This window comes from Cebus imitator, unplaced genomic scaffold (genome assembly GCF_001604975.1).
Source record: "Cebus imitator isolate Cc_AM_T3 unplaced genomic scaffold, Cebus_imitator-1.0 Scaffold335, whole genome shotgun sequence".
NCBI lineage: Eukaryota > Metazoa > Chordata > Mammalia > Primates > Cebidae > Cebus > Cebus imitator.
In genome coordinates, this window is record NW_016107650.1 from 441,927 (window position 1) to 514,015 (window position 72,089).

Here is a 72,089-nt window from a genome sequence, read left to right on the forward strand (position 1 = left end):
ACTACAAGGAAGTTAAACTTTAAAATAGATAATTAAAGAATAAAAGAGCTGAGCACACTAACATACTGATTCCTTGAAGAGAAACTTGGGGTTCACAATATCTAACAATCTCCCATCTTGAATTTTTAGTTTTGTTTTTTTCTCTTCTAACTTCCTTTACATATCTTGCCTTAGTAGTTCTGCTATCCCTTTGACAGCATCCTGGTGTAATTAATGTACTGCTGCTGATCGTAATAGATGTAATTTATTTTACTTAAATTTTTATTAATTGTCATCTATGAAAATATTGATTTAAATCCTGCAGCTATTTGATCTTGGGTTTTAAATTTATTCGGTAACTCCAATAGTGTTTATGTAAACATGGGGGTTAAAGGACCCATGTGGGGCACTTCTTTTTTTCTATGATTTTTTTTTCTTTCTTTTTTTTATCATGTTGACAGAATGCTAGGGTGAAAGGGATAGCCAATTGGAGTAGAGTACGGGTGCTACTCTAATTACTTGGCAGAGTACCCAGCAATACTCCCTTGCAATACTACCACACATTTGCTTGGGGATTAACAAGGGCAGATTGATTGGAAAGCTCTTGCAAAGGCTTGGCTTTACTGCACCCTGTTAAGTCTTCAAGGAATGCCAACTTTTTCCCCTGCCATGAAAGGCAAGAGGTGAAGTTAACATTAGGGGCTGGAGGCCAGATGATCCTCAGGGGCTGATCCGCAGGGCTCTTAACCTCAGGAAACAGTAGTGAAAGAGTCTTGCATGACCCAGAGCCCCAGCCTGTGGGGTTCTGGAAGAGAGGTACCATACAGCTCGTGCCCGGTTAGTGAGAGGACCACTCAGTGGAAAGGGGACAATCTGGTTATCTAGCCTGCCTGTCACACAAGCATAACAGCTTGCAAACAGAATATCTAATCCATTCCAGCCAAGCATTTAATCCTGATACCCTGTTTCAATTGCTATAGTTTGTTTTAAATCTTTAACCTCTACAATTACTTTGGTTTTATCCTTGGATAGATGGTGAGAGAAGGTCCGGTTACCAGAAAACTTAGGAGAGGGAGAAGGGGGTGCAAGAGATGAGGAGGCAATAAAGCACATTTTAAAGTATCCTATGGGATCCTTCCCTGAGTATTCTGCTCCTATACCATAGAAATGACTTGGCGAACGGGAAGAACTCTGGAGAGCAGAGATGGTAATCTGTCTGACAATGGGGAGGGGTAACTCCTTTAGTAAAATGAATATATGGTTTTAAGAAACTGCAAGTACTAGTTGGGGCTGTCCATCCTTGCTGTTTAGTGGTCCACAGGACGTTGGACCAACTATGGCATAAAAGCTCTGTATCGAGGGGACAAGACTCGTGGTTGACACTGGGGTCTTCATCAAAATTTTCCCAGACTAAAGGTCCCAATTCAGTAATATCCAGTCTGAGTAGAGCCTGGAAGGACAGAGGTATTTTTCTGAAATGAAGGGCTGTCTTTGACTTGGCAAGTCCCCACAGGGTATAAAAATGCAAGCACCAAATGTAATAGCTTGAGGCAAAATTGACTTGGTTACATTAATAACTAGATGGTCAGCAATAGTGCAAGGAAAGAATAAAGAGTAATAGAACAGATTAAAGAGTGTTAAATTTTTCTTAGCTTTAGTATAGTAGGGTTCTCCCCTTGGACTATGGTCCATGACTCCGGGGACAGGGGTAGGAGGGGAGGTGGGGGCGGTGCCTTTTTACTTGGGTGTAGTGATTAGTCCATTCTTTTTCTGCTGTCCAGACTGCGGTTTCAGTAGTTAGGAACAACAGGTAAGGTCCTTCCTTCCTAAGGCTGATTTGAGCTTTTCCTTCTCTCCACATTTTGACAAGGACATGGTCCCCAGGCTAATGCTGGTGTGCTGGAAATTCCGGGGGTGGCATCTGCACTAAAAGACCTTTAGTTCTGAGGGAAGGGAAAGTGGAAGATAAAACAAGCATATAAACTGATTTTTTGTTTCAAATGTAGGGAGATCAGTAGTAGAGTGTCTTTTTGTAGAGCAGTTCCGACTCTTAACATGGTAATAGGTCTTCCTACTTTCCCTAATTGTTGTAACCTAGCAAGTACAGAATCACCACTGAGACCAAAGTAAGCCAATTCAGAGGGTCATTTATTGCCGGCAACTGTGGAGGACTAGTGTCTCTCCAACCCGTGGCCCCGAGCTCAGGGGGAGTAAGGGTTTTAAGCAAAAACCCACATCCTGGTGGGGCACAGCGTTCTTTTTTTGCAATCAGCGTTATGCAGAGCAAGCTAGCTATTTTTCATAGAAGCCAAGGTCAGCAGTTATTTCAAGGAAAACAGGGCAGCAAGGAATTATCACAAAGGAAGCAGGGCAGCAGTTACAACTTATTTTTGGAAAAACCATTTTCCTTGGTGCTTGCAGGGTGCAGGGTTTAAGATGGCATTGCTTAGGTTCTAACTCTGGGTCAGCAATGGCACATAATGAAGGTGTGTGCCAGGGAGTGCGATATTTCCATGTTACATGCAGTACTTGCGCTAATTCCCCAATGACATGTGTGATAAAATGAGTCCTATTATCTGAATCAATAAATACTTTAGAAAACAAATTGGAGGCATCGTTCTGTAATTAATCTGGATACTTCAGAATGGCCTTAAGCCTGGATTCCTTCCCCGGAGGGTTAATTCGTTTATTAGTTTTCTTACATACTAAGCAACTGTCTGTAACTTGTTTGACCAGGGTATAAATTTCTATGTACCCATAAACTCTGAGGACCACATCACACATGGCTTGAGACCCCAATGGGTGCAGTTGGAAGTAGATTCCACTCATAAGAAGTTTGGAAAACATTTTTCTCTGGTCTGGCAATAGCCATTTTCCTTCTGAATTCTCTGTAGCACCTATTTTTATTAGATTTTAGACAAAAGAAAGCCAAACACCATTTTATATTTGACAATGCTTCCTGTATGATTTTATACCAGTAAGTTTCACCTTTATATTAGTGTTCTATTAATATTAAACTTAATAAAATGTTGTAGACATATTTATCCAAATTTAATGTCTGACCATAAGGTAAGATATTTATATACTCTTTTTAATTCTGCATAATTTTTGTTAAAGAGCAGCTTAGTGCTTTTTAAAAAACAAAAACAAAAAACTGTTGTGCTTTTAAGGTCTAGTTCACAGAAAAACTGGATGATATCCCTTTAACATTACCCAATATGTTTACGCACAGAATTTCCTTTATGATTAACATTTTAAAACTTGCTTAAACCTTCAAAACATAATCTTGTGTGTGTGTGTGCATGTGTGTGTTTTCAAGTTTATTATCTTTGAATCTGTATTATTTTTACTGTTTTATCGTTGCCATAAACTGGAGCAATAAGAATAAGGTATTTGAGAGGTAGATGTGGGCGTTGGTGGGGTTAAGGTATGGGAAAGAGCATTGTGACAGAATGGTAACCTCTTCTAGTTACTGGAGAGCAGGCTCTGTTTAGAGCCCTTTGTCTGCCTCTGCAATGTCAAAGCTTTCATCTTTTTTTTTAATTGCATTTTAGGTTTTGGGGTACATGTGAAGAACTTGTAAGATGATTGCGTAGGTACACACATGGCAGTGTGGTTTGCTGCCTTCCTCCCCATCCCCTATATCTGGCATTTCTCCAAAACATAATCTTTTTTTACATGAAGGTAGAAATCCACGTTCTATACCTCCTTATAATCCTTTTACCAAAAGTATATTTTACTTTCCTCACACACCTTGTACATAAACTGTTTCTTCAATAGTTTTATATTCAGGAGGCCTAATTACTTTTAAAGTGTACATTTCTTGCATAAATCCCCTTTTATAACATTTTTCATGACTTTCACAGACAATCTTCAACTTTCTGACTTGTAAACATCTCTTTCTTTAAACAGCCCGTTATTTTCTTTCAGGACAAGAATTTACCATTCAAGATTCTTTTTACATGATAATCGTTCTTTTCCAAAGCAAACTTCTTTCATAAAGGTCAGTGGACTAGGCTGCCTAAGGCCACAAGATTAGTAGTTAGGATGATACATGCTACACTGTTAACTTTTAGCAAGCTTCAAAAATAAGCATGTCCCCTAAAGCATTTGGGCCATCCGCAGGTTACTAGGTTAAGGATTTTTGATAGGAGGGCTACCGGTTGTCAGTGGCCTCTATGCCTTTCAGCAAGTATTTCTAAGTCTACGCCCTTCTTTGACAAAAAGACGAAATGGCTGCTTAAGGAGGAAACCTTTCCTTCTGGTCATTGCCAAATGAGGGGGTTTAGCCTGCTTTGTGTGAGCTTTTTGCGTAAGGGCTTTATTTTTAGGGCATTAGAGTCTATCTATAGACTTAGACGCCGCAAATCCTTGGGGTAAGACTGTCCACTGGTATTGCTATTTGCCACCTGAGTAAGGGTCTTCTCACTCAAAGGCAAATAGGTCCCGGCTGTCCTCTGCCAACGGACAAGCCCTGAAGGCATCTTTTAAACCTATTACTGCAAACTACTGGTGATTGTAATAGTATAAAGATTGGGAACAATAGGGTTTAAGAAGTCCATCATGGAGAAGACCTTCAATTACCAATTATAGGTTTTAAATTTATCCTGGCTTTTAAAAGAAGAGGGCACGTTGCTTTCTCTCTACTACTTCTATCTCTTCCTTTCTCTCTCTCTCTCTCTAACTTCCTCTGTTCCCTCTGTTAGTCTTTCTCCTCTAGGATTTTTTTGTCTCTCTCTCTTTTAGAAGGTCTTTTACAGGTTTATCTTTCTAGTTCTCTATTTTTTGTAATTTCTTAATATTTGGCCAATTGTTAGCGACAAAATGAAGAGGATCCTCCAGATCCATACCAGAATATTTTCCTGCACGTTTTCTCGGTGGGCCGCATTGCTATTGTCCCACCAGGTGTCTTGGGCAGGAAATTTTCGATCTGTAGGAACGTTTTGGCCAGGTGGATATTTATGTTCCTAGCTCCCATAGCAGCTCTACGGATCATACCTCTTTCTTTTCCCGAGAAGAGGGGAAAGGGAAGTTCTGAATATCTTTTTTTTTTCTTTCTTTCTTTTTTTTTTTACACTGCTCTATCTCACGTTGAAGTCCATTTAGGGAAGGGTACTCAAGCTAGTAGTGAGTGCTCTTGGGACGATTCCCAAGAGGCAGGGTTAGGAGGAGGGGGGCAAAAAGGATAGAAGGCTCTGGGACAGCAGCTGCTTTTTGTTTGTTTTTGGTTCTGTAGTTATTCTTCTAATAGTTTAACAATAGGCCTGGGGGAATATTGTTGTTGCTAGCTTTATCCTTTTTATCCCTTGCCCTACTTGCGGTATTTCTCATTTTGGAGTGAAGCTCATTTCCCTTACCGGAAATGTCTCACCTTTTATTGTTGCTGTTGTTTTAACCCCACAGACACCCCAACCAAGGAATACTTCACAGCCCCCTCACGGCTTCTCTTACCTTGGTCTGTCTCAACCAAGGAATCACTCCCTTCCCCCCACCCCCACTCCCACCCCCACCGCGTGGCTTCTCTTACTTTGGTCTGTCCGGACAATCAAGGAAATACTTTGCCGGTGGCGTTTCCTTCCTTGGTCTGTCCCCACCAGCAAGGAAATACTTTGCTAGCTCCCGGGTATTTCCTTTCTTGGCCTGTGCACAGATTTGCTGAGGATCCTTCACCTCAGGTCGCCGGCTGGTTTCCGCGTTGCTGAGAGTGAGTAATGGCGTCTTTTTCGCACCCGGTCAGTCCTGACTTTTTACTCCTGAGGCCACCGCAGTAAGGCCGGAAGACGCCCCTCTCAGGAGGGAGGACCAGAGGCTGCCCGCAGAGGGGAAAGGGGTCCCCGAATGGGCCACCAAGATTGTTAGACGCAGAATTTTTGATGCTACAAAAGAAGTAGCACTCGAATACAAATTTCCTCAACAAGGCAATTTACTTCTACAGAAGAGTGCGGCTCACAGATGGAACAATGGCGGGCACACACCTGAACTAGGAGGGGAAGGGTACTCAGGCACGATGGGCCCTTCTGCTGTGGCGTTCCCCTATTGGCTAGGGTTAGACCGCACAATCTACTCTAATTCTGATTGGCTATTTTAAATGGAGCCCGGTACCAGCTGGAGTGGCGGGGTCGGTAGTGTGGCGGCAAGGACGGTTGAGGGCAGGTAAGTGGGGGTCAAAGCAGGTGACTGGGATGAGTCAGGACGAGGGCAGGGGACCGGAGGAACAGATATGAACTACTGATTAGAGCTGGTGGAGAAGGTTGTTTACTGAAACTACGAGGAAGTTAAAGTTTAAAATAGAGAAAGAATGATAGCTGAACATACTGACGTACTGATTCTTTGAAGAGAAATTTGGGGTTCACTATATCTAACATTCTTTAATAAATTATATATAAAAAATAGGGGATAGATGTGGATGCTCTACTTTAGAAAGAACTTAAATGGCAAAACAAAATTTTAAATGTTGGTGAAGTGAAACACTATAATGGTATACATGTGGGTGATAAGCCTATAAAGTAATACAGAAAAAGAGATTATTATAAATTTCATGGTAGTTGTTACATTTAGGGGCAGGGAGAGACCAGTGGAAAAACTTCTGGAATCCTAGCAATATTCTGTTTTTCATGTCCAGGCTAGTGATTACAAACATTTATCCTATGATAATTCATTGAGCCAAACATTTGTGCAAGTTTCTGTGTGTCTGAGTTTTATTTTACAGCATGGAGAGAGAGAGAGAGAAAAAATGAATACAGGCTGAGGAAATTTAGACAGCCAGGATAGGCATTCCTATAAAGGAATTCAGAGAAATGGTGTGGTAGCTGTAGAGGGATGTAGAACCAAGGAGGGTTTTGTATTTTTGGTTTTTGTTTGTTTCAGAAGATAGATGCAATAGCATATAAGGTAATGGTATAATTCAATAATGAAGTTCCACAATGTAGGCGAGAAGGCACAAGGACAGAATTAAAAAGTACTTGATCATCTCGAGGGGATGAAATTCAATCACCACAGCTGGAGTTGGCCTTGGGTAGGAACCTAGAGCTTATCCACAGTGGCAGAGAGAAGGCAGTGTTGTGTATGTAATGGGCTGGTATACAGGTTGGCGTCTTCTCTGTGCAATAAGCAATGAGGTTCTCATTTAAGAGGGAGGGTCAAGGAAACAGAGAAAATACACATGGCTAAAGAAGGTAAAATTACCATTATGAGACGATTATATGATTGTTTACTTAGAAAATCCACATGGGTTGCCTGGAAAACTATAGGAACAATAATGAATTCAGTTAGTTTCCTGGAAAATTTATTAATAAATAAATTTTTCACCTTAAACCAAAATAGCCAGTTAGCAAATTTATTGGAAGAAATGATCCAAATGATGTCTGAAGGAAACTTATTTAAAAAATAGGATCTCACTCTGTTTCCTAGGCTGGAGTATAGTGGTGCAATTATAGCTTACTGTAGCCTCAACCTCCTAGGCTCAAGTGATCCTCATGCCTCAGCCTCCCAAGTAGCTCAGACTATAGGCCACATACCACCACACCCAGCTAAAGGAGGAATATTGACAGTGTCACTCAAAAATGAAATTGAGTCAGTATGATATTGACTTCGTATTGCAAGTACTAAAAATTTCCGTAATGGCATACTCACAAAAATTTGCTAAGATGCAAGCATAGCTCAAGATTGATGATTTAGAAATGGCAAAAACCTGGATAGGAAATTAACCACATTTGTCAATGCAGCCTTAGTTAATACTTTTTGTTTAAGTGAATGGAGTATAACCAGCAGTTTAAAAATACAAAAGCTTATCTGAATATTTTAATGTGGAAGTGACTGAGATTTTCTTTACAAATAAGCATATAATAGCACTAGGAAACATCCTACAGGCATTAGTAAAAGTTTATCCTCTATTTCCAAGGCACAGAGAGGGGCACAGCTATGGGAACAATCACCTTACTTTATTCAGATTCCATAAATCTTATTTCTTGTTATATATTTGACCTATTAAATACTAAAAATTATACCAAAGTTTTCCATTATTATTTCTATCCATTTTTCTTTTTATGTCTGCTTTGGCAGTTACTATTGAATACTATATTCTGATATTATAATTTCAAAAAGATTTTGATGAGTATATCTTAATTTGAAATTTACTTTTGACTTTATAAATTTATGAGTCCTTTCCATTTCATAATTTTTACTTTTAATATACTTTCTGATACTGATATGGCAACCTTAAATTGTGGGTGTGGGTATGTGCTTATTTTAGATTCCCTGGAATACTTTTGCATAGCATTTAAATTCAACCTTCTTGAGTCATTTTATTTAATGTTTTTTCCTGCAGAGTGTATATAGCTGGATTCAATTATTTTACCCACTTTGAGAGCTGTCTCCTTTGTATAGATGACTTTAATTCAACTGTGTTTATTGTCATTACAAATATACTTCATTTCCTGGCATCTTAATCTGTTAAAAGTCCTTCTTATCTTTTTGGTACTTTTCCTCCCCCCGCCTCCTTGCCTGCTTCTAGTAATTTGGCTTTGTAGAATATTTTAAATTTTCATTGTGATTATGCTCTCTAAATCTTCTTTGAAAATGTATTCATTTTTTTCACCTAAATGCAATATTCCTTTCCTGCTTCCCCCCCCCCGCCCCCCTCTTTCAAAATATCAAACACATTCAATTTTTCTAATATTTTTTCTTGGTTCTAGGCCAATTCTGTGTAAGCCTGTAATTCCCAAACATGATGTGGGTAGAATTTCCTCTATTCTCCTTTCTGTTGATCTGATTGCCCTTGCCATCTTTCCATCAGGCTGGCAGTGGAAGTTTTAAACTTGCATTTTAGATATTAGGCTAGGCGACAGAGGGGCTCTGGGAACACTAGTATAGACAGTGCCATAGTGCAGGAGATATTCTGGGCCTTGCTGTTTGTCTTGCTGTACTGATGGTTGTTTCTTCAACAACCTGCATCCTCAGGGCTGTCAGCCAGTCATGCCTGTTCGCGGAATCAGCAATATTTTACCTGTGACTCTCAAACTGACACATTGCTGCAAAGTTGGTTACCTTACAACTTTGCCATTTAATTTTAGAAGTTGGAAGAAAATAAGAAAAGGCAGAATTATGGCCTTGTGTTTCTCCTGTAGCCTAGAAGCCATTGCCAATATGCCTGAGGCACCAGGATTGCAAAGATCCTTTGGTTTCCAGATGTCTAGCCCCCTACCCAGCCTCACCAAGGAGGAAGTCGCTTTGCAGCCCTGGAACTTCTGTTTTCACCTCTCTCTTCCCTCTGAATTTACTGAGTTTGTGAGTTTAGTAGGCAGCTGTGAGTAGATTTCAAATGTCACCCTTTCTTTTGGCCCTCAGTGTTTTGAATTTATTATAGCAAATGGTCCTTATTGGTATGGGTATGAGGTAGTTCTCTAGGTTTTATAATATTCTATTCTTGCTTCTTTAAATTTATTTTAGTGGATCCCAGGGACAATAGTTGTATAAAGGGGCATGCATTCTGCTTGTGGTAGTTCCATTACAGCAGGCTTCTCAATCTCTTTTGTGTAATGGACACAACTCAGCATATAATGCAGAGGATTCTAAAGGAGACTAATTATGTTGAAATAGTTATCAAGATACTAAAACGCATGTTTATGATAACATAAGCTTTTTAATTAGTGCTTTAGTTTTAAAATAATATTGAACAATACAAAGTATTTTGAGATATTAGTAATAATTCTGTGAATAAAAGTTCCCTGAAAAGAAATTTGGAGGAAAGAGACTATTCCAGTGAACAGTTTGTGAATTAGGGAGAGGCAGGTTTAAGGTGCAGTCCAAAGAACAAAAGGTGAGTTTATGGTGTATAAAGAAAGTTCCTGCCCAGGTTCCCACTCAGGTTCATTTATGCAAATGTAGGATTCAGACTTGCTTAGTTCTGAGAGGATACTTGCTGAGTTCTGATTGATCAACTCAGGCCACAGTCTCTTTGTTGGTTCAGCCACATAAACAAACAAGCAGCTATGAACACCCCAAAGTTAAGAAGGTGTGTGGGTATTACAAGAACTCATAGTACGTGTGTGACCTCTAGTCAGCAAATGACTGCTTGGCTCTATTTTGAATTTAGGACCAGTTAGCCAATCAGCATCCATCTTGAAGGATTTGTTCTTTCACGGTTCACACTTGTAATGTCAGAGGAAAATACCTGTGATTTTTATTGATATCAAAGTACTACCACTGCTGTAGTGTGTGGCCTACATTCACAATGGAAAGAAATGTTACATTTTAGACAGATGTTAAGGAAAGAAAGATGTAATTTTTTTTCTGTGTAAATTTACAGCCCCTAGATTAAGAATCCCTGCTTTCTAATATTCATTCAGATAGTAAATAAACATATTTAAGCACTTTTGTAGATGCTGAGATAGAGCAGTGAGCAACATCGTCAGGACTTAAGTGGCTAACAGAGCTTCACATTTTGGTGGGAGGAAACAAATAGCTATATTTAAACAGAATAATTTGAATAGACATATTTAAGCAGACACTGATAAAAGAACGTGAAATAGTGTGATAGAGTGTGTTGAGGAGAACTGTTTTTGCTGGAGGTCAGTGAGTACTCCAAGCATAAAAAATAATGTGCCTCTCTTTCTCTCACTGAAGTCTCAACCCAAATGTCACCTACAGGGAGGAATTTGCTCTCACTTGAACCCAACTCTCACTGCTCTATCCCAGCACCTGTAAAAGTGCTTAAATATATTCTCTACTGTCTGAATGAATATTAGAAAGCAGGGATTCTTAATCTAGGGGCTGTGAATTTGCATATTCTGGGAAAGAGTATTCCAAGCATAAAAAATAACCAAGGAAAGTAATCTGGGATTACTTTCCCAGTGAGTCAGTATTCCTAAGAGGGAGAATGGAGGGCGGGGTATTTGGAATCTCATGAGTAAAGAGAGATGAAATGTGTAAGTAGTTAAGGTTAAAAGGTTAATGCAGTGCCTGCAAGTCATGGCAAAAGCTTGGTTTGAATTCAATTCTGTTTATAATCAAACCCATTGGATACTTTTGAGAAGAGTGACTTTCATGATCAATTATTTATAAAGATCATTCTTGCCACCTTCTAGAGAAAGGAGTTTAGGGAAGCAAGAGTGGAGGCAGGGAGACCAGGACAGAGGCTGTTTCAGAGGATCAAGTGAGAGATATTGACAGTGTGGACTAGGATGGAGGCAGAAAAGATGGTGAGAAGCAGCCAGATTCAGATGAGTTCTGGAGGCAGAACAGGCCAGACAAGGCAAGAGATTGTAAACTATGCAGAAAGAGAAGAAACAAGGATAGGACCTAGATTTTGGCTTTAGCAACTGAAGAGTGTTTATTACTGAGATTAGAAGGCTTGACAGGGAAGAGGGTGGGATAGGATTTTGTCCACGTTAAATTGGAGATGCTTTAGAAAACCCATGAAAACATCCCATAGACAGCCATACAAATCTGAACACAGTAAAGAGGTCCAAGGGAGAGAGAAACAGTTTGGGATTCTCAGCACGTAGTTGAGATAACCTAGGGAAAATGTGTATACACAGAAAGAAGGACCCAGTTACCAAGCCCTAGGACAAGCTGACATTTAAGGACCTGATAGAGAAGGTGGAAACAAAAGGAGGCAAGAAAGTGACCAGTAAGGTAGGAAGAAAGCCAGGCAAGTGGGAGCTCTCAGGAAGCCTGTAGCAGAACTTGCACCAAGAAGGAGCATGTTCTGCCCAGTGTGCAGTTCCTCTGAGATATCAAGTAAGAGGAAGCTCAGAGTTGAACACTGACTTTGGCAGTTGGTGCCCACTGCAGAGCTGAGACGTAATTCTGTACATTACGTATGCTTCTCAGCATTTCACTTCATGCGTCTACCATAGTTTGGAGGTAGGGGAACAAGATCATCTTTCATTACAGAAAATGAGAATTTGTGCATTGTGTAGTTGTCAGAGGATCTGTTGTGCTGGAATAAGGCTATTCGGTAGTTTATATAATGAAGATATAAAAACTTACTTGGTTAGAAGTTATGTAAATGAAGAGGTATAGCTATGTGGTCATAAATTCTTTTAAATTTGTGTGTTACATTGTATTAGTATTGTGAACAAAAGCTTTCTAAAAGGAATTTGGAGGAGAGAGACTTTTTCTGTAGTGAACAGTTTGCAAACCAGAGAAATGAAGCCTCTAGTGTAAAATTAAGATGGGTTTCAGAGATCCAAAAAAAGGCTCTGGTTTTATAGCAAACGTTCCTGCTCAGGTTCTCATCTGGTTCCTTTATGCAAATGAAGGATGTTGGGTAAACATGATCCTGATGGAGGTCTCTTGCAGACAGTTGTTAAAACAGAACAACTGTTTTAACAACTGTAGAACAATTTTAAAGGAGAGTCAAATGTATAGCCCAAATATGTGGAAGATCATTGACTTGTAGAGTAGAACACAGAAGGGATCCTATCCTGAGGGAAGCTGGCTGAAAAGATCTAGAAATTGGAAATTTCGCCCAGTCAGTCCAGCCAGTAGACTTTATAGGGATATGCTTTTCAAAGATTTGAGGATCGTAGATGTTTCTAATTCAGCCTGACTGGAAGTATGTGTTCAGGTGCAGATGAGTGTTAGTGACAGCCCAAACACCATCTTGCGCAGTGAGAAGATAGGCTGAAGCACTGCGGTTGTCCAGGACCACACAAGCAAGGGAGTCTCAGGACCTGTTACGCCCTTATTTCTCAGGCAGTGGAGTGGGCAATTCTGTAAACAGTGCAAGAAATGTTTTTCTTTATATATTCATTCCAAGCAGAACCTAGTTCAAACCACGATCCCAGAAACCTTCCTAATCTAGCTCCTTCACTAAGGTTAACCTTCCCAGGTAAATCACTTCCTTGAGAGTGTCTATAGCTATCATTTTTACAATCTGAGGGGTTGTCATTAGGGTAGTAATCAATAATTGATAGAGCTCTCTTACACCTGGGAGGCAAACATAATGCTTCCGGGGGTTTTAATAATTGTGATGGGAGCAATGATTTGATCCAGAAAGCAAATGCCTGCATTTTTTTCATGTCCCAAGACAGGGATAGGAAAATTCTTGACTATGGTAACTGGAGCCAAAAACAGTCTTCGTGGCAGCATAATTTCCTGAGAGGTCAAGAAAATTCAAAGACCCATTTACAGACGAGAGACAGAGAATGTGGTCAAAGCAAGTGCTAGTCTTAGGTAATAACAGAGTGATATGATCAAACTGACAGACTTGGAAAACCATGGGAAAGATACTGGCTGTCAGGATGTACAGGTATACTGAAGAAGGCACTAGCAAGGTCAATAGCTGAAAGGTACTGGCTGTCAGGATGTACAGGTATACTGAAGAAGGCACTAGCAAGGTCAATAGCTGAAAGGTACTGGCTGTCAGGATGTACAGGTATACTGAAGAAGGCACTAGCAAGGTCAATAGCTGAAAGGTACTGGCTGTCAGGATGTACAGGTATACTGAAGAAGGCACTAGCAATGTCAGCAGCTGAAGAGTATTGGCTTTCAGGGGAACATTAGAGAGTAAGGTATGAAAGTCAGGAACTACTGGGTATTGAGGAATGACTATGTTATTGATAGCCCTAAGATCCTGGAAAGATTGCTATACTCTACCGTTGGGTTTACAGATGGAGAGACTAGGAGTATTGTAAAGCCTGGTGCAAGGGAAAAGTTTCTTTTGTGTAAAGTTGTCCATTCTGGTCTGTACACAAGTCTGGGCCTCGGATTCAGGGTGTATTGCTTAATGGTGGACGGGGGCTTATTCGGTTTACCTGAATCTTGATCAGAGGTGCTGAATGCATGTGACCAACATCAGTTTTGGATTGTGCCCTAAGACTCTCAGGTACCTCTTGGAGAGCAGGATGGGTAGCATTGATGAGGTTAACTAAATAGATGAGAATTTGGGTAAAAGCTGTTTCTGTGGCAAAGTCTCCAGGTGAGGATAGCTCAAACATATTTACTCTTTTTGAGAGAAGGAAATACGGGTCTAGTAGGTTTCTAAGAAGTCTCTTCCTGGGAATTTTAGAGAGGCCAATGGGACAAGTAAATAAACAATTATTGCCAGGGAAGTGTCCTAGTTGGAAGGGGATAGGCAAAGATTTAGAGACCATGATAGGCTGGTTGGCTATCCCAAACATCTGAAGGAAGTCAGGGCTGCAGGAAGGGAACACTGACAGCATACCAGGGCTAAGGATAGATAGAGTAGCCCCAGTGTTGGCCAGTGCTCTAACTTTTCAGACAACCAGGTGAACAAGCAAAAGAGGAAGGAGGGAGTGAAAGATAAAGCAGAGGTGGCAAAAAAAAAAAAAAAAAGGTGCAGAAGACAGGCAGAACAACAGGAAAGAGGGCCCAGGAGAAGGTTTTTCCAGAGGATTTTTTGCAGCTTTGGTCTGTCTTGCGGGCACTAATCTCGCTTTCCAATTTTATTAAGGCACTCACTCAATTTGGAATTATTTTCTTTAAGAGAGACAATGGTGGCCTCTTGATTCTGCTTACAAGTTTCAAAGTGCCAACTGATAAAGGCTTTCCAATGTCTCTGAGAGGTTCAGTATTTTCTGTGTGCACAGAGAGGCAAGCTTTGGAATTTCAGAGGAGCCCTGTTTGGTCCAGCAAAGATGAAGATTATCGTGGGTAATTTTTGTTCAGAGACCTAGCCAATTACAACTGAGCAGACCATAAATTTTGCTTATAAAGCCATCTGGAGTCCCAGCAGGTGGTTGATCAGCAGGGAAAAACTTACAACACAGGCTACCCATTGTACTCACCTGATAAAGTCATCCCTTCCATTACCCTTAGTGCCTGTGTCCCCACAAAACCTTATAGACTGGAGAAGTCATAATGGGAAGGCCCCCCACAAAACCCAGGGCCAGCTGGGAAGCTCTCTAGAGTTGGATGGTCAGAGGAAGGCAACTTGAAAAGCCTCCAGCAAACTTGGAGCCAATCTGGAGCCAATCCCTGAGAGGGAATGTCCTCTCAGGGGTCTGGTTGGAGGAAACTGATTGAAACTGGAAAGATCACCCCACTAAACTTGAGGTCAAAAGGGAATGTCCCATCTGGGGTCTGGGTAGAGGGAATTTCTAAGGCTAGGAAACTGTTCCCCTCCTCCAAACTGGGGCCAACAGGTAATAATGTCCTCTCTGGAGTCCAGATGGAGGGGCCTACAGGGAAAGAATAAAGTCTCTGAGACTTCAACCAAAGCATGGGAGGTCTGAATTTGAGAGGACTTATCCAACCCTTCCCTCCCCACTGGCACTACTGAGAAGACAACTGAGTTCAAGGGGCTCTTGCTGGCACCCACCCATGATTTGGCTCAGGACAGGGCTTCAAATCTCACTTTTGATGCCAAGAATGTGAACAACAGTTTTCTGAATAGGAATTTGGAGGAAAGAGACTTTATTCCAGCGAATTGTTTGCAGACTGTGGAGAGGAAACCCAGGGTACAAAATGAAAGTGGATTCCAAAGAATGAATGGAAGGCTCAGTTTTCTATTTTGTTTTGTTTTCTAGTCAGTCTTGTTCTGTTGCCCAGGCTGGAGGGCAGTGGTACCATCACAGCTCACTGCAGCCTTGAATTTCTGAGCTCAAGTGATCCTCCCACCTCAACCTCCTGAGTAGCTGGGACTAGGCACACGCCACCATGCCCTGCTGTTTTTTAAATATTATTTATATAGAAATGGGATCTTTATGTTTCCCAGGTTGGTCACAAACTCTCAGCCTCAAGCAGTCCTCTGCCTAGGTCTCTCAAAGTTTCAGGATTTAAGACTGAGCCACCCAGGCCCAGTTTTTTACAGCAAATGTTCCCTCACACCCATGTTTTTTGTTTGTTTGTTTGTTTGTTTTGGAGACGGAGACTCGCTCTGTCACCTGGGCTGGAGTGCAGTGGCATGATCTTGGCTCACTGCAACCTCCTTCTCCAGGGTTCAAGTGATTCTCCTGGCTCAGCCTCCCTAGTAGCTGGGATTACAAGCGCTTGCCACCACACTTGGCTAGTTTTTGTATTTTTAGTAGTAGTTTTAGTAGTATTTTTAGTAGAGATGGAGGTTTCACCATATTGGCCACACTGGTCTCTAACTCCTCACCTCAAGTGATCACCTGCCTTGGCCTACCAAAGTGCTGGTATTATAGGGATTATAGGGATGAGCCACTGGGTCTGGCCCCACCTGTGTTTTTAATCAGGTTCATTTATGTAAATAAAAGCTTGAAAGAAATTTAGTTGAGATTAGTCAGCATAGTTGATTTCTGATTGGTTGGCAAAACTGAGTTCTGGTTGGTCAATACAGCTGAACCCTGATTGATTGACTGAAGCTGCTGAGCTCCGATTGCTTGGTTCAGGTGAATGCTGGAAGTCCCAAATATGAATGGATGCAGGTTTTCAGGGAATTGAGAGTATGTGTGTGACTCCTGCCTGGTCAGAAAATTGCTTCTTGGCTCTATTTTAAATTTCGGCCCAATTAGCCACCTGAGATCCATCTTGAAAAATTGTCTTGAAGGATTCACATTTGTTTACTATGTAAATAGATGTTAATAGTAGATTTAGGTGAATGTGTTTGGGTTTGTAAAGAGAAATAGACAATGCAGTTCTATTCCTCGAAGACAGAGACAGAGCATAGACACGTGACTAGTAGGAAATGTTCCCTCCACTTTTGCACCTGTGAGTAGACTCAGTCACTTCATAGGCCTGTTTCTCCCTTCAGACACCATCACAGCCACATGGGCATTAGGCAGGAAAGAATTTCAGGACTGTGACAGTATTTTAACCTCCTGTAGGTCTTTTTCTATGTCAACCAATTAAAGCATTCAGTGGCCTTGGAGTCACTCTACATAGGCCCCTGGATTGACACCCCAGTTTAGAACCTTGGCCAGCCCCCATTTTCAGGTTTTGGAGAATATGACATCGAAGGAGCTAATCTGGACACCTACTAACTAGGTAAAGCCTAGTTTCAGCCTAACTTACCAGAGTCCACTATCCCAGTAAACATAGATGACAGCAATTGTTCTTTGAAAGGACTGGTGACAGTTTTGGGTAGGGTCCAAAAAAAAAGTGTGGTGGGTGCAGGACCACAAAGGAGGGCTTTATTTTCTTTTTTTTTTTTTGAGACGGAGTTTCGCTCTTGTTACCCAGGCTGGAGTGCAATGGCGCGATCTCGGCTCACCGCAACCTCCGTCTCCTGGGTTCAGGCAATTCTCCTGCCTCAGCCTCCTGAGTAGCTGGGATTACAGGCACGCGCCACCATGCCCAGCTAATTTTTTGTATTTTTAGTAGAGACGGGGTTTCACCATGTTGACCAGGATGGTCTCGATCTCTTGACCTCGTGATCCACCCGCCTCGGCCTCCCAAAGTGCTGGGATTACAGGCTTGAGCCACCGCGCCCGGCCCGGAGGGCTTTATTTTCATTTTCTTAGTAACAAGTTTGTTTACAAAGAATAAGAATTTGGTAACAGTACAAAAGGTATGCCTTATTATGACTGTGGGTAAAATATATAGGGAGAGCAGCAATATCAAACTACCAGAGTGTTAAACCCCACTGGTATGCACTGTGTTTTTCGCTTTGTTTTGATTTGTTTTGTTCTCAGGATACAACATAGATATAGAGCAACTGATGGATGGTTTCATACCATGTGCCTGCCCCTAGCAAAATGTTAGAATTGTTTGGATCTTTTACATAAAGACTGTTGAGAATAGGGAAGAGGAAGGATGATAAACTTGCATAGATAGCCATATTTATTTTTACGTCTAGAGGGGAGATGTGTAAAAGAATGCCTAGGATAACCTATCACTTATGGAAGGAAGACAACTTGAGAAAAATATAATAGACCAGAACATCTTTTTGAAATGCTGAAAAGCTTTCTTATGTCCTCTGGGTACAAGGACTCACCAATGACATTTGTGTGCACTATTTTTTTCTTTGTTTACCAATCTTAGTGTGAAACAGAGCACTTGCAGAGCCTGGGACCAACCTTCTTACTGAAGGGAAGAGGGACCAGCACACAAAGCTGAGGCTGTGGGGCCATCACCAGCATCAGGACGAAGGTGGTAGGAGTCCTAGGAGCCTGTTTTACACTCCCACATATCCTGTGAGCATCGTTTTTTAACATGTATTGTCTGTAACATGTAACATATCTGAATTTTAAATGGGGGTGGTGGTTTACCTCTGTCTTTCTCTCTGCATCAGTTGCTTTATAAATGATTGTTAAACTAATAAACACACACAAGATAAAATTTTATTCTAAGACTTCATGAAAGACTTTTTCACAATTTTCAACTTTTAGTGTCCCTCATTGTAGATGTGTGAACCAGTGCAAAATTTTAGGAGATTTCCATAATTTAAGGATGGCCCATTTTAGAGGAAACAGCACAAGTTAGCTCCTTCTCTGGTGGGCCCAGGGAGAAATGTAACTCATTTTCAGAAATAGCTAAAAGTGACAGATCAGAAAGAAAGAACAGGATCCAGAGAAGGAAAAGAGATGGATAAATGCAGACACGGAGTGGCTCAGAAACAAGCAAGTGATCTTGTGCCCTGGTGGACAGCATCTTAATTGTCACTGAGAGCCTGGGATTGGCTTAATGACTGCTGGAGAAATGATATGGAGCAGACCCAATCTGTCAATATCTTAATTTTAGATTAAAAAAAAAAAGATAATCCATACATTTAGATGATTAGATGCTCAGAAAACAAATGGAGTTAAATAAAAATGTGGCCTCTTTTCTTCCTATCCATTTCTTCCCTAATAGTTCTCCCCCTACTCTGGAGCTGTTCATTCGTTGATTCATACTGTGTCAGTTGTCAGTAGCTTTTACTGTGTATGATACTGTTGTTCTTTGTATTAAAGATGTTACAAAATAATGTATGTCATGGTTCCTGAGCTTTAGAAGTTTCCATTCAGGATATGTAGAGGAAACTGAAGCAGCTAAGGAACAGTGTGGTGATAGTCCTGCCAGGAAATATGCAGGGCCTCTCTCCTCTGGTCTGACAAGAGCACTTCAGATCTTTTTCTTTCTCCACTTACTGCCTCCCTTCCAAGTAGGAAGAAAGATATAAAAATAAGACCCTCCCTGGATCTCACACTAGTGGATGAAGACACGATCTTGGGCTGTCGGGTGAAAAGGCAGGAGCTGTCCTCACACCATCTCTCATCATTTTCATAACTGGGCTTCAGGTCACAAAATTCCTCCTTGTCCCAACCTTTTCAGGAACTTTCCATTAGTGCTTTGTGTTTTGGGGCATAGGCAACTTTTCTGTGTCGCCAGGACCTTCTCACAATCTTAAACATGTTTGTTTTGAACTCCTTCTTTGAGCCCAACTCTATCATTTGTTATTAGGTCTGTCAGGTTTATTCGCTGAATCAAATAACCCATTCACCTCTCACCATGTCTATTCCCTTCATGCCAGGGGCCATCGTGGCTCCTAGACTACACTGTAACATCCTACTTCAGCCTGATCTCTCATGCAGAGTAGCCTTTGAAAACCAGGACACTTCCCACTGATTTCAAAATAAAGACCAATGCACTTCACTGAGCCCGCAGAATCCTGTGTGCGCCTGACCTTAATTCTTCTACAGCCTCCTCACAAACCATACTTCCATTATTCGCTGTACTCTGGCCATACCCAGTTGCTGCCTCCTGCCATGAAACTTCTGCTTATGCTGTTCTTTCTTCCTAGAATGTTCTCCCCTCAGCCTCCCACACCAGTTAACTATTGTCCTTCAGATCCCAACTCAGCTGAAACTTTGTAGGGGTGGTCCTCCCTTACACTCAGATTAGTGCACTTATCATCCACTTTCATACGCCATGTAACCACTCATTATTTCTACAGTTGTTATTACATATTCACGTGTTTGATACTTTAAGTTATCTGCTGCTTAATACTGTGTATGGTTTTAATTTCTGCCATCCCCACAAGGTGTGTGTGCATCAATTCTCTCAGTGTTGAAATGGTTTTGCTATCTTATGATACCCCATGCTACCCATATAGGGGCTTTAACAAAAGCACTACACACATTTCTCCAGACATTTTGTGTGAGGTCAAGGCAGTGTGTCTTACACACATCTTTGGAAGATATTTTAGGTTAAGGAGGTGAATGTTGAATGGTTCCACATTGAATTGAATCCTACTGAATGCTGCGTGGGACTCCAATAGTCAAAGGGGCAGATGAAGGCAGACATCATGGGTCAGTGTCCAGCAGCAGTAACACATGAAGAACTGTTGGAGGGGCTAGAAGAGACACTGGGCAATGTCCATTCACTAAGATGTCAAAGATCTGCACCAAGCCAAAAAGCAGATGTGGGCCAGAACAAGATGGCCTGAAAGACGGTAACTGTCCAAAAGCTGGTTCTAGAAGTACAGATATTCCAGAAGCGACTCTGATTCCAGAGCTGGTATCCACAGAATGCAAGCTGTCTGAAAAAGTTAAAGCGTCCTGTCTCACTCCCATTAGTTGCAGGCACGTTCTTTTCCCTTGTCATGATAGAAGCATTATTGTTCTTTCCTCCTTGGCATTTTTCACCAACAATGGAAAACACTATGCTTTCTGTTGTTTGGGGCTTTCTTTTGATGACAACTCAGAGGATTCATCTTCTGCATGTTGGGCACAACACCCTTGTGATTCTCAGTTCTTGGTCCCAAGGTCTGGCTTCCTCTTTTGCTTGAAAGAAATTGTCCCCAGCCCCTGATTCTTTTACCAGGATAACAGTGGAAGAGTGGAGAACATATGGAAATCTCAACACACCTATGCTTTTGGTAGCTTACAGTTAAATAGCCTATTTTCTTCCCCTGTAAAATCTCCAGGCATGCTAAAATCTTTAGGATTACATAGTCAGGGTCTAGCTAATGGCTTATCAGTCACGCAGGCATGAAAGGGAAATGTCTGTGAGGGAAAACAAAAAGCAACAAAGCACCGGGATCTAACACATCTCTCGGTTTGCTCAGAGGTGGGTGACTGTCTGCTCTTTAGCCCAGTCCTGCACATCTGCTCGGCCAAAGATGAGGTAGAAAGCCAGGCCTGATATGTTAACAGCAGCTGAAAGCAAGAAGACATTTCTCCAACCAAACTCTGAATCCTGTAGGTAGAAAATTACAAGTTATTAACGTTAACCCAGTTCTTGTCCCTCTTGCTTCAGAAAGGCTTTGGCTCTGTGTCCTATTGCTCCCTCCCCTACCTCCACTCTGACTCCTGTGGGCTTCCTGGTTGGTCCTGGAATACTCAGGTACATTTCTGCCATGAGGGCCAGAGTACTGGGCATTTCCTTGGCTGGAATGCTCCTCCCCCAGAAATCTATTTGTCTCACACCTTCACTTCCTTTCACTCCTTGCTTAAATGTTCCTTTTTCAGTGAGTCCTTCCTGGATCACCGTAATTAAAATAGAAATTCAACCCCCTTTTATGTACTCTATTCTCTTTTCTTAGCATTTGCTACCATTCAATATATATTTTACTTTGATAGATTACTTTCTGTTTCTTTTCTACGATATAGGTTTCACAAGAGAAGGAATTGTGTTTTATTCACTTAAATAGTGCATGGCACATACTAATGTCAAATATTTATTGAATGAATGAGTCAATAAATGACAAGAGAAACAAGATCAGTTTGAGAGTTTGCATTTTAAGCTACCATTTCCCGACAGTGTGTGTGTTAGTGCCTAGAAGGGAATCAAAGCTTCAAAAAAGATAAGGGACTTGATTTCATAAAGAATACTCTTTCTTTGTTATTATTCATTTATTTTTCTGACTTACTGGTGCAAAACCACAGGAAAGTCATCCTTCAACTTGCATGTGGTTTTTCACCAGTAAGTGAATGGTATATGGCAGTAAGTGCTTTTCACAAGTAAATGAAGTATATGGCAGAAAAGAAGAATGCCATACACTTCTTTATTCATGTAAAGTTTATACCAATAAGATTCTTAGGAAATGCTTAAGTCATGATGTAAGTTGGTTTATTTTGACTACTTTAAATGCATCTTCTAGGATAGAAGCCTGGGCAAATGTGAAAACACCATGCTTCTATAGGTTTCTCTTATGAATACTCATCAGAACATTTGACCTCACCTGATTGATGAAAAATCCAGCAACAGTGGGAGAGATGGCTCCAGCTATGTGTGCAAAGACTTGCAATAGTCCTTTGAGAAAGCCCGTGTACCTGAGAGAGAGAGATGGTACTCTACTATACCCAAGTATACCTATGTTTAAAAGTCTCAGTACCTGAGAGAGGGAGGGAAACATTCCTGTGCAAACAAAGGGTTAATCTCAGCTGGTCTGTTGCAACTCTGTACTTATCTCTGGGGATGGCTGGAATTGTGTAAGCCTTGGTGAAACCGGAATGAAATGTACTGATTAATTATTAGTGTAATCCTGTGCTAGGGATTGGTACTCCCAAGGGGGTAACCTGTATGAACTTGTCAACATTGTTTATGCAAGATGGTCACATGGATGGTCTGCACCTGGCTTATAAGGTTTTTGTTGTGTTGTTTTGGCTTCTACTGTTGAGTCTGATCTTGTAACTTTTATACCTTCTGTGGGTATAAAAGATCCCTCATCGAATGAGATCTTGGCTCCCCTGAGACGACATTTCTTGGTGGTTCATTATCTGAAGATGAAGGATGTCCTGTTGACTGGAACGGGACCCTGGGAGCTATGATTGGAAGTCTCAGTGAACTCTGTTTTTACTGTATCAGAGACAGATCTTTCTTCTGCAATCCTGTGTCCTTTGTCTTTATTAAAGAAGATTTTCATGAGCATACCCTATGGAATCTCAAGAATTCTTTCAGTGATCCCACCCTGGGCAACTGCTGCAATCCACAACAGAGAGAGATGTGTGTGGGTCTCCCTCAGTTGATTGTGAGCATGGCCACTGACTCCTCTTGTTCACACCTGGAAAAACTAAGTTCACAATGGTTGACCAGCTTTGCATCCCTTCCTGGGATTATTTAGATGTAGGGTGTAGAGCTGGTGCTGACACTTCCGGCAACCAGTTGTACCTGCCACATTTTACTTGCGCATCAGAGCAGGTTTAGGGCTGATAGACTTGAACTGAGTTTCTAAGAGGATGAGGCAAAAGAGGTCCCTACCGAGGAGCAACATCCAAGAAGTTAACAAGGGCTCCTGATTCACAGAAGCTGCTGATGGCAGAAGACAGCACCAAGAAGGTCATGGTCATGCTGTGGCTGGATCTGACCCAGGGTAGACACACGAGGATCACAGATGGAAAGAGAACCCCTGGAGTAGGAGGATAAACAGAGTAAAATTGGAGGCTGCTCTGAGCTTCCCACGTTCACCCATGTCCAGCCTCGCCCTTACCAATGGCAGTGAAGAGTTTCCTGATGGTGATGAGTCTGAGGATTTTTCTGGAGAGAAGAAAGTCTGCCAATAGACCTCCAAGGATAATGCAGATACATCCAACAACAAACGGCAAGGCAGACAGGATCCCACTCTGAGGACCAGAGATTAGGTCAGGTGCATGTGCCCTTACCACCCCCACCATGACAAAGACGGCCTTGGACAGATTGTACACATTTGGGGCTTTTCTTTATATACGCATCACTTTTAATACAAATACCATGTTACTGGAATGAGCCAATATAGTTTTAGTATGTATATGTTTATAGCTCAGCTTGCAAAAAAAAAAAAAAAAGAACTAATGCTCTCCTTATACATAAAAATCACGGGGAAGGAAATAAATATTTAAAAAACCCAAACCTAGTAAAAAAAATAGGCAAAGAATAACGACAGACAATTTACAGAAAAAAGAAAAATAAGTGGCTCCTAAACATGTTAAAAGGTTTCCAATCTTACTCATAATGAAAGAAATACAAAATAAAACTATGGTGAGATACTATTTTTCATGGATCAAATTGGCAAAAACCTCCCCCCAACACACACTTTTTGTTTACATACTCTCTGCTAACACTGTGGAGAATCAGGTTCTCACAAATATTACTGGTGCTCTATTGAGGGCAATTTGACAACAAATATAAAAGTTTATAGTGCGTTTACCCTTTGACTCAATAATCTCATATGCAGAAATTTTCTCCACAGAGAGTTGCACAAATGTATGACAAATGAACAAGGTTTTCACTGCAGCATTGCTCAAAGATGAAAAACAATCCAAATATTGCTCAGCAAGGTTCTCATGTACTGATATGAAAAGATTCCCATGATATATTAAGTGGCAAAAACCTAGTATATAAGCATAGTGGCATATTACAGAGTATACTGTTTTGTATTTTAAAAAGTTGAGAAAATAAGAATATACATTCATGTATGCTTGCATTCTCATAAGGAAAGAATATAAAAGAAATTAGGCCAGGCATGGTGGCTCACACCTGTAATCACAGCACTTTGGGAGTTTGAGGTGAGAGGATCACTTGAGCTCAGGAGTTTGAGACCAGCCTGGGCAATATAGCAAGACCTCATCACCACAAAAAAATAAATAATTTAGCCAGTCATGGTGGTACACACCTGTGGTCCCAGCTACTAGCTACTCAGGAGACTGAGGTCAGAGGACTGCTTGAACCTAGGAAATTGAAGCTTTAGTGACCCAAGATTGCACCACTGCACTCCAGCCTGGGCAACAGAGCAAGACACCTATTTCAAAAGGAAAAAGGAAAAGAAAAAAGAAATTTACAGAGTTATCATTGGAATGGGCTGGGAGAAAAGGGCACATTAGGAAAAGTAAGGAAATAAAGATTTCTCACTGTTTTTTTTTTTTTTTTTAGATGGAGTTTCACTCTTGTCACCCAGGCTGGAGTGCAATGGCCCTATCTCAGCTCACTGCAAACTCTGCCTCCCCAGATCAAGCAATTCTTATACCTCAGCCTCCAGAGTAGCTGGGCCTATAGGCACCCACCACCATGCCCAGCTAATTTTTGTAAAATTTTAGTAGAGATGGGACTTTCATCATGTTGGCCAGGCTGGTCTCAAACTCCTGACCTCAGATGATCCACCTGCCTTGGCCTCCCAAAGTGCTGGGATTACAGACATGAGCCACTGTGCCCAGCCCACTCTATTTTTTAATATAGTTTTTAAAATGTTGAACCTTGTTGTTATCAATTAAACTTCTAAATTAAGATTCTCTAAAATAAAACACAATGAAAAAGAGTCTCTTCTGTTGTATATAATCCAAACAATGGAAAGGATTTAGCTTCTACCTGGTTCAAGTAGTTCATTTTGCAGATGAGTAAGCCAAGGCTGTCCAGGTTACATGACTTAGTGAGAAAATACCCTGAGGGCAATGAGCATCCAGGTCTCTTGACTTCCTAGCCTGGGAAGCTCTGCTTTCTCGTCACAACTTGTCTTTTCCATTCATCCTCCCGTCTTCCTCTTCCTCATCGTTGGCCTCTGTGGGTCAAGCCCACCCAGCCTTACACCAGAGAGAGACAAATCGTTCCCAACAGCCAACCTCAGGAAGTCTACCGCCCAGCACTGACATCTTGCTTATATGGTCTCTGATCCCCTGGATTAAGGTTCTGGTTTAATTGTCTGCTGCTGGCCCTCCTCCTCTTCGAAAAGACCCAGAGCCACTCCCTCCTGGGGCTTTCTAATCTCAGTGCCTGCAGCCTACTTGCATGCAGATGCTGACCACTGCTAAGAAGGTCAGCTCTCTGTTGGCTAGTTAGCATATTTTCACCAGAGGAACCCAATCAATATGAGAAAGCTTCTTCCTGAGTACAGAGTGAGAATAAAAGAGTAACAATGGCTTTGTTAACTGTCACTAACAGGTTATGAAATCTGATATACTCTTAGCCACTTTTAAGACATCCATCTAGCAGAAATTGAAAGGCTCTCATCAGCCAATCAGAACATCTGCTTATTTTGTGAAAAATCAGAGAGCTGTACACATATATGCACTTTTCTTTCTATATGTTATACCTGAATAAAAATGACTTTTTGAAACAAACGTTATTCCACAAATTTTTTGTAGGTCTTATTTGGGACTTTATGTGCTATTAATGTCTTATTTTCAGCATATGTTGTTTATGTTTCTCTGTCACAATTTTCTCAAAGGCAAAATTTTGTTTTGTTAATCTTTATTATTTATGCTGCCAGCAGAGCATCTTGTCTGCAAATTTTGATTGGATTTAGTATAAAATTTCTGCACAGGGCCCTTAAAATATGTTAGTATATGAATATCAAGCTGACCTAGAACCATATGTATCATCCTGCTGTAGTAAGTAGTAAACCATATTGAGATCAATCAGAATCCAAATTAACTAGATTGCATTTCCTCTGTGGAGGTCCTGGTCCTAATCCCCTGATTTTGATCATGGGAGAGACAGGATTATATATGAGCTCTATTTATTTAAGCATTTAAGCAAACAGAAGATCAGAATGAGCTTTCTCTGTACTTACATCTCTTAGGTTTGCTTGAAGTACCGAGCTGATGTACGTTGGTGTGTATGCCATAATGGTATAAAAAAGCCAATATTCACAGAAATAAGAGACTAAAATGGCCCAGAGTGGTAAGGATTTGATCATAGCCCTAATGGGAAGAGACCAGCCTGGTGAACAATCCTGGAAGAAAGCACACATCAATGTCCCCTCCATCAGAAGACAGCTCTCTCTACTGCACTCTTCATCTCTGAGACATATAGAGGGACACAGAGAAATGTCAGAGGAATTCCTCAATGTACCTGCTGAGCCAATGAACACACAATGTATCTCTTCTCACCAGCACTGATAAAGGGATGATTCACAGGATCATCATAAATGAGAGGAAACCAGAGAAGACAACAGGCACAGCCAATTCCTCCTAGGACAAGAGGATCCAGTTAGCACTAGATTGATTGAAGTTCTTCTTTCAGTTTGACGCTAAGATGAATCCTGTGGTTGACAGAATGGCTGGCCTCAGTACTACACTCTTTCTGCCATCTATCCCTTGCATGGCCCTATCACAGGGGGAGGGTACTTCCCCACCACTTGACTTTGGTCTCGGCCATACAACTTGCTTTTGCCAATAGCATGGAGGAGTTTCAAGCCTAAGCATTAAAAAGCATGTTTTTAAAAATCCCAATACTACTGGAAGACCATTCTCAAGAATGGAGCTGGCCAGCTGTCCCACAAAGAACCACAGGAATAAATGATTATTGTTTTAAGCCACTGAATTTTGGGAGGTTTTGAAATGCACTGTTATTTAAGCTATAGCACACTGTTACAAGTTAGTAGCATGTTTGCCCCACGTGCTTGAAAATGCCCTCACTGTTCATGTACCCGTCAGCATCCCTCCTGCTAGTCATGCTTTGCAGAGTTCCTTTCATCACTAAACCTTTCCGTAGCTATCTCTTATCTTCCTCAAAGCACGTAAGAGTGAGCAGCAGTACATTATTATGTGAAATTGATTACCCAATTTCTAGACATGAAATGAAATTAATCCTCAGCAAAGAAATTTTTTCTAATACATATATTATTACAGAGTTGAGAATTTAACATTATCAGTATTGAGTGGAAATATGGCCCATCTTCAGATTCCCTTTTTAGAATCTTAAGAAATCTTATGGGCTCTCTTTATTTGGCTAGCATGTCATTTACAAATTCCTTCACAAGCATCATACAGCAGCCACCATATACCAGGCATTTTGCTAAATTTTGAGAATATAAAATGACAAAGAAACAATTTTGCCATCAAGGAAATTAATCAAGTGGGGAGGGATAGATATGAAAATTATAATGTTACCCATTGTGGTTGGAGGATGTTAATATTTATTCAACAAATATGAAGTGGGTTTCTATTGTGTATATGTTCCTTACTGTTTCTCAAAACCATAAGCACAGTAAGATTTTCTCATTGTTTGAATAATTTTTGTAAACTGCCCTTCCAAAATTTTCATAATAGAAACTTTGAAGGTTAGTGTGCTGTGCTAAGGAATAATTACATGTGTTTTTTGGTGAATATATTTACATGATGTTACAGAAACCCTTGATCAAAGATGCCTGTCCTCTAATGAACACACTAGTGGGACTAGAAGGAATTACCATAGACAATTTAGGGGTGGGATTTTGGATCATGTTTCAAAAATTAAACAAACTTTAGCTGACAGCAGCTAGGTGGATTCCAAGCACAGCTCCATGAAAGTAAAACTGTAATGTAGTAAAATACTGCCTCTGGAACTTCCCATGTGTCTTTGGAACCTTTCTGCCATGTCTGTCTGTGTATTATGTCCACTCTGAACCTCACATCATCTGCCCTTCCCTGTAGGCTCCACTGGTTGATTCTCCACTCTAAAAAGTATTTTACCTATGATTAAGTCACAGTCACACAATTTTCTGGCTATTATATTAGGTTGGTTGAAAAGTAATTGTGGTTTTTGCCATAATAGTAACTGGAGAAATTTAAAAGAATATGTTAAATTAAAAAGCATGACTAAAATGTAGTACGACTAAGATAACATTTTCTTTTCTTTTCTTTTCTTTTTTTTTCTTTTCTTTTCCTTGAGACAAGGTCTCACTCTGTCGCCCATGCTGGAGTGCAGTGGTGTGATCTCAGCCCACTGTAACCACCGCCTCCTGGGTTCAAGCGATTCTCCCACCTCAGCCTCCTGAGTAGCTGGGATTACAGGCATATACCATCACGCCCAGCTAATTTTTGTATTCCTACTAAAGATGGGGTTTCCCCATGTTGGCCAAGCTGGTCTCAAACTCCTGACCTCATGTGATTCACCCATCTCAGCCTCCCAAAGTGCTGGGTTTATAGGCATGAGCCACTGCACTCACCCTAAGATAACATTTTCAACATCTTATGAAATTGTTTGCTCTGAGGTCCTTTAGGTTAAATTTAGAAGCAATAAGGAATGTTATGACGCCTCTAATGTCATAAAATTATTCTAACTATAAACTCAGGCTGCTGAAACATAAATGTTAAACATAGTTGGCTCTGAACACTACCAGCTTTAGCTATATCAATATCCATATCTATTAGGATTTAGTTAACTATAGATAAATTGCATCACAGAATTTTCTGTCATAAAAATTTGAGATTTGGAAAGCACACTCACCAAAGATATAGAAGACGTAAGGCCATCCTATGGTCTGGGAGAGGAGACCACCGACAAGTAGAACAACGAAGGACCCCAGCATTGACCCTGAACAGAGGAGGCAAGGATGTTCTGGTGAGAGGACCCATCTTGGGGCTCTATGTGCTTTCTTCAGTGCCGAGTTGCACAGTGATTGAAGGTATGAGCTTCAATCCAAACTATCTAGGTTCAAATCCTGCTCCTTCACTTGGTAACTATGTGATGTTGGGCAAGTTATTAGTCTATTTTTATCTGAAAGTCCTTATGCGTGAAATGGAAGTAATTATATATAGCTGACTTATAAAATTGTTTTGAGGATAAGATGAAAATATGTGCAAACACAAGAATATTTGGCGCATAGTAAACATTCGGGTCATTCAGTTATGATCAAGAAAGGCAGCATGGGGTAGTTCTTTAAAGCAAGGACTAGGAAGATAGAGTGATTGATAGATAAGATCTTGGTTCTGTTGAGAGGACTTTGCAGAGTTCTCTTGGACAGTATATATAAGGTGGGGATTAGGGTATCAGTTACCTGATCCAGCAATGGTGGTGAGTTGACTCCTTTCCAGTGGGGGAGCCCATTTGACCCAAATTGAATACTGACCAGTTAATACCGTAACCTGGGGGGAGGGGAAATTTCATTCTTGGAGATCTGAGGTCATTCTGGAACCTATATTTCACTTATACCTGGAAAATATCTTGGTACCTGGGCTATGCCTTGTACAATCCGGAGGACAATGAGCAAGGCCACTCCGGCATTAGCTGCCAGTGGAATGAAGAGGGTCAGGACTGAGGAAATAAACAAGCCCGCACCAACCACATACTTTGCTCCAAATATTCCAGCCACATAACCACTGGGGATTGGGGCCAAGAATGAGCCATAGTTGAGGGAGCTGAGGATGATTCCCTGGATTTCAGGACTCCAGTCATATGCAGGGGCCTAGATGACAAAGAGAGTTACTGTTTGTCTTTAGCTGAAGAATTGACAGTTTTTATTGTCTGGACTTGAGAAGCAAAAAATAATTGGCAGTTCTTTCCTTTTACATCTCTCCAGTTCCTCCAATATACCAGTATCACATATTTAAAGCCCCTAAATATATGCCCAACATACTCTTTCTGCTCACCCTGACACAATTAACCAAAAAATAAAAATATAAGAGAGCCTGTAAAGAAACAAAGGCTATAAAGAAAAATGCATCATAAGTAAGGTACTAAAATATAGGAAGAGAAAGCAGACAAATCTGTGAAACATATTTTGTAGTGATTTTCATCATTGTAGGGGAAGAATTTATGTCCATTAAATGGTAAAATGTTTCCTTCATTCTATCTTAGTCTCTGGTTATACTCACAGACACTAAGTAGGGATGCAATCCCCTTAGATACTTACTATAGTTTTCATTTTTTAAAATTTTCTTCTCTTTTTTTTAAGATAGAGTCTCGCTCTGTCGCCCAGGCTGGAGTGCAGTGGCGCTATCTCCGCTCACTGCAAATTCCACCTCCGCAGTTCAAGCAATTCTCCTGCCTCAGCCTCCGGAGTAGCTGGGATTACAGGTGCCCACCACCATGCCTGACTGATTGTCATATTTTTAGTAAAGATGTCTTGGCCTCCCAAAGTGCTAGGATTACAGGTGTGAGCCACCATGCTCGGCCTGATACTTATCTACTTGTGCCATTCCTGACACATGGTACATGTTCAGTAGATCTTAGTGGATAAATGAATCTCACTCTTTTATAACATAACTCTTTAAGTCAAATTATTTGAGTCAAAGAAAGAGTCCAGAGTCTCATTAAACTTACCATTGCTTTAAATTGTTTTAGCGTTTCATTCCAGTAGTCCTGGGAGTCAGTGGAGAGCCATTCTGCGGAGGCATTGGGCTCGCTGGGAGGGGCTGTGTTGTTCACCATAGCTGGGATGGCAATGCTCAAATTCATTTGTTGGGTACATATTGAAAAATTACACAGCTGCAAGATGAAGGCCAGTCCATGTCGGATTGAACAAAAGCCTGAGAGGAGAAGGGCATGCAAAGTCACAATCAGAATGCTTTTCTCCTACTCTTCCTAAGTCTGGAATGCAGAAATATAGGGAGACCAGACATTCCTCTGTAGGTGTGTCGTGGACATCTGTCCCCATGGGAGGTAATGGGGGAGGTGGCTCCCTCAGAAGCATTCCTCAGAGACTTGAAGAATGTGGGGAATTGGTCAGAACAAGCATTAAGCGAGAGCTTTTCAGGCAGGACTCTGGGATAAGAAGATTAGAATGGGAATGGGAAGAAATTGATTTACAGAAAAAATTGGCTGGGAGCAGTGACTGGATATGGGCAGTGAGAGAGAGGAAATTGCTGGAAATGACTCCCAAGTTCCCTGCTTGGGCAGCTGGGAAAGCTGAAAGTGCCATTTATAACCAGGAAACATGGAAGATTAGTTTGTCTGAGACTGGAGAGAGATGAAACTTGAAAGATAGGCGATGGTTAGCTCATAGAATCATTTAAACTTCATCTTAATACTTCAATTTAATACTTAATGGAAGTAAACTTCTATTCTATGCTTACACAAAATTTGCTAGTGTTCCATAGGAGCTCTGGGGATATCCCTGTGGTTGAGTCCAAATACATTAGTTTGAAACAGAGGAGTTCATCCACTCTCCCTGTAGAAAAATCCCAGAGGTAATGTATAATCACAAGGTATGAAGATGTCATTTTCCTGGCTCCTGAAAGGGAGCAAATGCTCTTGGAATGGACAGCATGGTTTCCTTTTGTGTGGTAGTGCTCTTGCTAAGTTCCAGAAATTGACAGATCTCATCTTTGGTTCAACTTTAAGAGCATTTTGTTTCCCACCCCCAAGCCGGCCAATGCACCATCCACAAAAAATCTACAATAGAATTTTGATCAGTCATATTGATACGACAGATTAAATTAAGAATGACTGCCACATTTATAGTATTGTCTTCTAGCCTACCCATGTATGAGTATTAGTCTTTTAATCTGTCCAAGGTGGAATTTTATAGTTAAGGCCTTCACAAATTTTGTAAAGTACTTTTTCTTTTTGTGTAACTGAGTTTTTTTCCCCATCATTTTCATCAGTTTTTCCCCCATTGGGTTTTGATTCAATAAAGAAGTAAAGACAAATCATATGTAAATGATGGGAAAATATAGTTGATTATGCTTACTATTTGCAACATGTATTTCATTTTCCTGGGTAATTTAATTCACTGTCATTTTCAAAAAATGGACTAAATAGAAATGGTAAGAATGGACACCTCAGCTATATTTGCATTTACTGACAGTGCTTCAAAACATTACATCATTAGGTATGCCTCTAGTTGTTGGTGTGACATGTACTTTAATTATATTAAACTATTCTGTTCCTACTTTTAAATATTTTGTATGGGAATAAATAGGTTTGACAAACTGTGTTTTAATTCTGGAATCAGATACCTGCATTCCAATTCCAACTTGTGTGTTCTACTTATAGCTGTGTGCTCTGGGCAAGGTACTGAGCTCTCTGTGGCTCCAAATTTTGCCTGAAAAATGATATTCATAATAGAGTCTACCTCAAGGCACTGTGATAACAATTGAATAAGTTTATGTAAGTTCATTATAGTTATAATAGCCTACTATCTTTGTACTATTGGGATGATCTCTTCTTATTCTTAATAGGCTATTTAAAATTTTTAAAATATGATGTATTTTGCTAATGCTTTAGCTAGAATTTTATTTAGTATATACAGTTGATCTTAATATGTTGTTTATGTATATACGTATGTGTTATTTTTTGGTATTCTAGCTTTGTTTTTATTTATTTATTTTTTAAAGTTATGGCTGGGTGTGGTAGCTCACACCTGTAATCCCAGCACTTTAGGAGGCTGAGGCAGGTATATCACCAGGTCAGGAGTTCAAGACCAGCTTGGCCAAGATGGTGAAACTCCATCTCTACTAAAAATACAAAAATTAGTCTAGCGCGGTGGCAGGCACCTGTAATCCCCACCTCTGTAACTTCTGCCCACCACCAATTCTCCTGCCTTAGCCTCCCCAGTAGCTGCCACTGGGGAGGCCAAGATCACGCCACTGCACTCCAGCCTGGGAAACAGAGTGAGACTCTGTCTCAAAAAAAAAAAGTTATAAGCTTCCATGTCAATTTATGATCTGAGATGTTTTAGGCACGTAGCCATTTTTTCTTAATAAATTTTTAATTTTAGAACAGTTTTAGATGTATAGAATTATGGAGTTTCTCTATATCTCACACAAAATTTCCTCTGTAATTAACATCTTATGGTGCATTTGTTGCAATGAATAAGCCTACATTGATATATTATTAACAACTAAAGTCCACAGTTTGTTCACATTTCTTAGTTTTTACCTAATGTCCTTTTTTCTGTTCCAGAATCCTATATAGAGAAACACATTACATTTAGCTGTCACGTCTCCTTGGAATCTTCTTGGGTATGACACTTTTTCAGACTTACCTTGTTTTTAAAATGTATTCTAAATACCTTGTATTCTAAAATGTCTAAAGACCTTGACAGTTTTGAAGCATACCAGTAAGGTATTTTGTGGAGTGTCCCTTAATTGAAATTTGTCTGATATTTTTCTCATGATTAGACTGAGGTTATGTGTTTTTTAGAGGAAGGCCATGGAAGTAAACTGCCATGCTTATCACATCATCTTAAGGCCACACACTGTCATCAAGACTTCTTACTGTTGAGTTGATCTTGGTCCCTGGCTTCAGGTAGTGTTTTCCAGGTTGCTCCACTGTAAAATTACTTTTTTCTTTTTATCTTTTTAATTTTTTGTATGAATTAATATGTACAAATGTACTCTGGAGGAAGTCACACACACCAGTCACACTTAAGTATGAAGGAGCTCAGCTCCATCTTCAGAAGGTGGGGTGCTATATAAATTATTTGGAATTCTTTTGCACAGGATAAATAGGCATTTTCTGCTCCTTAAAAATCTTATATAATTTTTCTAGTGAAATTACCAGATATATTTGTTTCTTTCTGTGTTTGTTTTAAAAGGAATAACTTTTAGACAATTTTCTTCATTTGTGTTTTTTGACATGTACAATTTTTTCTTTATCCCAATTTATAAATTATAAAAATAAAATGTATAATTCCTAGAAACCATAATTTCTAGAAAATTATAATATAATTAAATTATATTTAAAATGTTAAATTTTCATAAATAATGATAATTGAAGTTTTTATCATTATAAATTATAATTCCTAGAAAATCATTTACTTAGGTACCTTTCATATAATTAGTATCTTATACATTTTCAAGGCTTCTGTCTCCTATTTTCTGATAATTACTTTTATTTAATCGCTCTGCCTGATTAATCTGAGTAGTGGATTGTTTGTTTTATTACCATGAGTGGCATATTTTTTAATCAAAGACCCAGCTCTCAGATACATTTTTTAATCCAAATTTTTCATGATTTGAGTTCACATTATTTTCTACATTTATGTTGTCTATTTCATTTTCCTACATAATTTCCTTGAAGTTGTAGGCTCAGTGAATTGGATGTTTAATTAACTAGTTTTTATTTATTATTACATAATCTGTTTTCTTTTCTTTTTCAAATCTGTCTTCTCCTTGCCACTGCCAATTCCATTTTAATTCCACAGTGACATTTTTTTCCTCCTTAGTTTTGTTTCTCATCTCTGTTAGGGACTTGTTCCATATTCTTCTGTTGATTTACTTCCTACACTGTATGCTTAATTATTGTTATTATTGTCATTATTGAAAACTTTAAGAAATTGAAGATGAAAATATTCCTCAATTTCCCCATAATAACATAGGCATAGCAGTGTGATGTAATGGGTAACAATAGCTGTTTTGAATCTAGCTGCTGCCTTTTTGTACCTCTGAGCCTGAGTGCAGGCTCCTATAAAATGGAGATGATGCTAGTTGTACCTTCTCTGAAGGATTGTTGTGAGAAGTCAATGAATTAATACATACAGACTGCTTAGAACAGTGCTTGATGTAGGGCATGCACTCATGTGACAGCTATTACAATGAACTATTATCTTTCATAAGTGTGTCTGTCAATTTCTCTTTTATTTAACACATGCCTTACCTTATTCTTTCCTTTGTGCAAGCATATTTCTGTAAGTCCCCTGTAGTCACCCCTACAGCTTTGAACTATAAAGGCCAGTTGTGCATGACTTTGTTCTCACATTTTAAAACCCCTGCACAGGGTCACCTATGCTGGTTTGAGGCCCAGCTATGATGCGGTGGTTTATGTGGGTGGGCTGGTGGCAGCAGGCGGCAGGGAGGAGGAGGTAGGAAATTCCCTCACCAATTCAAGGGAAGCTAACTACTGTACCATTTTAATTCTGCAATAACATTGCAGAATTTGAGAGAAACCATTCCAAATTTCCAAATTGATTTCTCCAATCACTCATATTTTCCACTGCTTTGTAGCACTGGCCCTCTGATGCTAAATTGCAGATCAGAAAGGCCAGTGAAGTGCAAGGGGAAAGCCACAGGATGTGGGCCCATGCACGATTCATCCAGCACATCCCAGCACTGCAGACCCTTGAGGGGCTCATGATGCCTATGGTCTGCCCTGCTTCTGGACACTGCCGCTCCAAGCTGGGGAGCACAGGCTGAAACTCCACAGCATCCTCTGTTATTCCTCTAACACTGCCCCATGCCTCACGGATGGGAGTTTTATCAGCTCTTGGTTCCTCTCTCAGTTTCTTCCAAATTGTATTAAATCTGTCTGCGAGACTTGGAGTTTGTAGTGTGTCATTGGTAGGAACAATTCCTTGATTTCAACCTAGATGGAGGTACTTTCTCAAAGTGTTGTATTTGTTTTATTCATTTCCATGGCTTTCCGAAAGGGATGCTATTATAAATTGGCCTTCCGATGGCATTCTTCCCCGTGGAGGTGGGCAGTGTATCTTCCCTGCAGGCTTTTGATATGGAGAAAGGATACTGTCCCTGATATCATTCTCAGTGCCTTTCCCACCCTTCTGTGGCCTTCACAGTAACAAAGGGACAAATATCTGGAAGCTACAGTCATCAGACTACCGTGCAAAAAGATTCCATTCAGATTCTACAAATGAGGGCATTCTGGCACAATATGGCAGGCTGAACTCAATGAGAAACCACTATGCTCTGGAGGCAGCTGCAGGTGGGTGAGCAAGGATCAGTCATGTTAAACATGGGATTTCGGCCTGTGACTTTGGGGCATCCTGAAAATCACGCACTTTGTGATGCACATGGCTCAGACTATTGGCAGTGTCATGTCCTGGATTTTCTGAAAGTTAACCAACCTGACTTTTGCTTCCCTAACCTTCCAACATCTGTGGAATCTTCTAGTCCCCTATATTAATCTTCTTTCTTCTCAGAAATGCCAAATTTGCTTTTGGTTTTGTGATATAGCCCAGACTGATACAGAAGCTCATGGACCTCTAGGGGAAAAGGGGATCAGAAGGTCAAAGTGATGTCTGTCTTCCGCCCAGCTCCAGAAATCCCTAACTGAGCCTGATAGAGAAAAACTACTGATCTTTAGGCAGAACCTGAAGGCCCAGCTTTTTTCACTCAAGGTTTCTGGGTTATTGGAGCAGTTCCTTTGTGTAACCAGGTGACCAGATAACGCGGGAGAGGGCATTTCTCCACATCCCATGGAATACCTGGATTCAGCTCTCTGAGTATCTTAGAAGCACAGCAAAGACATCAGTAGCCTTTGGGGACTGGTACCCAGAGAAAGCCCCAGCAGTGCCCTGGGAGTCTGATATAGAAGATCCAGCCATGCCTAGTGACCATGAGCCAGAGAAGGAGATGAGAGGAAAAGTGATGTAGGACACCAACTGACGAGGCAATCAGCAAGGTTTATTCCTAAGCATTTGTGAGAAATACTTGGATACACAACAAAATAACTAGGTAAGGCTTGAAGGAGTAGCTGGGGTTCTGCCTTATTAGGTAGGCTGAGACTGCCAAACAAGGATGAATGTTAGCAGCATGATGCTGTTTGAAACAACAGGCTGGGGTAAAGTAAGTTACAAAGGTGTTGTCCGATATAGCTATAGCTCCCGGGTGGTCACCAGAGAACTGGGTGGCATGGTGGGCCAGATGTTTTAGGAGACTATAGAAGGAACCAGAAAGACCACAGGAGCTCCACGTTAGACAAATTATAAATGAACTTTCCAATGACTGCCAAAAGGTGGACTGAGGAAGGGACATCATGTGAGTGGTAGTAATGAGCTCATAAATGGCAGAATCAGGATGGCAAACTCAAGTATTCTGATTTCTGACCTGAGCTTTCACCCAGTATGCTATACTGCACCTTAGTAAATTTTTACACGTAAGTTCTTCATATTACTGATTTTGAGGGAGAGACAGAATGATAGGATAAAATAATTTGGCCAATGGTATAGTCTAGTAGACTCTGAAATTCTTAGAAACAAATGAGACCTTCGGCCAAGACTACTGGAATAGTATTTATTCTGGGACAAATGTTAGCTAGTTTTAGGGTGAGTACTAACATTCACATTTCCTGATTTCTTCTGTGATGGGTGAGATCAGGAGAAATCTCTTTTCTTGAAGACATACATAATTATTAACAGACAAACTGGCTAAAATGTTGAGTCTTACAAAGCATTCGACAGTGGTTAGTGATTTTCTTTCTAAAGGCATTGTCTTATGAAACGACTATATCCTTAAAAGAATTAATGAATAACATAGTTATAAGTCATTAAGCATTTAGGGTAAAGTAAAATGTTCTACAGTTCCCCTTAATGCATATGATAGAAAGCATAATGTTGTAATATAGATAAGAGGAAGGAAGAAAGATGACTTCTATGACATAGTAGAAAGGAAAAGCCCATTTTGGGGTCGGGGCAGGTCTGGATTTAACAGAGCAAAGAGATCTAATGCGACATGCCTTGGACTTAGAATCAGACAAGCCAAGGTTGATGTCTCTATTTCCTACTTAGAATCTGCTCTGATTTTCTTCCTTCATTTCTAAATAATGTCATGATACCTGCCTGTCTTATATACCTTCGAAGTTTCCTGTTAGAAATGAAATAATTATCAATAACAATTTATAGCTATGTAGAATTCTTGGCAATTGGTAACAGCAAGAAAAATGATGTGTATCAACAAAAGAGAAGTCAAGGTGCCATAGATCCTAGTTTTATTTACTACCAGATTACTGTGCATGATTTACCTTTCCCGGAGCACTCCTCTTGAGCCATGTTTAAATTGCCATCATTGGGAATGTCCCCCACTGTAGCCTTGATATCTGCTCCGGTAGACATTTTGGTTCTCTCTTCCCAGGGACTGGCATTTACTTACTGAAATAAAAGAACGCAAAAGCAAATACAGAGAGAATTTTATATGATACTGCCCCAGTTCTTTCTAAGAATTAGGAGCAAATGTTGCTCTGTAAGAAAAGCTCTACATTATGCTTCATTAAAACTAATTTATCATCCTGGCTCTATCACTAACCAATTGGCTGGCCTTGGAAAGGTCGCAGTTTACCCTGGTTCTTAGTATCTGTATCTCCAAAGTGAGGAATGTGACCTGGATTGCCTTGATAAATTGTAAGATTCTTTCTAGTTCTGTGTTCCCATGTCTCTGAATTGATATTAGTATCAAATGAACATGAAAGCTTGACAATTTTATTTGAAATTTCATTTAGAAGTTTCCAGTGGATTAAATTGCCCAAAAAACTATTATAAATACCTATATATATTACCTAAAATATAGCAAACATCCTTTTACATAGCTGCAAAGACAATAAGAGATATCTCTATTGAGTTAAATGTCTGCACTAACTCCAGTGACCATGAGATTGGGGCACAGAAGCATCAATTTCGGTGATGCGGGGGCCTGAGATCTAAGGCCCTGTGGGGATGAAGGATGAAGGCTTAGGCCCATGCCAGTAAGGCAGTTTTGTAAGGGAGATCCTAATATAGAGTCAGATGCCTCAAAGGGGTTCAAAACTTGGTTAAAGAGGCTCTTCCCATTTAAACAATAAGACAGTGACAAATCTCTTTGTCCTGAGTTGTGGTTTGAAAATAAAGAGTCTCCCCTGAAAATTGTGAAAGTTCATAACTAGGTTATGGAGAATTGAGGTTTGGAATTGATATTGTCTTCATTGTCTAAGAACTCATCCCCAGCTAAAAAACTGGGCGAAGAATCAAGCCCAGTCTGATTTGCTCAAAACAGGTAACATTGAATTACTGCAGATGAAGCTCTATATATTATGAGCTCAAAATAAAAAATTATAAACACTCAAGGAAGTGATCCATCCAAAACAAGTTTTTAGACTCAATACATGGCAAAATTAAACTGCTGACAACTTCCAAAAATAGAATAAACTGACAAAGACATTATCTAAGCATGCTTTAAATAATTGAAGAAATAAAATATGGACTCTAAAACATAAAAAGATACCAGAAAGAATAGGCAGATTTAAGAAAGAGGCTACCTGAAATACAAAAAAACAATTTAGGCATTAAAATTTGAAACTAAGTGACTAGACATAGCTAATGAAAGAATTAGTAAAATGAAAGGTAAACAGTAAATTATACAGAATAAAGCTCAGTGAGAAGATGAGGGATGACAGCAAAGTTAAGAACCTGAAAAATTGAGTGAAAAGGTCCAATAGATGTTGAATTGAATAGGACTTCTAGGAGAAGAAAATTAAGAGAATTGAGAAAAAGGAATACTTTAGAAAATAACAAATAGGAATTTTTCAGAATAGATGAAACCACAAGATTTCTCAGATTCAGAAATCACAATGAATCTTAAGCTAGAGAAATGAAATGAAAGCTACACCTAAACATATTTAAGGATACTACAGGACACAAAAAGAACAAAACTTATTTATAATAAAAGATCACTGATAGAAGAAGAGAAATAAATTATAGCAGTCTATCAAATATGGAGTAGTATTTTTACAACTTCTTCAAGCTAATTTAAAAAAGACAGTAAATTGGTAAAAAGTAGGAAACTATTGGAACAATATATGAGTATAGATGAAGAACAAACATGGGGAAATGTGCTTCACTTCACTATCAAGAACATAGATATTCAAAGAATCCAGCCAGGCACGGTGGCTCACTCCTGTAATCCCAACACTTTGGGAGACTGAGGTGGGCGGATCATGAAGTCAGGATATCGAGACCATCCTGGCCAACATGGTGAAACCCCATCTTTACTAAAAATACAAAAATTAGCTGGGGGTGGTGGCATGTGCCTGTAATCCCAGCTACTCGGCAGGCTGAGGCAGGAGAATCGCTTGAACCCGGGAGTCAGAGGTTGCGGCGAATCGAGATCACTCCATTGCTCTCCAGACTAGTGACAGAGCGAGACTCCGTCTCAAAAAAGAAGAAGAAAAAAAAAAAAAAACAGGATCCTATTCTTTCTTGCCTATCAGTTTTCATCAACATTTTAAGACTGTTAGCACCAAGCTTAGGCAAAAATGTGGGGAAATCAGTTATTGTTTGAGGGAGGCAAGCTGCACCCTTCCACTTGGTATTGCTGCTTCACGGTGTGTACCAGAGACTAATGGGCACAGCCACACAGAATAGTATGTTCCAGGACACTCCTTAAAGCAATATTTGTGAAAGCAAAAAGTCAGGAGCTAACTAATGATTATTTAATATTTGCATAGTTAAATGCAGATATTTTCTGTAATACTATACAGTCATCAAAGAATTGGATACATATATTAAAGCATATAAAGATTTAAAAGACAGGTAAACAACCAAGTATCTATAGTCTTCAAGAGAGTCACCTAACACATAAGGATTCACATAAACTTAAGGCAGAAAGGTGGGAAAAGATATTCCATGCACATGGACACCAAAAGCAAGCAGGAATATCTATTCTTATATCAGACAAAACAAACTTAAAAGCAACAGCAGTTGAAAAAGATGAAGAGAGACATTATATAATGACAAAAGGACTAGTCCAACAGGAAAATATCACAATTCTAAATATATATGCACCTAACACTGGAGCTCTTAAATTTATAAAACAATTACTACTAGACCTAAGAAATGAGATAGACAGCAACACAATAATAATGGGGGACTTCACAGATAGCACTAGACAGGTCATCAAGACAGAAAGTCAACAAAGAAACAATGGACTTAAACTATACCCTAGAACAAATGGACTTAACATAATTACAGAACAATCTACCCAATAACTGTAGAATATACACTCTATTCATCAGCGAATAGAACATTCTCCAAGACAGACCATATAATAGGCCACAAAATAAATCTCAACAAATTTAAGGCAATCAAAATTTGATTTTGATTGTACTACCTCAGCACAGAGGAATAAAACTGGAAATCAATCCCAAAAGGAACTCTTAAAGCAGTGCAAATACATGGAAATTAAATAACCTGCTCCTGAATGATTATAGGCTCAACAATGAAATCAAGATGAAAATTTAAAAATTCTTTGAACTGAACGACAACAGTGACACAACCTATTAAAACCTTTGGGATACAACAAAAGCGGTGCTCAGAGCAAAGTTCATGCTATCAAATGCCTACATGAAAAAGTCTGAAAGAGCACAAATAGACAATCTAAGTTCACACCTCAAGGAACTAGAAAAACAAGAACAGCTCTTCCCTTTTGCAGCCATCACCTAAGCGGGAGCTGCCAAAATGAAGTTCAATCCCTTTGTGACTTCCGACTGAAGCAAGAATCGCAAAAGGCGTTTCAATGCACCTTCCCACATTCGCAGGAAGATTATGTCCTCCCGTTTCCAAAGAGCTGAGACAGAAGTACAACGTGCGATCCATGCCCATCCGAAAGGATGATGAAGTTCAGGTTGTACGAGGACAGTATAAAGGTCAGCAGATTGGCAAAGTAGTCCAGGTTTACAGGAAGAAATATGTAAACTATATTGAACGGGTACAGCAGGAAAAGGCTAATGGCACAACTGTCCATGTAAGCATTCACCCAAGCAAGGTGGTTATCACTAGGCTAAAACTGGAGAAAGACTGCAAAAAGATCCTTGAACGGAAAGCCAAATCTCGCCAAGTAGGAAAGGAAAAGGGCAAATACAAGGAAGAAACAATTGAGAGAAGATGCAGGAATAAAGTAACCTTATATACAAGCTTTGATTAAAACTTGAAACGAGGAAAAAAAAAGAAAAACAAGAACAGACCAAATGCAAACCCAGCAGAAGAAATAACCAAGATCAGAGCAGAGCTAAGTGGAAATTGAAACAAACAAAAAATACAAAGATAAATGAAACAAAAAGCTGGTTCTTTAAAAGGTAAATAAAACTGACAGACCATCAGTGAGATTAACCAAGGAAAAAAAAGAGAAGGTCCAAATAAGCTCAGTTAGAAACAAAATGGGAGATTTTATAACTGATACCACAGAAATAAAAAGATCATTCAAGACTACTACAAACACCTTTATGTGCATAAACTAGAAAACCTAGAGGAGATGGATAATATATTCCTAGAATTATGAAACCCTCCTAGATGAAACCAGGCAGAAATAGAGACTATCTGCGCAAAGGAATGGGGAGGGCAGGAACGGCCATTCTTTTGAACTTTGTCTTTAGCGTTTAAATGTGTTACAACAATAGTGTAATTTGAATTATTACTATAGTTAAAAATAAAGTTCAGGGACATAAATAGGCTGAGATAAAGAAGGTGAGAATTTCTTTAGAGATAGTTGCTGATATTCTGCATCAGGTATCACACTCACTCCAGGAAAGAAAGGAGGAGGGCACTGTCCTGTCACTTCAAGTCAAATGATAGGAGCTGCCTGCAAGGGGGTCCTTCAGGGAGCTTGACACATGTCCCCTATGTGTATGTGAGTGGGTGTGTGTAAAGGTGAGTGACGCATGCCTCAGAATCTAAGGGCACGAGGCATTGACTCTTGGTCTGAGGCTGCAGAGCACAGCAGACATTGACGCCACACTGGAGGTTGTCATGCCTCCCATAGCAGCATGGCTGAAGATGCCCAGGTGGAGATCAGCAGGCCCCTTGTGAACCAGATATGGATGATTCAGGTGAAATCCAGTTTACAATCTCTTAAAATGAGAACTGCCTGGAGAGGCCACATGAGCCCAAAAGCAGGGGCTGACTGCCTGATGCCCAATACCTGAGAAAGGAACGCTAACTGCTGAGTTAGTGAACACAAATCATCCATGACATGGGAGGACTGGTGGATATTCCCAATGGGGTACAATAAAGGATTCAGCACTGAACATCCATCCAACCCAGAGACCACCAATTCCTGGTCACCAGAGTTCCAGCTAAGACAGACACTCCCTGCCTCTTATTTGTAAGTCCCTACCCACCAACCCTGGAAAGATCAGAAGTCACAGCTAGCAAGAGAGGTGAGAGGAGGAGCTCACAGAGAAAGGGAACAAGATGCCAACCAAATGACCCCTTCCCTCCCCAGACCCAAGTTGGAGCAGTAGTACAGGGGCAAGGGGAGACCATTTACTTTTAGATCAAGTTTGGAATGCTCTGGTTTTCATTGGACTGGACCTATTAATTACAAAATGAGATTATTTGGAGGCTACAAATCAGCAGTAAACCTGTTACTATCTGAAAATGATCAGAGAAGTTACAGCACCAAGCAGATGTAAAGGAATAAGATATAAAGGGATAAGCAGTAGGTGCCAGTGAAATGAAATCATTTTCCACTTGCTCTCTGTGAAGTACTATTCCTATTAATATAAAAGAAAGCAGAGCTGATTGTGTTTAAAGATAAGTGGAAATGTTACATAATGTCACCACTAAAGTTGGTAAGTGAGCAACTGACAGAGAAGATGCCTCAATGATGTCATTCAAAACCACAGATCTTAGATCATGGAGTCCTCTAGTCTGCACTGGAATTCAAAAACACACTCAAAATTAAACGGAAATCCAAACAAATTCTCACTGGCAAATGGAATGATTTTGGTAACTCTGAAAATAAACTTGGTAAAATGAGGGGACTGAATAGTCTACTGGAAAAATAATTTGCTTATCATTTCTGTTCACACCTCAGGGCAATGAGTTGAATGAAAAAATAATATCAGTCATAAGAACTAAAGACATAGCTTTCAGGGAATATGTTTTCCCACAGCCTATACCCATACTCTTCTAGCATTTCAATGCCTAAGAGTTCACTGGCCACCAGTTCATTCATTGATTCAGGAAACATTTATTGAATCAGTGACTGCAATTTTGTGGCTTCATAGCTCCTTCTCTTGCATTACTGAAGGACCTAGTACTCATTAAACTGTCCTCTCCTTGTACTTATTATAATCCAAAATCAATTGCCAGTTTTTTCAGTAATGGGTGATGATGGTCTTTGCTGGCGTTAATGAGAGCAGTGGGAACAGCCAGCTGAGGGTGAAGGGAGGACAGCACGTGTTGTGGGGCAAGGGACGCAGGCACAGACGGCACACCCGCGAGAAAGTTACATCCCAGGAGGGGCACATAGGAAAAGGAAGAAGTAGGAATGCCATATGGTATGAGAAAAACAAAAGAGTAGCATTGACAGCAACTAGGTCACTAGCATCAGGAGAGGAGGGCAAGCACTCTGCTGAGCCTAACCACTTTACCTCATGTGATTGTGAGAAATGGTTATATCTGAGCTGAAATGGGAACACTGAGAAGGAGGCAGTGCTGGGCAAAGGAACCAGCAAGTTTGTCACATTTTTCGAGGCAGAAGGTAGTCCAACATGGCAGTGCAGAGTGAACAAGGAGGTGGTTGGTAGGAGATGAGATCAAAGGGGTGGCCAGGGGCCAGGGGCCTGATAAGGAGACTGGATTTACTGTGGCCACTGTGTGGCACATGGGCTATAAAGGACAATATTGAGAACTAAGAGACTCAACAAGAAGCTGTTTCTTCACCTGTGCAAGTGTAGATGGTGGATGGGCTAGGCTGGCTGTGGTGAAAAAGACCACATTCAGGACCTGTTTTACAGATAAGCTACTAAGACTTGCTAATGAGGTGGATATGGGGAGGAGAGAAAAGGGAGGAACATCAGAGACTTCTAGACTCATGGCTTGAGCAAATAAGTAAATGGTGTTGCACTCAAAGAAGCTGGGGAAATGAGCAGGAAAGGCAAGTTTCAGAGGAAAAGCAAGAACTTTATTTTGGACAGATGGGGTTGAGATTCCTGTTAGACCCAGAAGGGAAGATTGCCAGGTAGGTTTTGTGCGTGTGGATCTATTGCTAAGAACAGAAGTGCCTTGGTAGAAATAAAAACCCGGAAGTCATCAGCCTTATCTATTTATTTTGAAACCAGGTAAATGAGGAAAAACCAGCAAAGAAGTTGGGTCAGCCATTCTTATAACAGTCTCTCATCAGTTTTTTCTTGCCAAGACTGCTTGTGTCTGTTCTTTTTGGATTCTGGTATCATCAGTTTACTGTAGAATGAGACTTTTCCTTAAGGTGCTGTGCAGAGCTATTAATATCTTAAGTGTCATCGTATGTGGTCTCAGCACTGAATATTTTTCCTCCTTACGAGAAGCAGCCCATGGCTCTTATTCACAGCTCACAAATAAAGTCCTCTGCCCTAAACTCTTCACCATTAACTATTTCCCAAAGCCATAGGAAATTTTATTTATTTTGCTTTCCCATAAATTCATTGGAACCAAAACAGAACAATTTGTTTTTGATTAATTTTTTAGGCCTGATGAAAATCTTCCTCTGTGAGAATTCAGTATTGGCACTTACTGTCTCATTGTAGATTTGATCAATGTTTTTAAAAATTAATGTATTTCACAAAAACAGTCCAAATAGATCATTTAGTTTCTCTATCTCTCTCTCTTTCTCTCACACTCTCTCTCTGTCTCTCTCTGTGTGTGTGTGTGTGTGTGCGTGTGTGTGTCTGTCTGTCTGTCTGTCTGTGAGTCTGTGTGTCTGTCTGTCTGTTTCTGTTCAGCTATACTTTTAGTAAATTTTATTCTCTTGAGTTTATTCCCTGTAGTTCCTGGACTCTTAAGGCAACATCCTTTCTCACTTACCAGAATTATTTCAAGACACAGGCATTCTCTTCTCCACTCCCACAATCTCTGCCCCCAAACAGTACATTAAGCTGCTCTCTAAGGGAAAATAACCCATCCCCATCATCTCAAAAGCAGAATATTGAGGGTAAAAGATAGAAAGTCAACGAACCTGAGGGAGGAAGAATGCAGGATCCTCATTCTTTTCAAATAAATTTCTCTCAGCTCTTTGCAGTTGTCTAATTCCAGGAGATAAATGATTACCCAAAACCTTTAGCCCTTATGTTACCAGCTGGGAGGATTTTATTAGCTCAGTGGTTTAATTTTTAACTTTACATTTTATTCTTTGATTGATAAGCAAACCAAGCTCATTAAATCTTCCTCATGCTTCAAGTCAGCTGAGGTCACCTATGTCTTCCTTCATCCTTAATCAGAATCAATTTCCCTTCTTATAAGGATCCCGACACCCCACAAGCCTTACTGATAGCACTGTCCCCTTCTGGAGTCTCTCAGAGTTACTATAATCTTCATGGAGATGGGGTACATTTTGTCCCTTTTGAGTCACTTTTCCACCATGTTCCTGTTTAATAGAACTGAGCTTTCCACAGAGGAGAGATTTAATACATTTTGGTTAACTTGAGTGATTTTTGTGGTTTTCTGATTGTAAGTTTTTGCAAACAGTCCATTGAGTTTTCTGCGAAAATTAACTACTCCCTTGTGTGGCAAAACATTTGAGAAGACTCATACATATTCGCATTCTGTTTCCCTACCTCTAATTTTCTCATGAATCCATCAGCAACAAGACAGCTCTTAGCAAAGCCATCACAGGCCTCTCTGCCAGCAAATCCAGTGGCCACTTCCCAGGCCTCATCTGTCGGTGCTTGACAGATTCCATAACTCGTTCCTTCTTGATGCCTTGTTTCATTTGATTCATTGAGACCTGATTTTCCTCATGTCTCATTGGTTGTTCCTTCTCAATATGCTTTGCCGAATCTTTATCTTTTCTCTGGTGTCTAATGTTGGTGTGCCCAAGACTCTGTCCTTGAACTTCCTCCCTATCTAAACTCACTCCCAAGGAGATCCCAAAGAGTCCCCTTTCCTTACATGCCCAATTCTGACCTCTTCTCTGAGCTGCAGCTTCCTCCATCTCTCCTTGAATATCCATTAGGTATCTCAGTCTTATGACTGAAAGCAGAACTCCTGAATCTCCCTCCAACCCTACTCCAGCCCCAAGAACCCCCATCTTGGTTAATGGCATCACCATTACCCTGTTAATCTTGCCAAAAACAGCCTTCATTCTATACTTTCCCTCAACATTCATCTCAACAGCATGTTCTATCAGTTCCACCTTCATCTCTTTTCATTATTAGTATTTCCTCCATTCTTATCACATTCATCTATCACCAGGGTAAATAAAATGATTATTTACCTGGCCCCGCTGTTTCCACTCTCTCTCTTTTAATCCATCTACACATAGTGGGCAGAATGTTGGAAATGTACATATGATCATGTTACTTACTGGTGTAAAAGTCTTCCAGAGCCTTCCCAGAGAACTGAGGACAAAAGAAAGAAAATTGACCTTCCTGAAGGTGCTCCGATACCCTATATCACCTTGGACATGGCAACCTTACTGACCTCTGCCCTCCTGCTACTCCCTCACTAAATCCACCCAGTTCTGTGTTCTCCCAGAAGTTCAAGGCCTTTACACTTGCAATTCCTCCCATCAGTGACGCCCAACTCCCCAAGTTGATTACAAGTGTTTTGTCAATGTTATTAGAAAAGTAAAACACTTGAAAATATATTTTCCAAGAAGCCTCTAATATGGTCTTGATTTTGTGTCAGTGTTGGCTAACTTGTGTATTTGTGTCCTAGTTTTAATAATATTTTTTGATTTTAAAAACTAAAAATAGATCAAAGCTTATAGAATAAGGGTATAAAGAAAATATTTTTGTACAGCACTACAATGTGTTTGTGTTTCAACTTGTTATTACAGGAGTCAACAAGTTCAAAAATATTTGAAAGTTTATAAAGTAACAATAAAATAGTAAGCTAGAATTTATTATTGAAGAAAGACAAATTTTTTTTATAAACTTAATGTAGCTTAACTGCAGTGTTTACAAAGTCTACAGCAGTGTACAGGCATGTCCTGAGCCTTCACATTCACTCACTGCCTCACCCAGAGTAACTTCTAGTTCTGCAAGCTCCATTTATGATAAGTGTCCTAGACGTATTACTTTTTTATCTTTTTCTTTTCTTTTTCTTTTTTTTATTGCATTTTAGGTTTTGGGGTACATGTGAAGAACATGCAAGATTGTTGCATAGGTACATACGTGGCAGTGCAATTTGCTGCCTTCCTCCCCTTCACCTATATCTGGCATTTTTCCCCATGCTATCTCTCCCCAACTCCCCACCCCCTGCTGTCCCTCCCCTATTTCCCCTCAATAGACCCTAGTGTGTAGTGCTCCCCTCCCTGTGTCCATGTGTTCTCATTGTTCAACACCCGCCTATGAGTGAGAAAATGTGGTATTTGATTTTCTGCTCTTGTGTCAGTTTGCTGGCTGAGAATGATGGTTTCCAGGCTCATCCATGTCCCTACAAAGGATACGAACTCATCGTTTTTGATGGCTGCATAATATTCCATGGTGTATATGTGCCACATTTTCCCTGTCCAGCCTATCATCGATGGGCATTTGGGTTGGTTCGAGGTCTTTGCTATTGTAAACTGTGCTGCAATGAACATTCATGTGCATGTATCCTTATAGAAGAACAATTTATAATCCTTTGGATATATACCCAGTAATGTACTTTTTCTGCTTAGATATGTTCAGATTCTCAAATATCGCTTTGTTTTAATTGCTTGCCATATTCAGTACAGTAACGTGGTACAGGTTTGTAGCCTAGGAGCAATAGGCTAGACCACGTAACCTAGGTGTACAGCAGGCTGTACCATCTAGGTCTGTGTAAGTGTGCTCTATGATATCCACACAACAATTGCTGAAAGGCACATTTCTCAGAACTTATTCCCATCGCTAAGCATCACTTGATTGTATTATAGCCAATAAACAGCACATGCTCTGTGGGGAGAAGCAGCAGTAGATGTGGCAGGCACTATTAATTGGCCAACTCAAACTACATTTCCAAATTTCTGTGCCCTAGCTTGGATCTACTGTAAGGAATATAGAAACAAAAACTTCATTGTTGTGGCTTCCTTGAAACAAATGGGGCCTACACATTTCTGGCCACTGATGCATAAAAAGAAGTAGACCTCTGTCTCATCTTTTTTTCTTTTCTTTTTTTCCCTGGCTTAAGAGTGGATATCAGATCTAGAGGTGTGGCAAGTGTCTGATGCTCATGAGACAAGAGTCAAGATGAAAATTAAGAAACCACTGATGACTGTATCAGTCAGGATAAGCTAAGTTATACTGCAATAACAAATGACCCAAAAATCTCAGTTGCTTATAAAAACAAAGTTTTATGTACTGTTCATAATTCATGACCATCGTGTCTTGGCAACATCTTCTCACCATGTTTTCCTCACTTCAGGGCCCAGTTTGACAAATCAGGCTTTATTTGGAACACAGATGGTCTTGTGGAAGAAGTAAAAGGGAAATCATGGTGAGCCAAGTGCTGGTTCTTAAAGATTTTGCCTAGGTGTGACCTCCACTCTTATTTCATTGGGCAGAGCAAGTCAGATGGCCAAGCCCAACAGAGCCAAGATAGAGAAATATAATTAATTCCATTCTCTGTTTAATAAATGGTGTTGGGAAAACTGGCTAGCAGTGTGCAGAAGGTAGAAACTGGACCCCTTCCTGACACCTTACACTAAAATTAACTCCAGATGGATTAAAGACTTAAACCTAAGACCTAACACTATAAAAACTCTAGAAGAAAACCTAGGCAAAACCATTCAGGACATAGGCATAGGCAAGGACTTCAAGACTAAAACACCAGAAGCATTGGCAACAAAAGCCAAAATAGACAAATGGGACCTAATCAAAGTCCACAGCTTCTGCACAGCAAAAGAAACAGTCATTAGAGTGAATCGGCAACCAACAGAATGGAAAATAATTTTTGCAATCTACCCATCTGACAAAGGGTTAATATCCGCAATCTACAACGAACTAAAATAGATTTAAAAGAAAAAAACAAACAAACCCATCCATGGATGCAGCAAACCACCATGGCACGTGTATACCTATGTAACAAACCTGCACATTCTGCACCTGTACCTCAGAGCTTAAAGTATTAATAAATAAATTTTTAAAAATAAAAAAAAGAACATAATTCTTTCCAAGGGAGGGCCAGGGAAAATTTTTGAACAGTAAAGCTATCATTGTCCAATCTTCAGTTCAAAATTATTTAGTTAACTATCCTTTCTGCACACAAAATATACTTACTCCCATCCTATGAAAAGCCAACTCTAAGTCTCATTTAATTACAGCTTCAGGCCTGATGGTGACAATTTTATGATATTATCTCATCAGCTTGAATATGGCTTTTCTTGCTCCAGAAACTCATGAACTAACAAGACAAGGTGTCTGCTTCCCCTACACACCTATGCACACCCAATGGGTCATGCCAGGACACAGAAAAGATAATTGCAGATAAAAGAACCACACAGTGTTTGTAGTTCCAAGAAATCTGAAATCATGTGGGTAGATATTACAGTCTTCCTTCTATCTACCCACATGAGATAGTCCCTAATTAATCTGTGGCTCTGCACACCATGAGTAATGACCCCAGGATATTATTTTTTATGGGTCTTGGCTCCCTGCTCTGGCCAGTCCTTCCTTTTCACCCCCTCCCCTCAAAGTGGCATAACACTTGATGAGTCACAGCTTCCTTTATCCAGGTTAGTCGTCCTGTCCTATTATGTCACTTGAAATCTTAACCAGTTTCCTATGTAAGTGCTTACTTGTGCCAATAATTATACCCACTGCTCTTTTTGAGATTTGATATTTCTCTCTCTCTCTCTCTCTTTCTCTCTCTCTCTCTGACTTGAGTTAATTTGAGCCTATCAGGCTTCAATAGAAAAGCCATCACCTTTGCTTCATTATTTTGAGCCACTTGCCAACTGAAGTTATTTATAGAACATTATCTTAGTCCATTCAGATATTTGTTTAACAATTTATGGATGGTTACCACCTTGATTTGATACTTGCACAAGGCCAAGCTTTAAAAGGACTTTCTTACTTAAATCATTTCTCAGTTTTATCTTTAACTGTTTGTAGCTGAGAAATAGTGTCTTTCAACTCAGTATGTCTAGAGTTTTTAGTTTCTCTCAATTTCCTTCATTCTGATTTTCAAACCAGCTAATTACTTTTTGAGATTATATCTTGTTTTATTATACTTTGTGAAATATAGTCAATAGTAAATCACACAATTTGCATTGATTATGCCAAGAACTTCACCAAAAATAATAAGCTCAATAGGGAAATTACCTATAAATTAATTTCTAAAGTTTTCTAAATGTTTCACCTGTGAAAATTGAGTACTACTGCCCTTCTAAACTCTAATAATGGTTTCTTTTTTGCTCCTATCCCGTCCCTGAAGCCAATGCCCAAGAAAAGGCAGTGCCTTGTTTTATTTTGTTTTTAGTCTTTGGCAACACCCTATGCTATGCCTTGCATTAATTTCTGTTTTGGTTATAAAAGGCAAAGTTATGCTGTGGTAAGAGATGAAGACTTCATTAGTGGCACACAATGTAATTTTATTTCCTGCTTTAAGATACATATTTAACACAAGCCAGCAGCAGCTCTAATCCACAACATCTTCATGTTGATACCAGGCTTATGGGCCACTTCCATCTGAAACATTGCTGACAGTCTCATGGCACAGCAAAGAGAGAATATGTGGGAAAACTTATGTCTGGAAACATGTTATTTTTGGTTGAATTACATTGATCAAAGTAAGTCACATGATCCAGATGGACATTAATGCAGCCAAGAAGCATGATCCTCCCTGTGAGGAAGGCAGCAAGTATCTTTGAACGATACTCTACGATGGGATCAGGTAGAAAAATTTAAAAAACTTGGGTCCTTCTGGCTTTATTGAACTGGTATACCAGTTCTGAACTGCCTATAAATTGGAAAAATAAAATTCTATTTGTTTAAGCCATTACCTGTATAAAGTTCAAGAACTAAGCAATGTCTAATTTGGTAGTAAACTCACTTGTATTGAGTTTTATTTTCAATGACTCCATTTTTTTAGATTTTATTTGTCCCCTCCAGTTTTTCCCCTTTTCTGTCTAGGCCCTATAAATAGTTTATTGGTGTTTTATGTATCTATTTTCCTAGTTTCTATAATTTCTTACGATATTCTATTATCTGAAAATCTGGGGAAAGATGTCCAATCATGTTGTGTTCTCCTGACTCTTGCTCACATGAGATCGTTTCAGACGTATTGTGTAGTTTCAGATTGTGAGCTCATACTTAATGAGTTTTATTTCAGCTAACCCTGCCATGGATTGAGAGATTGTTTCTCCAGAGAGATTTTGTGTTTGCCCCTCTTCAGTAACACCAATCTGAGACCTTTTGTGTTCCTGACTGTCATGGACATGGTACTGACATTTCACCATCAAACAAGACATTGGGGTTTAGGTTAAGGGATATTTGGCCATATATTAAGAATAATGTTATTCTTGCTTTACTAAGCATTTTAAAATAAGTAACAAATATACACATATGCCCATCTAGCAAATTTTGAATTTTTTGAATTCACTTTTTTGAATCTTTTGGCTTGGAATTATAAATTCCAGATTATAGATTTCCAAATGTCAATATATCCTTGGCATGTTAGTCAATTTGGGCTGCTATAACAGAATACCATAGACTGGGTGGCTTAAACAGCAGAAATGTATTTCTCACAATTCTGAAGTCCGAGAAGCTCAAAATAGCACCAGACTCAGTATCTGATGAGGGCCCACTTCCTGGTTTGCAAACATCTGTCTTCTCCAACTGCAGAAAGTTGTATCCTCCAGTGGTGAAGAACAGAGAAAACATGCTTTCATATCTCTTCTTCTTCTATTCCCATTCATGAGCAATCCAGCCTCATGACCTAATCACCTCCTAATCTCATTACATTAGGGGTTAGGATTTTAACATATTAATTTGAGGGAGACTCAAACATTCTGTCCGTAACAGTAGGTTTCTTGGAAGAATATTTCTGGCTGGAAAATACTGGAAGAATTTGTGCAGCTTTGGAGGTGTACTGTTATTTGCTGTCTGATTTACTAATATCCTAGAGTCATACTTTCCAACCAGACAGTTGAGCTGGAGGCTGCAAGTTTACATACCTCCTTTCATTGTTTCTAATCCAACCAGCATTTAAGTCTACTCTTATATTGTTGAAATGGAAGCCCTAAAAGAAGATTTCCCCATGGATCTACCATGATCTACATATTTATTCTTCTTGTTCAGGAACTGTGTTGTTATCAGAATGCCACAACAATTGCACTTTGCTCCTTTACCCTAGAATAGCTCCCTGAATGCCCTAACCCAAAAGAATGGCAATGTTGCTGCAGAAGTACACTGGGTTGGTTGCTCTGCTACCTGTAGGAGGTGCCAAAGTAGACTCACTTTGATATTGGCATCCTCTCTGCAGCCTCAAACATCTTAAGTTTCTCTGTTTGTGATATTCTTGGTGAACTGCTTGGAGAGGCCCCTGTCATTACAATCAAAGATACTTTTTAGCATACTGTGAACTTGTAAAATAAGAGTTGTGATAAAGTATCTCTTTTTATTGTCAGTCTATAGCTGTCAGTTGCTTTGTTGGCTCTGCTTCCTATTTTGTGACTAAAAGAAGTTGCATTATGTCTTATAACCTAACCTCCCAAATGGCATACTATCAATTCTGCCATACTGTTTTTCACTGGTTACTCAGCTCAACCCTTGTTGATATTTGTCTATTATTCCACCACAAGGCATATGGTGGTGATAAAAATTTGATTTTTTTTTTTGCAGGTTTCTGATTCTAATGGCAATAAAACTATCTTACTACTGAACTTAGGATGCTGGGCCTTCTTTTGGGATGTATCCATTCAACAGTTTTTAGAATTTATCCCATTATTCCCAGTTTATTAAGAGTTTTCACCCAAATCTAGCATTTGTAATGCATTTTAGCAGCTATTGTCAGGAATGTAATATTTTATCTCTATTGACTTACTTGGTTAATTACCTTTATAAATGTTGTTATACTGGAATCATGGACATCCATGCACTCTGAAGAGGAGCTCCATGAGGCAGTCATCAAAGATTCCACCTGAAAATAAGCTGTTTAAGGATCATCAAAACCAAAGATTTTTCAGAGCAACTAAGTTTTAAAAATAAGAGCTGTGATTAACTATGGTTTCCATATTTATATGCTTTGCATATATATATGCTATTTATGAATCATACAGTTAATCTGATAACAGTTAATATAGATAAGACATATTTTGTTGTTTGCATCATGTCTTATCTGTATTTTTATTGAATTCATTCATTTTTGATTCACTTTTGTTGAATTTATTATTTGAAGCTACAGTAAACACTTAAGTTCACTAGACTGATAACAGCTAATGCTATTGTTAGGATTGTTAAAATCTGCTCATGAGCTATTCTCTCTGTCTTTTAAGTCAAATAAGTGAATTTACTTCCAAGTATATCTTTAAAGACTTCTGAAGCAATCTTGTGCAATAGTACTTTTTCTAGAAAGCCTATGAGGATTTGTTGGCTGAACTTTACAGATGAAATATGATGGAACCAATTTTTCATATAAGGGAGAAGCTCTAAAGAGACAACTAATAAATGCCCTGACGATGCCCTCATGGTTTTGGTCCCTCAGACCTTTCAGCCACAATATCAGAGTATTGTGAATAATGGATTAGTCCCATCTAGAAAGAGGCCAGATCATCTGTTTTTGTTACTTTGATGATTCATTATTCTGCAAGTCTGAAATAGACAGACCTGAAGCCTAAGAAAAGGCCTCCAACTTAGGAAAGTCTGTAGCACAAAGATTGGGCAAGTTTTACTTTTTCTCTATCTTTTTTAGTGAAGGGAAAAGGTGTTCTTGCCATGATCTGGCCTTACTCTCATCAGGAAACATGTTTGAATTTTAGACCAAAGACCAAGTAAATGTTAATATATTGCAAGTATTTCTTTCTCTCTCATTGTCCTCTGTACATGTATTTTATCTGGAGGCCTTTCTCAAATGTATAGTTTGTAGATAGTTATGTGCCGGTACATTTTTCACAACTGTCTCTAAGAGAAAAGTGAATATACATATATACACACACAAAACATTTACACATCTATATCCATACATATATATGTTAATAAAATCCATGGAACCACTTGCAGGCTAATGTAAAAACGTCTGTTAAAATTTCTGTATATAATTTGAGAAATAAATTTTAAGCTAAACTGCTTTCTTGATTTTCAATTTAGTCCTGTAACTTTAGAAGAATTACTATTTCTTATAAATTTTATCCATTTTTATATTTTATTGCCAACAATAGTGTCACAAAATCAGAATGAAAACTGCTTGATTACTATCTGATCACAGAAGTCACTCACACATTAACTAATGGGTGTAGTCCTGACATAAATGTTGGTTATGTTCTTTTATTTCATGTTTCAAAAAAAAAATTGAAGGAAAATGAAAGTATGTCAAAACTTTGCTGAGATGTCAGTGGCATGTGCAGCTACTTGCTGAATTGGCTAGTAATTTTTGAATACTGAAATAATATTTCCTTAATATTTGGGGCTATTCAGAATGTAATAGTTACAGATATGTCACACTTTTAAGTTTAATCTATATTATTAACATTTTCTTGAAGATTTTCTTACATCAAGATAATCAACAATAAAGTCCTAGTTTATAGTGTTTGTTGATTTCATGGTGTGAGAATGTCCACCAGGCTGATTTCCAACTACCCACACATTGGTGAATGCAGAGCTGGAAAGAGATGCACAATAGCATACCATTAAATAGCATTTCTACCATTCAAATAGAATTGACACAAATAACCTCAAGAGCATGGAGAGCAAATAGTAAAATATACTGTATTTTCGCCTTTCTAATTTTAACTTAATTGTAATTTCATATAATTTAATTTTTAATAATGGTGGTGTTTAACAATCAGCTTGCAAAATTCCTGCAATTTTAACACTTGGTCCTCATTTGTAAGTCTACATTGGTGACTGCTTATAGAGATTAAGATTAAGCCTCTTAAGTGACAACTTAAGAGAATCCCAAATTTCTGTCTCAAGCAAACTGGATAGGTGTGTTTCCTCATGCTTCCCCACTTCCCCATTACAATCCATCCACATTGATGCCACCAGTTTCTTGATTACTCACACTTCTGACCACTTCACTCCTGTACTCAGAAGCCCTGGATGTCTACTTTAATCAGAGGTTCCAATCTCCTTGGCATGCCACACAGAGGTTTGTGTCAACTGACCTCAAGCTGCCATCCAGTCATATCTCCCCACTGTATGTCCATGTTCTCTGGTCATAATAGATTAGTCTGTATTACTCAAAGAAGCCATGGCTGGCCACGCCTTAGTGCATTTGATGACTCTCTTCTATCTTCCTGAATGGACCTTGCCCTTTTTTCTGCATGGCACTTAGTGACACCCTTTTCCATATCTGACTCAAAACATTCTTCTCCTTGGGAATCTTTTCTCACCCTCTTCCCTCTCCAGTCAGAACCATACGCTCAACCCAGTAGTTCTCATGAACTTTTGTATATATATCTGCTATAGCAACAGCTTTCTTTCACACTTATGATTTTCTGAAAGTATCTGGGTTTTTTGTCCATTTTATTACACATAAACTCCTTGAAACATTACCTAATTTTCTCAGGCCAGGAGTGGTAGTTGTCACATGTGCGTGCTCAGTTGCACTTGTTTAACGTGGATGACATTTAAGACCTTAAGTATACTGGCATTGCAAGCATAAACCAAGTACTTTCACAATATATATTTTTCTTAATAAACTACCTAATTTAATTTTATGTTATTCTGTTTAGGACTTCTGCATCTACTCTGGTGGTTGAGATTAGCTTCAGGTTGTCTTGCGTTTCCTTCATCTAGTTTTGATTTCATGGTAACACTAGCTCATAGAATTACATAGAAGATGCAATTTTTCTATGCTTTGAATTGGTTTACAAAACCTAGAACTTTTTTTTTTTTTAAGTTTCTGGAAGAAATAGAAGGCATCTCATAAATAATGTATCATCAGAGAACTGTATTCAAAAGTTGTCGGAAATAATCTATTCTCTGTGTAATCATGTTATCAATACAAAATACAATTTGTTTTATTCATTTCAGTTTGCTTTCAGTGTCAGAGTTTGCTTATTTTCCTTGTGATTTAATTTTATTTCTTGAATCTCTAAATCATTAACATGGTTTAAATTGTTCCTCCTCTTTACAAAAAAGTAGTACTTAAAAAAAAAATACAGCTTTTTCATCTTTTTTTAAAAAAACTTCAAATATATCATGGAGACTTCTGTAGCAACACATGAAGATGATTCTCATTCATTTTCATGGCTTCCCAGGTGTTCTGTTGTGAGTCTGTTCTAGACATTACTCAACCTTTCCCCTGTGGATAGACCTTAACATTATTTCCAGTTTTTTATATTAGAAATAATTTGCATGTACAACCTTAAACATCTTTGTTGTTTCATATAGGTGGATTTTCAAGGTAGATTATTAGAATTCCTAAGTCCATGGTTAAGACATACATTATTTTGTTAGGTTTTACTAAATTCCCCACAAAATGTATACTTTATGTTTTTATTTTATTATTTTTTGAGAAATGGGGTTTCCCTCTGTTGCCCAGTGCAGTGGCAGGATCACAGCTAACTGAAGCCTTGAACTCCTGGGCTCAAGGAATTCTGCCACCTCAGCCTCTTGAGTATCTAGGACTACAGGTGTGTGCCGCCATACTTAGCTAATTTCCTACCATATGTGTTATATCATTGTACACTTCCACCAGCAGCTGTACGAGTGAGCCTATTTCTCTTTCAGCCTTGGCCTCCCAGGTAACTAGGATTACAGTCACATGCCACCACACCGAGCTATTTTTTTTTTTAATCAGCATTTCAGTATGTTCAGCAGGCTGGTCCTCAACTCCTGGTCTGAAGCCATCCTCCCTCCTTGACCTCCCTAAGTGATGGGATTATAGGCATGAATCACCATGTCCCAGTAGGTTTTGATTTCATAACAAAAGTTTCCTGCCCAGGTTCCTAGTCAGGCCTACTCATGCAAATAAAGAATTTAAATCTTCACTTAGTTCTGATTGGTCAATGTAACTGAGTTCTGTTTAGTCAATACAGTCAAGCCCTGATACAGCTGAACTCTGATTGGCTACGAGTGCTGAACACTGATTGTTTGGCTTCCAAGCCAAGAAGTCTGTCATGATGCTTTCACCCTTGGGAGTGGTTTCAGAGAGGCTATGGCTATAGTTTTATCTCGGCACCAACAATGACTGGTTTGGCCTGATTATAGAAAAGGACGTTTGTAACAATTTTATAACAGTTTTCTGAGAACACAGAGTACTTGAACACTCCCTCACCCAGCTATGGCCCTTTGGTTCTGTTTGAGGTTTAAGAGCCTCAGTTTGTTACAGGGAGTCCATTTTGTCTGTTGGCCAAGAGCATACTTCAACAGTGTGATATTTTGAATACTTTTTTTGTTGTTTTTGAAACAGAGTCTCACTCTGTTGTGGCATGATCTTCGTTCACTGCAACCTCTCCCTCCCAGGTTCAAAGGATTCTCATGCCTCAGCCACTAGAGTAGCTGGGATTACAGGAGTGCACAACCATGCTGGGCTAATTTTTTTAATTTTGTATTTTTGTACTTTTGTTGTTCTTGTTGTTGAGACTGTCTTGCTCTGTCACCCAGAATGGAGTGCAGTGGTGTGATATGGACTCATGGCAACCTCCACCTCGTGGGTTCAAGTGATTCTCCTGCCTCAGCCTCCCAAGTAGCTAGGATTATAGGTGCCCATCACCACACCCAGTTAGTTTTTCTATTTTCAGTAAAGGCAGGATTTCACCATGTTGGCCAGACTGGTCTCATACTCCTGACCTTAGATTATCCACCTGCCTCAGCCTCCTAAAGTGCTGGAGGTGTGACCCACAGTGCCCAGCCATATTTTGTATACTTTAACAATGGGATATTTTGATACATGAATTCAATGCATAATGATCAAATCAGGGTAATTAGGATATCCATCACCTCAAATGTTTATCATTTCTCTGTGTTGGGAACATTACAAATCTTCTAGCTATTTTGAAGTATATAATAAGTGATTGTTAACGATAGTCACCCTACTGTGCTATCAAACACTAGAACTTATTCCTTCTATTTTCTATCCATTAACCAATCTCACTTCATTCCCCACCACCTCCCCAATGTAGGAAAGGAAAATAAATAAAAGGTTCCTTTTCAAAGCTTTCCTCTTAGTTCATTATGAATAAATAACAGTTTCTTCAAAGGTTAATTTACTTTAAAGCTTTGGCTAATAATCTTTAAGTAGCTGTTAATCATAATAAATAAATAAGTGCATCCCGTTTTCTTAGTTCTTACACTTTAACCTAGATATTTGCCCTGACATGCCTGGACAAGCCCAGGCAAGTCTTAGGTCATAGCTTATTCTCCTTCCTTATTTGGAAATGTTTTTGTTTCTCTAGGCATTCCTCAAGTTATTTCCTCTTTTCCTTTATTCTCTTCTGCCTTTACTTGTTCAGAAAATTTCCAAGTTTTAGAAAATTTCCAACTTTTTAGCCAATCGGGTCAAGCATAGAATATGAGGTCCATTCTGGCCAATGGAAGCTGGACACAGTAGTAGGGTGACTGCATCTGGTTATGAAAGTTATAAATGTCCCTGTCTCCTTTGTTCAGGTGTGCTCTCATGGCAAGACTGCTGGTGAGTTGCACCCTTCCCGCAGGAAGTAAACTAGCCTTGCTGAGTCATCCATTGTCTCGGTGTGGATTTTTCCTGACGTTACAAACCCATTTCCAACACCAACCTTTCACAGTTGCTGGTAAATATAATTTTACTGTCTATGTCCATGAGATCAACTTTTTTAACTCCCACATATGACTGATAACGTGATATTTTTGTATGTCTGTCTTATGTCACTTAACATCCTCCTGGTTCATCTGTGTTGTTGCTAATGACTGGATTTCCTTTTTTAAGACTGAACAGTATTTCACTGTGTATATATAGTGTATTTTTCAAATTCAGTCATACACTGATGGACACTTAAGTTTATTCCGTATCTTAGCTATTGTGAGTAATGCTATAATTAACATGGAAGTGCAGATATCTTATATATTTTCTTAATGTGTTAGAATTGAGATTCATTTTTTGAGCCATTTCATTTGCAGAATTATCTTTATAAAAATCTGAGAATAAACTCACTTTTTTGTGAAAGGAGCTAATCAGTAACATCAGTATCTTGCATCCATATAGTCCAGTCTTTGGTGGTTAAATTTTTTGCAACTTGTATTTTCTTGTAATGTTAAACCATTCCCATGGTTATTTATTCTTTTCCTAATGAAGTTAGAAGTTCAGTATAACTGTTTTAATCCAACAAATAATATATATTAATCAATAATTTTTAATATTTGAGAAACCCAAAATTTTTTAAAAAATGACTTTGTAGATGCTTAACATTGTTATACCTTGTTATAAACGTCCAGGTGTGTTGTTTGTTTGTTTTTTGCATTGTCTGGACAATGTGGCTCATATGTTAGTTTTTCAAGTAACTGAGGTTTAGGATCATTGTCTTCCCTTATGTCAGTCAGTTCCTGCTCCAGCCTGTGACTTTACATTTCTCTTCATAAAATTTTAATTTATTTGTATAATGTTACTTGATCCCAAATTTCTCCAGCTCTGGCTTTTTTACATAGTAACTAACAGATATGAGTTATACTGTCACCTCATAGCTAAAAGGGACTGGTTTTCTTTAACTTTTTGCTTTGAAATAATTATAGATTCACAGGAAGTAGCAAGGCTGGTATACAGAGGTGCCCTATATCCTTCATTAATTTTATCCCAATGACCATATTTTAATTACTATAGCACAATATCAAAACCAGGCATGTGACATTGGTACAATGTGTGAATAGTTCCATGTAATTTTATCATGTGTAGATTTGTGTAACTGTAAGGCCGGCTGCCTCGCAGAGGGTTAAATGGACACATCCATCTCTCTCCGTGCCTGATAACTACGTCATCACCCAAGCTCTTTATCTAGCCTCGCAGCATAGCTTCCCCACACCCGCCTCCGCATACCAGACCCAAACCCACATTCAACACTAAATTATGCATTTAACCCCCAGCCCGCTGTTAAAAAACCATGCAGAAAAGTGTTTTAAAGAAGCCCCATCAAACCCTGCCCAGTAGCAGTCTGCCCTGTACACCCCCAGCAGGCCCACTTACCCAAAGTCCCGCCCGCCTATATAACAACTAGCTCCAGGTATTTCCTGCTTCTTAACAGCCAATAAAATTGCCTTCACTTTGTTTCCCCAATAGCCAGTCAAGGCCCACTTACCCAAGGTCCTGCCCACCTACCAATAGCAGCTAGTTCTGAGTATTTCCTGCTTCTTAACAGCCAATAAGATTGCCTTTGCTTTGTTTCCCAATAGCCAATCAAGGCCCACTTACCCAAAGTCCTGCCTGCCTACCAAGGGCAGCTAGTTCTAGGTATTTCCTTCTTCTTAACAGCCGATAAAATTACCGTCGCTTTGTTTCCTCAATAGCCAATCAATTGCTTTTCCTCCCTATAAAACCCCACTCCCTAAACAGCTGGGCTCGGCTTCTTTGGCCCCTTCCTAGACCACAGAACCTCCCCCGAGAGCTGAATAAATTAGCTTCTCATTTTCTTATACTTGCCTCAGTTTCCTCATTTTACCTCAGCAATAAATCTTACAGTAACCATCACCACAATCAAAGTACAGAACAATTCCATCATCACAAAGGTCTCTTTAATGTTACATTTTGATAACCACATCTCATGCTATCCCTGCCACCTCACCATCCCAGACTCCTGGCAACCATTAAATAATTCTTCATCCCTATGACTTTATTTTGAAATGCTATACAAATGAAAGCATACAGTGTGTAATCTTTTGATATTTGCTTTATTTTCACTCAACTTCCTGGGAGTCCATTTTACTTGCTCTGTTTACCAATAGCTTTTCTTTTTGGTTGCTTAGTAGTATTTCAGGTTATAAATATACCACAGTGTGTTTAAACATTCATTCATTAAAGGACATTTTAATTGTTTCTAAGGTTTAACTATTAAAAAACAATCTGCTATGGATATGTCCATAAAGATTTTTGTGTGACTATAACATTTTAGACTGAAGGTTTGTGTCCATTAGTTCATTTGTTCCTGTCCCCTCAATTCATATATTGAAATTCTAACTTCCTGTGTGATGGTATTAAGAGGTGGCGTTTTGGGAATGTAATTATGTCATAAGTGTAGAGCCCTCATGAATGAGATTAGTGCCTTTATGAAAAGAGAATCCAGAAAGCTTGCTTTCTATCTGTCTTCCCTATTTGCCATATGAGGATACAAGAAGGCTATCCACAAACCAGGAAGAATGCCGTCATCAGTGACCAGGTCTGCCAGCCCCCTGATCTTAGACTTCCCAGATTTCAGATCTGTGAAAAACACTTTTGTTTATTTAAGTCACTCACTCTATAGCATTTTTGTTGTAGCAGCCCAAACTGACTAAAGCACGTACATTTTCATTTCTTTGGATGAATGTTCCATAGTGGGTGTGGGAAGTAAAAAAGTTCCTCTTTAAAGTTTTCTTGCTTGTTAAAGAATAAGTGTGTTGGGCGCGGTGGCTCACGCCTGTAATCCCAGCACTTTGGGAGGCCGAGGCGGGTGGATCACGAGGTCAAGAGATCGAGACCATCCTGGTCAACATGGTGAAACCCCGTCTCTACTAAAAATACAAAAAATTAGCTGGGCATGGTGGCGTGTGCCTGTAATCCCAGCTACTCAGGAGGCTGAGGCAGGAGAATTGCCTGAACCCAGGAGGCGGAGGTTGCGGTGAGCCGAGATTGCACCATTGCACTCCAGCCTGGGTAACAAGAGTGAAACTCCGTCTCAAAAAAAAGAAAAAAAAAAAAAAAAGAATAAGTGTGTGAAAGAATAAGAATTTTTGTTAAAGAACTACTTTGTTAAGCCCTATCTTACATAGCTGTTAGACATGCCATGCTTATAGGCACGTAGTACATTCTCTGTCCTCGTTAACCAAGGTATCTGTGCTGGACATGCTCACAGGCATGTCCCAGCTCTCCATTGCTTTTACCTGTTTAGAAAAGTTTTAAGATTGTGAGGTCTGGCTCCAGCCAATGGAGATCAGACACAGCAGTAAGGACGATCCCAAATGCATAGCAGATAAATTTGTGTGTTTTCCTTTGTTCATTGTACTCTTGTTGGCAAGATGGCTAGCAAGACTACCCTTCCTGCAGTCCAGGAAGTAAAAATTGTGTTGCTGAAAGTGCCTTTGTCTCAATGCTAATTTTTCTTTGCAGTATCAAGTAGCTATTTCTAACAGTGGGAATACTAGATCACATAGTAAGTATATATTTTGATTTTTCACAAACTGCAAAATATTTCCCAAGGTGATCTGTCCATTGTATAGTTTTACCAGCACTGTATGGGAGATCAAATTTTTCCATATTCATGCCATCATATAATGTTGACAACTTTTTTTTTTTAGTTGCCCAATAGGTGTGTAGTGATATCTCATCCTAGTCTTAATTTATACTTTCCTAATAAGCATTAATGTTAAACATCTCCTCATGTGTTTGTCTTTTTTATCTCCTTGGCGGTGAAATGTTTCTTCATGAATATTGTCCATTTTTTACTGGGATAGCTCGGTTTTCTACTATTGAGATTTGAAAATTCTTTATATTAATGTAGATCAAGTATTTTGTCATATATATGGTTTACAAATATATTCTGTAAGTCTGCAGCTTGTCTTTTTTTCTTCATGGAGACTTTCACAGAACAAAACCTTTTACTTTTTTTTCTTTTCCAGATTGATTTGATTTCACATCTAAGAACTTTTTGTATACTTCTAGAATCAAAAGACTTTTCTCCTAGATATTTTTTCTAAAAGGTTTATAGTTTTACATTTTTCATGTTTAAATGTATTATCTATATGACTTAATTTTGTGCAAGGTATAAGTTTTAAGTAAAGATACATATTTTTGCCTATTGTTCTAGCATCAGCTATTGAGAAAGCATCTTTCCTTCATTAAATTGCTTTTTAATCTTTGTCAAAACTCAGTTGATCATACTTGTGTAGAGCTATCTGTGTGTTCTCTCTTCTGTTCCATTCATCTAACCTGTCATTACTACACAGTATTGATTACTACATTATATAATAAGTACTGAATTTGGTTACAGTGATCCCTACCACTTTATTCTTTTTCAAAATAATTTTAGATATTCTAGTTCCTCTATCTGGCACTTTTTAAAAAGATTTCTTGTGATTTTTCACATAAACAATCATGTCATGTCATGTCATGTCATCTGTGAATGTAGGGAGTTTTATTTTCTCCCAGATCCCTATGCCTTTATTTTTCTTCCCTTATTGTACTAGCAAGTACTTCTAATATACAGTTGAATTTAATTGTGAGTGAACAGTTTTCCTTTCTCCTGATTTTAGATACTAATCTAGAATCTGAGTAGCATCTGTATGGCTAGGATTAAGGAAAATCAGAAGAAACATGTTAGAAATAAAACGCTTTACATAATGTAGGACTTGCATTTCTCTGAAGTAACAAGAGTAGAGAAGACTCTTTTGAAGGAATTCCTAATTTTGCTATCATAATTTTAAAGGGAGAAATTGTCAGTGACCTGTAACATTGTTATATTTCATTGGAAGGCAGTAACTTATATTTCCAAAATCACATTATTTGGGTGCCATATGATGGGCATATATTACTGGTTGTAATAGCAGTTTTAACCACCCAGTAAGTTATTTTTGCTTGCTGCCCAGATAAAGCCAACTTATCAATACAAGGAAATTGCAATAAACTGTTTAATACATGTAAAGTAGGCTAGAAGGGAAACCAGAGTTTTACTATTACTCTGGTCTAACCTCCCTGAAAATTTGGAGGCCAGGGTTTTTCAAAGGTAGTTTGGCAAGCAGGGGGCTAGGGAATGGGTGCAGCTGACTGGCTGAGGATACAATCATAGAGGTGGGGAAAATGGTGAAGCTGAGTCCACTTCTGAGTGGTGGCTATAGGACCAGTTGAGTTGGGTCATGGGTCTGGTGGGGACATCCAGTCATGCAAAAGCCTGAAAAGACATCTCAAAAAGCTAATCTTAGATTCTACACTAATGACATTATTCACAAATTTGAGAAGTTGTACATCTTGTCACCTATAGAATAATGGCTGGTAATGGAATAATGCTTTAACTACAAATTCAGACCCTTCTCATCCTTCTAACCTTGTAGGCTTTCATTGGTTTTACAAAGGTGGTTTAGTTTCTTGAGAAGGGCTATTATAATTTAAACTATAAACTAAATTTCTCCCAAAGGTAGCTTGGCCTATACCCAGAAATGACCCAGGGCAGCTTGGAGGTTATTAGGTAAGATCTAACAAGATCTAGCAAGATAAAATTGGTTAGGTCAGATTTCTTCCACTGTCATAATTTTCTCACTGCTATAATTTTTGCAAAGGTGATTTCATAATGAGTTCAGCTGGATCATGTAATTTTGTACAACTTAAGATGGAAAAGATAATAAGGATTAATTTTATTTTTACTGTATAGAAAGACCTTGAGAACAAATTTATATAAAATATAGTCCAGTTCTGATAAATTTCAGGATTTCAAAAGAATTGTAGTATAACAGAAGAAACAGAATCAGACCTGCCCATCCCACTGGTTTGATATGGGTTCTGTTTTAACAGCAGAAGGAAAGAATGGGTTAATGACCTCATGGAAGGAAGTTAAAATGTTCTGAGGATCCAAAAATCTTCTCAGAGTACCAGCCGTACCCCTTGTTTGGCTTTAAATTTGTCTTTTAATTCCTTTACAGTATTAGAGGAAAAAGAAAAATTCCATCTTTTAACTTAATTTCATGCTTCTTCCTTATTCTTCATTTATCCCCTATGGCACACCCTTAAGAACAAGGCCATTTAATCTCATCAAAAAGAGTACTGGGATATGGGGCCATGGTTAAAGACCAAACACATTTAATTGACTATGATTTTGAGATGGGGTTTTTATTGTGTCAAGTTGAAAATTTTTGCTTAGATTTGTCAGACAGGTATGCTTACAAAAGAAACTCACTATTGAGATAAATTAAGGGGGAAAGGGTGGGGCCCATTAACAGTCCTCTTCTGAGGTAACCATAGACTAGAAAAAAAAGCTGCTGAGACTGAAGTCTTCAGAGTGTGGAATCAGACATTCCTCCTACCACCCCATCGCACCTCCTTTTCAAACAGCCACAGAAATATTTACTTCTGATGTCACCTTTATTTTTTAAAGTGCTCCAAGAGCAGAAGATTCAGCCACTGCCAGCTCTGGATTAACTTTCTAAAACTTTCTATTTGTCCTGCATCCCTATTAATGTGTCTCTTCAATCCCCAGGTCTGAAAATATCAGGAAAGATTCTTACTGGCTCAGCTTGGGTGGTGCTCCCACCCTTTGAACCAATCATGGTACTCCAGTGAGTGCAGTCCCTGTATTGACTAAACCTGAGTGCAGAATGGACTGCCCTGATTGACCATTTCCATCATCCCAATCTTGTTCCGAAGAGCAATCATGAACCATTTGTGAAACAGAACACACAAGAAAACCACAGAACACAACACAATAATTCAGAAAGTAATCTCGGAATGCTTCCACCATAGCATATTGTTCTTGGAAACTTTTGTTTTAGCTCTTGGTGTATGCATGTTTCCCTAACTGTGACTTTGGTCATGCAATAAAAGGTATTTCTTAATGTTTGATGTAGTAAAAAAAAAAAAAAAGTGAAAAAGCTTTTAGCTCTACTGTACAGTTGGGGTACTTGAATTCTGTCAATGCTGATGTTTCCAGATTAGGCGTTTGTAATATGTTACAGCAGTAAGACGGGTCCGTTGTTTGATCTTTTGCAGAACAGACTGCATTAGAGCCTCATTGCTCACTTAATTCCTCTGCTCCTCATTCACCCACTTTAGAGAGTAATCAGATGTACTTATTTCCCTTCTGGATTTTAACACAAAGATTAAGTGTCCTTCCTCACTCTCAATTTCATTTGTCTTTTATCCCCCTACATTCCCCTCCCTTCCACAGTATAATCACTGTAGAATATTGTCATTTCCTTTAGTAAATGTTTACTATGGCTTTCTGAATTTGCAAATTAAAAACAGCTAACACCAAAAATGTTCTGTTTCACTTATTAAAACCCGTTCTCATATAATACAGTTTTCATGAACTGAGGATGACAGATTAATGCCATCATTTTGAATCAGCTGCAAGTACTATACTGAACATAAATGAGTTACTGAAATGATATGTTTTGAAACTTATAGCTCCTTCTCTGAAAGGGTGGATGGCTCTGAGGAGAACTGTTGATTTCCAATATAATTATTTTTCAGTTAATTATGGCATTACCCTGCAGACGTTACTTACACCTGATTTTACTTTCTTTCTACTAGTGTAGGAGAATCTTTTTACTATCCTGTCCCCCCCCCCCCTTTACTTTTGAGATGGAGTCTCACTCTGTCACCAGGCTAGAGTGCAGTGGCACAATCTCAGCTCAGTGAAACCTCTGCTTCAAGTGATTCTCCTGCCTCAGCCTCTTGAGTAGCTGGGACTATAGGAAAATACCACCACGCGCGGCTAATTTTTGTATTTTTAGTAGAGACAGTGTTTCACCATGCTGGCCAGGATGGTCTCCATCTACTGACCTCATGATCTGCCCTCCTCGGCTCCCCCAATTGCTGGGATTACAGGTGCGAGACACCACGCCCAGCCTTTAATACACTTTTTAAAGATTTGTCTAATCATCAAGAACTTTTTCAAGATTTGTCTAATCATCAAGAACATTATTAAATAACAGTGATTTTAAAAGTTCTCTAACAATAACTACTAGTGTTCCACTAAGAAACAAAGATTATCCATCAAAACATATTAACAAATGCCTTTTAAGCATCTACTCCATTAAGATTTATTTTTCCTTTAGTCAATAGGTTTGCATTTTGCTCCACTCATAGATGGATCCTGGTTTATCATTTTTGACTTTTTAATTGGCTACCAGTGTTGGTTGTTCATATTTAATGGAAGATGTGTGTATAATTACCTATAACTGAGAATGTGCTGAACTTAGTAGTATAAGTGGGTGCTGAATAATGAGAACAGGGACACAGGGAGGGGAACATCACACACCAGAGCCTGCCGAGGGGTGGAGAGGTAGGGGAGGGATAGCAGGGGATGGGGGGATTGGGAAAGGATAATATTAGGAGAAACATCTAATGTAGATGACAGGGGATGGATGCAGCAAACCACCATGGCACGTGTATACCTATGTAACAAACACGCACGTTCTGCACATGTACCCCAGAACTTAAATATAATAAATACATAAAATTTATAAAGAACATATTTTCTTAAATATTAAAAAAAGATTTCTGTAATAATTTGAAACCATTTCATTAGCTATAGATTTATCTTTTTCTTAAATGTCTAAAAAGAAGCTGATATTTGAAGATGTTAGCTCACTGGTGACCTCATTTTTTTTCCCCATTTATCTTAGTACTCACTGTTTTCTAGGTTTAATTTAAGCACTTTCTATTTTTACAGAAACGCTTACACTTTTTCAATATTTTCAAATATGTTAACGTAGGTTTTTTTAAACTATGTCCTTGAAACCTTAAAACAATCCGTATATATTTCTATCTAAATTAATTTCCCAGGAAGTTTAATAATTGTTTTCAACAAATGGCTCTTCTATCTATTTAATTATATAGGTTTAGTTAATAATTTTCTGGACACAAGCATTATGAAGAAAATAATTTTTGGCTGGGGGAAGAGGCTCACACTTGTAATCCCAGCACTTTGCGAGCCCCAGGCGGGCAAATCACCTGAGATCAGGAGTTCGAGATCAGCCTGACCAACATGGTGAAACCCCATCTCTACTAAAAATACAAAATTAGCTGGGTGTGGTGGCAGGCACCTGTAATCTCAGCTACTTGGGAGGCTGAGGCAGGAGAATCGCTTGAACCTGAGAGGTGGAGATTGCAGTGAGCCGAGAAGGCGCCATTGCACAAAAATGAAACTCTGTCTTAAAATTTTTTTTTTTTAACTTTGTGGATTTTAAAGGGATTTTTGTAGCTATAAATGTGCAGATTTTGGGTTTGCTTTGTGTTCGGAGAATTTTGGCAAGTTCATTTTTGTACTGTAATTTTGTATTTGGCTGCTTTACTGTTTTTCATTGTACTGTGGGTATGTACTAACAGGCAGTATACTAAAGGAGCAACAAGATATTTTAACTCATATTCAATGGTTAGAATTCAGTGCCTACTACTTCTGAATAATTGATGAAAGAAAGGTGCCTTGTCACAGTACTCTGTATTTCACCATCAAAATGATATGAGGCCAGGTGCGGTGATTCACACCTATTATCCCAGCGCTTTGGGACCCCGAGGCAGGCAGATCACCTGAGATCAGGAGTTCAAAACCAGCTTGGCCAACATGGCAAAAACCCGTCTCTACTGAAAATACAAAAATTAGCCTGGTGTGGTGGTGGGCACCTGTAATCCCAGCTACTAGGGAGGCTGAGGCAGGAGAATTACTTGATCCAAGGAGACAGAAGTTGCAGCGAGCCGAGATTGTGCCACTGCACTCCAGCCTGGGTGACAGGGCAAGACTCTGACACACACACACACACACACACACACACACACGGTATTAGGCTTTGGTTTGAGATATAACCCACATACTAAAAAATTAATATTTATATCTTTATACTCACAAACTTAAGTATTTACATAATAATGTGTCCTTTATATTTCAAACCAAAGCCTACTTATAGGTTTGTATCTTAGTGTGTGAGTTATAAACCTTATAAACTTTAATATAGCGTATTAAACACTTTAACATAAATAAGGTATCAAGTATCTGTATGTACCTTTTATCATGGCTACGGTCTTCTAGACATACAACCATCCTAGAATTCCTGGAAGGAAATTCTTTGGTAGAAGAAAACATATAGCCTAGGAATATGTTTAGATATGCCCATGCCTTGACTGATGTTATTACAGGCATTCTCTCCCAGCAAGAGTCGTGCTGAAAGCAGCAAGTTTACAAATCTTCCTTTGCTTCTTTTACTCTAATTTGACACCCTAACTAAAATACAACCCCCGAAATAAGATTTTCCATCTTCACATTATTTTTCTCAGGAATTACATAGGTTGTCACAATAATGTCCTAATTTGTTCATTTTCCCAAGAAAGCTGGCATTTCCCCTTCCAGGAGCCTGCTAAGATGATTGCCCTGCCTGCCTGAAGTAGGTGCTGAAACAATTCCACCCAAAAACATCAAGTTCCACATTCAATACTACTGAGCCTTAAAGGAAACTACTTCGGATACTCCAATAACCAGAATTGCTGAGTCCTGTTTAGGACAGCTGAAGTTAATTAAGTTTATTATTGGAGAAACAGCATTTTGTAATCCTTTTGTAAGCTAGCTCTTTCTCAGAAATTGAGTGGCTCTGAAAAGAGCCTTTGATTTCAGCTTTGGGCTTTTTTTTTTCTTCTAGACATGAGACATTCAAACCACTCGCTGGCCTTTACAACTTGCGTAGTTACTCACACTGGTCTTTGTGGTAGTGGCTCCCAACCTTCTGGGACAGCAGCACAGCCTGGATGTTGAGCAAAACGCCACCCTAAGCCGTCGTCACTCGGCCCAGACGCTTGTTGAGCTCCTAGTCGTTGCGGATGACCAGCTGAGGATGGCGAGGGAGGATGCGGGTCTTCTTGTGGAGGACTGCGTTGCCTACCAACTCTAGGATGTCGGCTACCAGGTACTCCAGCACCGCTGCTGGGTACATCTGCGCGCCGGCCCCGACCCACTCGGCATGGTTGCCCTTGCTGAGCAGCCGGTGGACCCCGCCCACGGGGAACTGTAGGCCCTCTCTGAACGGGATTTAGCTCCAGCGCGTGCCTTTCCCTCCAGCTCCCCTCGTCTAAGACATAGCTCAAAAATAAAACTTAAAACGGAAAAAGCCGTTAAAACGGGTCCTCAACGTATTTCTAGTCTGATGGCAGATTGTGGCTTATTATCTGATTGATTGGCTGATAGCCCTGTATCCAATCAGAGAACCTTACTGCTATGGCCTCATTTAAGTACATTCTCTATTATCCAATCAGATGTTGGATGCAAATGACGTAGGTTGAGGGCCATGCCTATAAATACCACACTTCGCTCATGTCAAACGTCAGTTACTGATCTCCCAGAGAACTTGTAAAATAAACATGCCAGAGCTTACTTCAAAGGGCACTACCATTTCCAAAAAGGGCTTCAAGAAGGCCGTGGCTAAAACTCAAAATGAGGAAGGCAAAAAGCGCAAGAAAAGCCGCAGAGACAACTATTCTATTTACATCTACAAGGTACTGAAGCAGGTTCACCCCGACACTGGAATCTCTTCCAAGGCTATGAGTATTATGAATTCTTTTGTTAGTGACAATTTTGAGCGCATTGCCAATGAGGCTTCCCGCCTGGCGCATTATGACAAGCGCTCAACCATCACCTCCAGGGAGATCCAGACGGCCGTGCGCCTGCTGCTGCCTGGGGAACTAGCCAAATACGCGGTGTCAGAGGGCACAAAGGCAGTCACCAAGTACACCAGCTCCAAGTAAAACATGATCTAACCAGCAGATGAGCTCCATAAACCAAAGGCTCTTTTAAGAGCCACTGATAAGTTTCTAATAGGGCTGTAGGCTGTTTTATGAGTATACCTCATTGCCAGACTGATAGATTAGGCAACACCGTAATCTTTAATTCTAAACTTAGCATTAACTATCTGCAGCAGTTTTGGTGAAAGCTAGTCTCACAGCTGAAGCAATTCAAAGGGGGCTCCCATAACCCTGGGTTCATGGGGATACTCTTCCTGTAGACACTGCTATGGGGAAATAAGGCCTTTTTGTCTACAACATTTTCTGTTTC

General features: G+C 39.4%; 3 protein-coding genes and 1 pseudogene across 5 annotated transcripts; 2 read left to right on the forward strand and 2 right to left on the reverse strand.

Moving 5' to 3' along the window:
* Positions 1 to 18,186: 18,186 nt before the first annotated feature.
* Positions 18,187 to 46,163, reverse strand: SLC17A4 (solute carrier family 17 member 4). 3 transcript variants are annotated; one of them, XM_017505200.2, is made up of 12 exons: positions 46,080 to 46,163; positions 38,140 to 38,266; positions 30,763 to 30,968; positions 29,672 to 29,905; positions 29,498 to 29,585; positions 28,948 to 29,034; positions 26,590 to 26,708; positions 26,309 to 26,470; positions 23,258 to 23,390; positions 23,029 to 23,176; positions 22,010 to 22,100; positions 18,187 to 21,024 (listed from the first exon to the last, which is right to left on the reverse strand). In XM_017505200.2, exons 2-12 carry the CDS (start codon positions 38,228 to 38,230, stop codon positions 20,890 to 20,892), a joined length of 1,494 nt encoding a protein of 497 aa, XP_017360689.1. In that variant the 5' UTR covers positions 38,231 to 38,266; positions 46,080 to 46,163; the 3' UTR covers positions 18,187 to 20,889. The 3 variants fall into 3 exon arrangements, with proteins under 3 accessions (XP_017360689.1, XP_017360688.1, XP_017360690.1); XM_017505199.2 differs by lacking the exon at positions 22,010 to 22,100 and having other exon boundaries at positions 46,080 to 46,156; XM_017505201.2 differs by lacking the exons at positions 22,010 to 22,100; positions 26,309 to 26,470 and having other exon boundaries at positions 46,080 to 46,156.
* On the forward strand, positions 41,565 to 42,068 carry LOC108287080 (60S ribosomal protein L26-like). Its single transcript, XM_037730160.1, has one exon. The coding sequence runs from the start codon at positions 41,661 to 41,663 to the stop codon at positions 42,066 to 42,068; it is 408 nt and encodes a 135-aa protein (XP_037586088.1). The 5' UTR covers positions 41,565 to 41,660.
* A 24,565-nt stretch (positions 46,164 to 70,728) lies between the features above and the next one.
* On the reverse strand, positions 70,729 to 71,353 carry LOC108287082 (annotated as a pseudogene).
* A 45-nt stretch (positions 71,354 to 71,398) lies between these two features.
* Positions 71,399 to 71,782, forward strand: LOC108287040 (histone H2B type 1-A-like). Its single transcript, XM_017505210.2, has one exon. The coding sequence runs from the start codon at positions 71,399 to 71,401 to the stop codon at positions 71,780 to 71,782; it is 384 nt and encodes a 127-aa protein (XP_017360699.1).
* The last annotated feature ends 307 nt before the right edge of the window (positions 71,783 to 72,089 follow it).

Coding starts and splice junctions, on each gene's coding strand:
- LOC108287040 (XM_017505210.2), top strand. CDS start 71,399: ATGCCAGAGCTTACTTCAAAGGGCACTACCATTTCCAAAAAGGGCTTC.
- SLC17A4 (XM_017505199.2), bottom strand. CDS start 38,230: ATGTCTACCGGAGCAGATATCAAGGCTACAGTGGGGGACATTCCCAAT. Junction 29,906..30,762: donor TAAAACAATTTAAAGCAATG/GTAAGTTTAATG, acceptor TTTGTCATCTAG/GCCCCTGCATATGACTGGAG. Junction 29,586..29,671: donor TTGTACAAGGCATAGCCCAG/GTACCAAGATAT, acceptor CCCTCCCCCCAG/GTTACGGTATTAACTGGTCA.
- LOC108287080 (XM_037730160.1), top strand. CDS start 41,661: ATGCACCTTCCCACATTCGCAGGAAGATTATGTCCTCCCGTTTCCAAA.